General features: G+C 40.3%; 2 protein-coding genes across 2 annotated transcripts; one reads left to right on the forward strand and one right to left on the reverse strand.

The window, feature by feature from the left end:
- The first annotated feature begins 18616 nt into the window (after nt 1-18616).
- LOC102913597 (claudin-34-like) lies at nt 18617-31892 on the forward strand. The gene is made up of 3 exons (XM_042269390.2): nt 18617-18741; nt 29339-29522; nt 31012-31892. The coding sequence occupies exons 2-3, from the start codon at nt 29473-29475 to the stop codon at nt 31667-31669; spliced, it is 708 nt and encodes a 235-aa protein (XP_042125324.1). The 5' UTR covers nt 18617-18741; nt 29339-29472; the 3' UTR covers nt 31670-31892.
- A 34057-nt stretch (nt 31893-65949) lies between these two features.
- On the reverse strand, nt 65950-71243 carry LOC102913285 (uncharacterized). Its single transcript, XM_042269111.2, has 3 exons — nt 70658-71243; nt 68987-69098; nt 65950-66735 (listed from the first exon to the last, which is right to left on the reverse strand). Exons 2-3 carry the CDS (start codon nt 69013-69015, stop codon nt 66063-66065), a joined length of 702 nt encoding a protein of 233 aa, XP_042125045.1. The 5' UTR covers nt 69016-69098; nt 70658-71243; the 3' UTR covers nt 65950-66062.
- Nucleotides 71244-72043: the final 800 nt, after the last annotated feature.

A 72043-nucleotide genomic window follows, 5' to 3' on the forward strand; every position in this document is an offset into this window, starting at 1 on the left:
TGCTGTAACTGGGCTGACCCTTCACTGATAGCCTTTCCTGGGTGCTCTTCAGGGACTCTGATACTGCCACATAGTGGCAAGGCAAGCCTCAGCTATTCTCCATAACCCCTTTATTCCTTCAAAACCAGTACCACCTGTACATGTTAGCAAGTTCAGCTGCCAGATGAGATTAAGCCTTGGTCCCCATGGACCACAGCCTCTGTGTGCTGACCCTGAGGAAATAATCACAGATTTAGGATCCTCAGTGATGAGGGTCTCTTAGTTATGGCTAATTTCTTAAATATTGCTGACAAGCATTAATTGTTCCAGCAAAGCAAAGACTTCAATTTAGTTGTTCTTGTTTCTTGCTAATCATAGATGATTCTTTAGCCACAGCGGACCAGAACCATGTATTTTTAATTTAAAATATCACATAAATTACCCCATTAGAGTCTTTGTTTCCCTCTGAAACTCCCCAGGCTGAGCTTCTTCATCTGCTTTGTTCTCAACATTCTTATCTTCCAAGTTCCTACAGGACAGCTCTGAGCACTCAATAGCATTTTTAACCCTAAGTTCCCAACTCCTTCCACAGTCTTCTCCAAAACAACATGGTCAGATCTGTTACAGCAATATTACAGTCCCTGGTAGTAATTTCTGTCTCAGTCAGGGTACTATCAATGTGACAAAACACTGTGACCAAAAGCATCTTGGGGAGGAAAGGATTTGTTTATATTAAAATTCCAGATAACATTCCATTATTGAGGAAGTCAGGACAGGAACTCAAGCAGGGCAGGAACCTGGAGGCAGGAATTGAAACAGAAGCCATGGAGGAGTGCTACTTACTGCTTGCTCTATATGCTTTCTTCAATTATTTCTTCTAATTTTTTTGAGATTATAATATAATTATACCATTTCTCTCTTTCCTTTCCTCCCTCAAAATCCTCAAGTACACCCTCTTTAATCTTTCAAATTTATTGTCTATTTTTCATTAATTGTTACATATGTGTATATACATATAAATACATATATATTTGTAAATACCCAAATACACACTGTTCTGTATGTATAAAGTTACTTGTATGTATGTTTTTGGGGCTGACCATTTATTGGATAACCAATTAGTGGATTCTTCCCAGGGAAAGACTATTTCTCCCACTCTCAGTATTCCCTAGTTACCTGTAGTTCTTTGTGTAGGGTTGAAGCCATAAGGACTACCTTCTGTTCAATTTAGCATGTCTATTGTTGTTGTCTTTATTCAGCTCATGTTGAGGCAGGCATGTTGGTGAGACTTTATGGGTGTAGCTTCTGGCGTTATTAGGAGACACTGTCTCCCAGAAAACTCCCTGATCCTTTGGCTTGTAGAAGAAATTATAAACAGTCTTATTAAATAAGAAACACAGAGCCAAATACCGAGTTAAAAGCTCAAGAGATCAGAGCGCTAGTAAATAGCCTTTAGCTTACCAGTCACTGCCGTCCTTCCCCTGAGAGAGAGACCTTCTTCCTGTGTCCTGTCTTTTTATTGCCTTTCTGTTCTGCCTTCTCATTGGCTCTAAACCCAACCACATGACTCTCTTGTCACTGCCTGTCTATACAGACCTCCAGGTCTCTATGGTTGGTACTGAGATTAAAGGCATGTGTCACCGTGCTTGGCTGTGTCCTTGAACATACAGAAACTCTGCCTGCCATGTGATTAGATTGAGGGTGTGTGCTACCACTGCCAGACTTCTGCTTAATGGCTATGACCTCTGATCTCCAAGCAACTTTATTAACATACAAATAAAATCACATTTCAGCACAAATAAAATATCACTATACTGGCTCTTACAATTTTTCCTCCTCCTCTTCTGCAATGATCCCTTAGTCTTGGCTACAGGAGTTGTTTTTTAGACGTTTCTATTGGGACTGGGCTCTACAACTCTGCATTTTGTTGTGGTTTTTCTCTAATGTTTTTTTGTTTGGGTCAAAGAAGTTTCCTTGATGAAGAGATAAGACTATACTTATCTATGGATATAAGTACAAATATTTATAATATAATTAGGGATTATGTTGGTTTAGTAAAGTGGTGGTTTGAATTAGAATGGCCCCCATAGGCTCACATATTTGAATGTTTAGTCATCAAGGAGTGACACTACTTGAGAAGGATTAGGAGGTGTGGCTTTGTTAGAGTAGGTGTGGCCTTGCTGGAGGAAGTGTGTCACTGGGGGTGGACTTTGAGTTTTAAAAAGCCCAAACCAGTAGCAGGGGGTGGGCTTGGGGGAAGGTGGGGGGGCGGGAGGGGGGAGGACAAGGGAATCCGTTGCTGATATGTAAAATTAAATTAAATTATAAAATAAAATTAAAAAAATATTATTTAATTAATTTAAAAAAGCCCAAACCAGGCCAGAGTCTCCCTCTTCTTGCTGTCTGTAGATCTGGAGGTAAAACTCTCAGCTGCTTCTCTAGCACCATGTCTGTCTGCAAACTACCATGTTCCCTACCATGATGATAATGAACTAATCCTATGAAACTCTAAGCAAGCCCCCAATTAAATGCTTTCTTTTGTAAGAGTTGCCATGGTTATGGTGTCTCTTCACAGCAACAGCAACCCTAACTAAGACAAAAGTTGGTACCAGGGAGCAGGGTATTGATGTGACAGGACTGACCATGATGTTCATTGTAGGAATATGAAAGACTTTGGAACTTTGGACTAAAAAAGTGGTTGGGTGATTTAAGCAGGGCTTAATGAGCCATTCTAGTAGGAGCATGGAAGCCAGTGCTGAGGGTGATTTGAACTGTAGGGATTCAGCTAAAGAAGTCTATTGCTGTCCTTTGTTCAGCTCATGTTGAGGCAGTAATGTTGGTGAGACTTTATGAGTGTAGGTTCTGACATTCCTAGGAGATACAGTCTCACAGAAAACTCCCTGATCCTCTGTCTCTTACATTCTTTCCTCCCCCATCTTCTGCAATGCTCCCTGAGTCTTGGGTATAGAAATTGTTTTGTAGATATTTCCATTGAGATTGGGCTCTACAACTCTGCCTTTTGATTGGCTGTGGTTTTCTGTAATTATTTTTTGTCTGTTTCAAAGAGATGTTTCCTTGATGAGGAATGAGGACTATACTTATATACATAGATGGATATAAGTACAAATATTTAGACTATAGCTAGGGATTGTACAGTTTAGTAAAGTGGTGGTAGGTTTTCCTCCAAGATCCATGATTTCCCTAGCCCTAGGTGGTTATCTAGGTTTCCCATACTGGACATAGTTTCCCTCTTGTTGTCCAATTAGAACACTGTTGATTACTGCCAAGGCATGGTTGCCACTACTGCAGCCTGACCTTTTTTTGTGCCATGTAGGTAATTGATATGGTTCATAGGTGCTGTAATTGTGTAGGACTGTTGATTGCTTCTCTTACTTGGAAGTTTGAATGGTGCCTTTTGGTACCATAAAAGCTAGTCACTAGCAGGGAAGCAGTCAGATCAGTTATAGCTCATGGGCCTTTGGAACCTGGATCTGAAATGCATGATGTGTCTTCTCCTCCATGATGTGGTTAAGATCCTGCGTGTGTCCAAAATTAATCATTTTATCATGTTTTGTTTCATTTTTGTACTGTTAAGGCCACTTGAGAACCTGGTACTTTGGGGTCTTTTGGGCTTAAGAAGAATATTTGACTCTTCTAGGCTTTGTATTTCCAATTGTTCCATCTATATGAAGATAAGTCAAATGCCTTGTTTGAACATGTCTTCACTTGGAAGCATTGAGGAAATTTTTTTTCTGTGTTGATCCTCTTATTTATAGACTGGATACTAGTTATAAATCACCAGGTGGTCCAGCTATACCATTCTTGAGCATATACCTAAGAAATGCTCAATCTTACCGCAATACACATGCTCAACTATGTTTACATCAGCATTATTCATAGTAGCAAGAACCTGGAAACAACCTAGATGCCCCTCAACTGAAGAATGGATAAAGAAAATGTGGCACATATACACAATGGAGTACTACTCAGCAGTAAAAAACAATGACATCATAAAATTTGCAGGCAAATGGATGGAATTAGAAAATATTGTCCTGAGTGAGGTAACCCAGACTCAGAAGGACAAACATAGTATGTACTCACTCATAAGTGGATACTAGATGTGAGGGAAGGGATGGGTAGACTGCAACCCACAGCTCCAGAGAGGCCAGATAGCAGGGAAAGACTCTAGTAGGGACACATGGATGGCCCATCGAAGGAGAAGTGGAGGAGATCTACATGAGAAGACTGAGAGTGGGGTGTGTGTGGCAGAGGGCAAGGAGTGGGGCATGAGAACATAGGGAAATGGGAGGGTCGAGCTGGAACAGGGACAGAGTGTGAGGGCAGGAAGGAAGATACCATGATATATGAAGACATCATGGGAATAGGAAGAGGCAGGGTGCCAGGGAGGCTCTCAGGAATGCACAAGGATGACCCCACCTTGGAGTGCTGGCAGTGGTCTAGAGGGTGACTGGAGTGGTCTACTCTGGTGACCAGCCTAGCAAAAACCTAACTATCATCATAGAGCCTTTGTCCAGTGACTGATGGAGGTAGATGCAGAGATCCACGGCCAGGCACCAGGCTGAGCTCTGGGAATCCAATTGATGAGAGAGGAGGGATTCTGCAGGCAGGGGATGTCGAGGTCATGATGGGAGGATGTGCAGAAATGACTGGCCACACTAGTGGAAGCCCATGAACTGTAGACTAGTGGCTGTGGAGCCCCCATGGCACTGGACTAGGCCCTCTGGATATGGAAGATGGTTGTTTGGCTCGAACTGTTTGGGGGACACCCAGGCACAGGGATGGGGATCCATCTCTGGTGCATGGTCAGGCTTTTGGGAGCCCAGTGCCCATGGTGTGACACCTTGTGCAGCCTTAGTGCAATGGGGAGGGGCTTGGACCTGCCTAGACTCAGTATGCCAGACTCTGCTGACTCCCCATGGGAGACCTTGATTTGGGGTATGTGGGGTTGTAGGGTGCCTTGGGAGGGAGAGCTGTAGGATGGGAGGAGGGGGAATCTATGGGTGTTATGTAGAGTGAGTAGAAAATTTCTTAATAAAGAAAAATGAAAAGAAAAAAAACAAAACAAAATAATGTACACACACACACACACACACACACACACACACACATACACACACACACACACACAAATAAATAAATCGCCAGGTGGGCTTTCCATGGCCTCCATGGAAGTGAACAGGTAATTTCCCACAATTATAGACCATGTTGAGAGCTGTCCCACAGTGGGCAAAAGGAAATATTAGTATGGTCTCTAGAGTATAACTATTAAAGACCCAGAAGTTCCATTATACCAGTCTTGTACTTTGAACTACTGTTTTATATTTCAACAAAAGTGTACCAAGCTTTTTCTTTTGAACCACCAACCAGCTCCCAAATTATGACACAGAGACTTATTATTAGTTTTGAATGCTCAGCCCTTGCTTTGGTTCATTTCTGGTTCACTCTTTTAACTTAAATTAACCTGTTTCTTTTATCTACCTTTTGCCTCGGGGCTTTTTGTGTTTCTTTCTGTGTATCTTACTTTCACTGCTTCTTGTGTCTGGCTGGCTGGAGACTGCCTGGCTGGCCCTGGACAGCTCCCTCTTTCCTCTTTTCCTTCTCCTCTTATCTTTTCTGCCCCTGAGCCTAGATTTCCTCTCCTATTTATTCTCTTTCCTTGCCAGCCCTACCTATTCTTTCTCTGCCCAGCTATTGGCTGTCCAGTTCTTTTTTTTTTTTTTTTCGAGACAGGGTTTCTCTGTGTAGCTTTGCGCCTTTCCTGGAACTCACTTGGCAGTCCAGGCTGGCCTCGAACTCACAGAGATCTGCCTGACTCTGCCTCCCAAGTGCTGGGATTAAAGGCGTGTGCCACCACCGCCCGGCTCAGTTCTTTATTACATCAATCAAGTGCTTTAGGCAGACAAAGAGAAATAGATGCAATATATCTTTACATAATTAAACAAAGGCAGCATAAACAAAAGTTACACATGTTTACACAGTAAAAAATAATATTCCACAGCATAAACAAATGTAACACATCTTTGCCCAGTTAAAATAATATTCCACAGCACAAAAGTTAAGTGATAGCCAAAACTTTTAAATAAACTTTTATTAGATATACATTTTGTCCTTTGAGCTGGCCCTTGTAATCATTGTGAAGAGCAGACAAATAATTCCATTGGTTTAAACAAAAGTCTGATATCAATGTATTGAACTTTGACCTTAGAAATTTTAATAACATATTCTGTAAGGTTTTTTCTTTTATGTAGCTTAAATAACTGACTCAGACATTCAAAACTTGAATAAGCTTTATAGTTTTCTTCTCTGTTCTGGAACCATCCAGTCATTTTAATCTTCACACACAAATCTTTCTTTCTTTCTTTCTTTCTTTCTTTCTTTCTTTCTTTCTTTCTTTCTTTCTTTCTTTCTTTCTTTCTTTCTTTCTTTCTTTCTTTCTTTCTTTCTCTCTCTCTCTCTCTCTCTCCTCTCTCTCTCTCTCTCTCTCTCTCTCTCTCTCTCTCTCTCTCTCTCTCTCTCCCTCCCTCCCTCCCTCCCTCCCTCCCTCCCTTCCTTCCTTCCTTTCTTTAATTTATTTTTTTTTGGTTTTTTGAGACAGGGTTTCTCTGTAGCTTTGGAGCCTGTCCTGGACTAGCTCTGTAGACCAGGCTGGTCTCAAACTCACAGAGATCCACCTGCCCCTGCCTCCCAAGTGCTGGGATTACAGGCGTGCACCACCACCGCCCGGCACAAATCCTTCTTTAATAAAACTATTTTCATGTTTACATCATTTTAACATTTTATTTTATTTTTTGATTTCTTTTTATTAATGCCACAAAACATAATAAAACCAACGAATAAATTTTCCATGTGTTGTGCTAATTTTCTTCCCAGGTGTGGCAGGGAGAAACCAAGCGATGTGCCCCCCTTTCTTGTGAAGTTCTTGTGAGAAACCAAAGTTTAAGCCCACCAGTCATTCTGGGGGACCAGTGAGTTTATTGGGCTTCCTTGTAGATAATGGGTGAAGGGTTACCAACAAAGGAATATGTAAAAGCAGCTGCACTCTATCCAGTCCACTCAGTGTAAATGGTAGCTTTTCCCTAGACGTATAGATGGAGCCTCTCTCCCTAACCTTCCCCAGCCTATATGTTCTAACCTTCTCTGAAACCTTGAAGCCCCATGTGATTAGGGCGGATTATCGTATTCCTGGCAGGGAGAAGTGACTGAATGCTCAGGTAAGGGTCCAAAGAGAATATGGCAGTCATTTGGCTTAGAGGAAAGTTCTGTGTAAGGTCACCTTAATAAAAGAAATCTAAATCCAAATTACATACATAAGATAGTATAATAAATATCACCTATGTATATGCTGTTAAATAATGAGGTTTTGTAAGTTCCCAAGGCTTTGTAAGTAAACCTTATAGGAAACACAAGAAGTTTTTAAAAAATCCTTTTGTTTAGTTTTTGCTTTATACAGTACAGAGAGTGATCTATCATAACTGTGCTTTGGGTTTTTTAATAAATGTGAATAACAGATGAAGAGAAACAGTAGACACATAGCAAAACACCATCAAATAGGTGGTTACAGCATCTAGCAAAACTCAACTAAGGAGGCCTTCTTAAAACTATGATGCTAGAATTACTATTGAGTTACTTTTTTAGACAGAGGGCCTTTCTATCTTCTCCACGGATGAGCATCCATTAGCTATTTTTATTATAAATATTTTTATATCATGGGATAAATAATAGTAAACTTGGATCAAGCACCCATTGTTAGCATTGTGAATCGATCCTTGGGGACCCACCCAGCATCATGATATCATCTTAGATAAAGTCCCCTTTAAGAGAAAAAAAACCTTCTCTCTTCTTCTTCCTCCTTCCTTCCTCCCTGTCTCATTCTGAGGTAGTGCACACCTCCACTTTCCTTCTTTTCCCTCTCTCTTTCTCTCTTCTACTCCTTCCCTCTCTTTCTCCCCTTCTCTCTTCCCTCTCCCTTTACATCATGATGAGGTCACCAGCCAAGATGGAGGAGAGCCCTGTGGTTGCTGCACAAAACATCTTTTGTTTTGTTTTTCTAAATGGGTAAATCTAAGTAATAAGGAAAGGAGAAGAAAGAAAGTGGAGAATTTTTTCTTGGTTCCATGACTGTCTGGCCCAAGAAATACTGAGGCCAGTTTCACATCCATGGGGATGGTCAGAGGTGGGTAGCTCTGCCAGATATCCGAGTGGTGGTATTGAATGGAAGACAAAGCCACTCATGAATGAGAAAGCACACTTGTTACAGGTGGGAAAATAATAAAATTTTCCACATGGATGCCGTGTCTGCATTGTGTGAATAACTTTGCACCATGCCACACCACCGCCTGCATCATGCCTCCTTGGCCTCCATGGAGAACCTTGGCTCAAACCCATCAAGACCTCTTGGGCACCATTTTACAAAATTGGTGTCATGAAAACTCGGCAGGTTCTCCTGGTGGTTCCTCAATCTGAGGTATGCTGGGACCCTAGACTGGACTGTCTACCTGCGCCAGGCTCCCCTTCCAGCTCGCTGATCACTCACCACCAGTGACAACCTTGTAAGTTTCAAATGGGTGCTGCCCACAATCCCACAGCTCCTTTAGGCCCTTCTGGCTTTTGAAACACAATTCCTGATCTTTTCCTATGGATAAGATCCCTCTTGGAGATGAGTTTTCATTCTCTCCTCCTGGCCTCTCCTCCTGGTACTAGGGGCTGAGATTCTCTGACCCCTGTTGAGTGTGGTAACGACCCTCTTAATAGTTTGGTCCTTGTTCATCCTCCCTTTAGTCCTGGTTCGTCCATGGCTACAGGCTATAGTGACTCCCCTTTCCCCCATCTCATCCATGGGAACTGTGTTGTATTTTTCAGGACATTTATGGCTAAGGTGAGTGATCAGGGCCTGCCCCTCTCAAGCCCCGACTCTGATGCAGTCTTTCACTCTTTTGCTTTCCTCCTCCTCAAAACTCCTAGGTGTGTGGCCTGTTTCTTTGGTGGTACTTGTCTCCACCTGTGGTAGATCTGCTCTCTTCCACCTGTAACAAGTGTGCTTTCTCATTCATGAGTGGCTTTGTCTTCCATTCAATACCACCACTCGGATATCTGGCAGAGCTACCCACCTCTGACCATCCCCATGGATGTGAAACTGGCCTCAGTATTTCTTGGGCCAGACAGTCATGGAACCAAGAAAAAATTCTCCACTTTCTTTCTTCTCCTTTCCTTATTACTTAGATTTACCCATTTAGAAAAACAAAACAAAACAAAAGATGTTTTGTGCAGCAACCACAGGGCTCTCCTCCATCTTGGCTGGTGACCTCATCATGATGTAGCCAGCCATGTGGCTGGCAGCCATCTTTTACTAAGGTTAACTAAGGTTAAAAAATAAATTTAGCCCTGATGACCTCTGTGTTCATTTTATCTCCTTCTAGCGTAAGTGATGGTTTTTATCGGCGCTCTTATCCTGCGAGGAAAAGTCATGGAACACGACAAACCCACTAACAAGAGTATTATTAAGACAAGGAGAAAGGGATAGATATGATCAGGCCTGCTGAAAGAACATGTGAGGGAAGGATGGTGGGGTGACATAGGGCCCGCTTTTTTAAGGACCACCCGGCACATGTGTACACAGGCCCATGTGGCTACTCCATGCATGCACATAGATCACAAGGTCATGCCATGCCTGATCACGTGACCACACTGTGTATGGGTTACATAGGAATGTATGGCCTGGAAATGACTAGGCATGTACGACCATGGGGGCGTGGCTGGAATTCCTATCATCTCGGACTCTTTGTTTTTATAAAAGATGGAGGATGAGCGGGTATGGGGCATTGTTTCTCCCAAAAACTGCTTCTAGCTGACTTGGTGGGTGCCAGCTGACTTGGTGGTCATCGGTTGGCTCTTGGGGGAAATAGGGAAGGGGGCTTCTGAAGTAAGCAGGTGTCCTGGGATGGTGAGCTATCATCTGCTGCCCTGGAGATGTCCATCTTTTCTGGCTTGGCACTCTGTCTGCTTTTGTGTCTGACGGGGTGCTGGTGAGACAGAGAAAAGCTTGGAAGAAAGAATCATTATTATTTTTATTATTTTTCTTTGGAGTGTTCTCAGATCAGGAAAGTTTGGGTTTGGCAATTATCTGAAGTAGATCTGACCTGTCCAGATGGATTTAAGCTGATTTCTAGAGCTTGGGAAAAATTTGAACATATCAAGAAGCCATGAGATAATTAAAGTCTTGCACGGGTGACCATTGTAGTGTTTAGTACTCTGCTTAATTTTTACTGGAGACAAGCTTTATTGGAGGTAGATTATTTAAGGTGCCTGCTTCCTTTATTAGTTTAGAATTCAGGAGACACAGGTGATCAATTGCTGAAAGCATTCAACAATGAAAGACTGTTTAATATATTAGAGTATGCTTTTTGCAGAGCCCAGACACTCTTTGGTCTGGGGGTGTAAATACCTTTTGATTATTACTGTTTTTTTCCTTACTGTCTGGATACATCTGATGGTCCTTGGCCTCCAGCTCTGTGGTAGCCCTATAACAATTAGCTGAGTAGTTAATTAGGAAAGGGACAGCTTGTGGGGTGATACCTCGTTCCTCCAGAATTGGTGACAAAGCAGTGGATCCTGTGTCCTCTAGAACTTGAGAGAGCAGGGCCCTGTCTTTGTTGCTGTGTATGAAGAGAGATTTTTTCTGGGATGGAGGTGAGATAAAAGGTTTCAGATGAGACAGGTGGACCCAGTGAGGAAAGCCCTTGAGAGTTAAAAGAATTACCTTGAAGGGTTCCTGCCATTTAGGGGAAAGGGGTGAAGGGCACTGGCCTGGAAGGGAAAGAAGAACCTGATCCCCAGTGTGAATTGGGGGTGGGCAAGGACTGTCACATGGCTGAGGTAAGGAATGGTCTGCAAAGTTCCACAGGATAGACCTTAGGTGACATAGCAGGGGGGTTAACAGGCTGTCTGGAATGGTTGAAGGGTTGGATAGAAAACCTGGTGTTAGAACTGGTCTTCCATACATCAGTTCAAATGGAGAAATTGAAAGAGGCTTCTTGGGAAGAGCCCTGAGCCTGAAAAGATCTAGAGGCAATGATCTTACCCAGTCAAGGTGAAGGTCGTATGACATTTTAGTAAGAACAGATTTTAAAGACCGGTTGGTATTCTCCACCTTTCCTGAGGATTGAGGACGGTATGGGATATGAAAATGCCAAGGAATGTTAAGAGCCTTAGCTAGTGTCTGGGAAACCTGGGAGGTGAACTCCGGACCATTGTCAGACTGAATCGGGGCAGGAATCCCAAACCAAGGAATAATTTTTCAGAGAAGGAGATCTGCAACTGTCTGAACCCACTTATTAGAAACAGGGTGTGTCTCCACTCAATTTGAAAATGAGTCCCATCATCACGAGGAGATATTTAATTTTCCAGTGGGCATATGTGCCAATGATAACAATCTATTTCTTTTCCTAGAAACCTGCCTTCTCAGCTCCCTCAAGGGGTCTCCAGGATGACAGCTAAGTGAATGCTTCTTCACTCACACCTCCTGCTGTGTGTGACTCCCAACTCCCCCTTCCCACTTCACTCCAAAATCAGCAGGAAGCAGCTTCCAGAATTCCACACCCTAATCCCCCTCCACTTGCTATTATTGCACACCATTTTATAAAACCCATCATCTAAAGAACATGGGACATATAAAACAGTAACATCTAAAAGAACTTGAAAATAAATGGCAGCACAATTTTCTTTTTCCTTATCCTATTTACATCACAATGAACTGGAAAATGAAAACAAAAGCAGGGTACCCAGGGCATAATGTTACAGAAGCAAAGCAGACAACAGCCATGGAGCATCTCACCTTGGAGATAACTATGTGACTTGTACCTTCAGAGACCAGAAAAAGACACTAGGCTCCCTGGAACTGGAGTTACAGGCTCGAGAAGGGAAAGAATTCTCATCTCAAAGAACAAGCTTGGAGATGCTACACAGAAAGAGGAGGCATTAAGATACAATAAGCCTGCATCTCCAGCCTTCTACCCAAGAAGGTTGATTTCTCTTTGCCTCTAGCTATTGATGCTGCCCACTGATAGTAGTTGTCTAGCACTGGAAATCCATCCTTAGGATCCTGATTGGGACCTGTGCTTTCCAAAGTTTTCCCTGAGCTGTGCAAGTTGACATGGGTTTTTCAAGTCTAGCCATTTCACAGTGTCAACTGCCTTAGAAGCTGGCTAGTGTTAGAGATGTTCTATCTTGGTCTGTCTGTCTGTCTCTGCCTCTGTCTCTCTGTCTCTCTGTCTCTCTGTCTCTCTCTGTCTCTCTCTCTCTCACGCTCTCTCTTTCTCTCTTTCTCTGTGAATGAAAGCATAGGGTAGTGGTGGAGCTGTCTTGGATTGACTAAGGTAAAGTGGGGAGCCATTAAGGTTCACAAGGGGTTTGAGCACATGGCCTTTGCCTGTGAATAAAGTCTGTGGTGGGATTCCTAGAAAATGCGAGGTTTGTATCTAGGAAAGGAGCAAGGTCCTAACCCATTGTTAATTGTGCTGGAATTCTTGCTTCTCTGCTGGAAAAGGCTTCAAACATATTCTTGGGTTAGGGACCTTTCTCACTTCTTATGCCCCGATTATAGTTCCTGTGTTCCTATCCTGCCTCAGTAGCAATGAGGAGAGATGGACCAAGCATGCTCACTCAGATCTCTCTTCATCATCTTATGTGCCATTCCTGTGAGCTCTAAGATCATGACCTTATCTGGTTCTAATTCTGTTCCAATATTCATCTTCCAAACACCATCAACATATAGGTTCTGAGATTAACTTTCCAACACTGAATTCTGGGAGACATACTCAAACCACATTGCACATATATCCAGCATTCCCTAGTGGTCTTAGCTACTATCTCCACCAATGTGTCAGAGAACCAAGAGGCAAACCAAACTTTGATTTAGTAAACTAAGAATTTGGGCCTGGAGATATGGCTTCATGGTTAAGAGCACTTACTGTACTTGCAGGGAACCCAGGTTCAGTTCCCATCACCCTCATGGCAGCTTACAGTTGTCTGTAACTCCACCTCCGGGAGATCTGTGGTGGTTTGAATAAGAATGTCCCTCAAAGGCTCCTATATTTGAATTCTTAGTCACTAGGAAGTGACATTATTTAAAAGGATTAGGAGGTATGACATTGTTGAAGGAAGGAAATATGTTATTGAGGGTGACCTTTGGGGTTTTAAAGTCCTTCCTAAACCCAGTATCTCTCTGAGGATTAGATTGTAGTATGGGAGCTCTCCAGAGATGGCCACTCAGATACACTATAGAGCCAATTGAAATTCTTTATTCCAGCTGGCTGGGACTACACCCAAGTGTTCAGGGATCTGGATGTAGCTCCGAGTGTCCACATCCTGGCATCTCACTCTGCAGCTGTGTATGGGGCTTCACAGAATAAGTAGTTTGAAGTGAGCAGTTTTAACAGAAGCTTAGATAAGCGGTTAGCAGGAGGGGGCTTGGGGTACAAACACGTAATTTTAACAGAAGCTAAGGTGAACTGCTGGAGGTGGTTTTGTACAAACAGACAGTTTAACAGATGCCAAGATAAGGTAGCTAGGATATCCTGACCTTTGGTTCCTAGAATAGGGCTGGGTAGTTTTCCATGGGATTCTCCATCAAGGAGAACAGATTCTAGTTAAACATGGAATGGCATCAGCAAGGATACAAGATGAAGGAATCCCTGCACAATACATAGACAAAACATTTATACACATGAAATAAAAATAAATAACTCTTAAAAAAACTTTTAAAAGGTAATTTAAAAAAGAAAACTAGGGGTGTGAAGAAGCAAAAGGCATGCAGCAGAATTTGGTGGTACATCAGGAAGTACTGTACTAAGGACACTGAATAGGATTTTAATCCCAAGGCAGCTCAGGTGGGCTCTGCACAGAAATTCATTATTGGAATTCTTCGAGACAACCAGAAATAGTGCATTTGTTTATATTCCAATACGGAATGATTATGATTGTCATGTGGAACAAAGATGTGAGTAAAAGGCATAAAGAGGCAAGGATGGTTCCCAAGTGGCTCTATGCATGGTCCTCAAGTGCTTCTATGTGTGGGAGTGCAAGAGAAAACTCCAGTCTGTTTGTTAATTTCCGAGAGAGAGACATCCTCTCAAGTTACATGGGTACTAGAAAACTGGTAATATCCAGTCAGTGTGTGAGAATGTATCTTTTTGTTTCTCTTGGATTGCTCAGCAGAGTTTCCTATCACATGTGAATACAAAGGACATGAGCTCTGGGATCTGCTGACTGGCAAGATCCCCAGGATGGATGAGGGATGGACCTGCCTCCTATGTGTAGATACACCATACATCCCTAAGGTGCAGAAGAGGAGAGACTCTTGTGATTCAAACAGGCATGGGCTGTTTTGTCCTTGTTAGTTCAACAGTGTGAACATCCATTGTGTCTATCATCAAGTTGTTCTCTGACCAAGCAAAAATCAGTGATGATGGTAACTTATTAATATGTGGGAAACATGAGTGGTTTCCTAGTTCTTAAAAACCAACAAACCAGTGAAATGAACAACCAGTGTGTTAAGTGTATTCAATACAAGATTAAAATCACCAAATAGCTTGTATGCATGTTGCTTTGAAACACTCAAAATAAAGATAGTGTTTTTTTTTTCTTGTCACAGGTTAAATAATATTTTCCAGTCAAGTAACATTACTTGGCTTAAAGCATGTCCAGTGCTGGTTGTGGTGGCACATGCCTTTAATCCCAGTCCTCAGGAGGCTGATGTAGTTGAATCTCCATGAGTTTGAGGCCAGCCTAGTCTACAGAGCAAGTTCTTGGCCAGTCTCAAAACCAAACCACAATAAGAAGTATGTCCAGTAATAATGTTCTCACTAGTTCTTGGTTTTTTGAGTCAAATGGAATATTTTGAAGTTACCTTCTTTGAAATATCATTTTGTGCATATGATCCTGTATCATAGTTCTTGACTTTTCTCTTTTTATCTCTCTGCTATTACCATGACACACAAGCACACATAAGATCATAAGACCCTCTTCTTGTGTCTATTGGTTACTTTCCTATTGTTCTGCTAAAACAAAAAGCAGCATGGGGCATCGTTATTTTGTCTTACAATTTGTAGTTCATCATCTAGGGAAGTCAGGGCAGGAACTCAAGAAAGGACCCTGGAGGCAGGAAATAATGCAGTGTCCATGAGGGGTGCTGCTTAGGCCTGCTCCTTCTCATGACTTGCTCAGTCTGCTTTCTTATGCAACTTAAGGCTACTAGCCCAGGGGCAGCACCCCCTCCATGGGCTGGGCCCTTCCACATCAATCATCAACCAATAAAATGCCCTACAGGCTTTTTCTCAATTGAGGTTCCCTCTTCTCAGATGACTCTATGCTGTGTCAGTTGACATAAAACTAGTCAGCACACTGGTTTGTCAAAGGTCCTGTGGCCTGACTAGCACCTGCATTTGAAACAGAGATTCAAGTTTCTGTGCTCTTCTAATCAATTGAAACCGAAGATGCTAAGTAGAGTCTTACCCATCAGGAAAACACTGCCATGCTGTTAATTTCTAGTTGACAAAACAGAAACTGTGAGAAAACATTTTGAAGCCATGTGTCTGATTTGTTTGCTTGTTTTAGTAAGAAGGGTCTCATGTAGCCTTAGCTTCACCTCAATCTTCCTGTGTAGACAAGGATAGTCTTGATCTTCTGATCTTCCTGCCTCCACCTTCTGAGTGCTGGGATCATAGACATGCACTATCACACCTTCTTTATGACTGCATGCATCTGATAAGTGCTTTGATGCCTAGATATACAAAGAACTCCCAAAAACCCAAGTAAGAAAACAAACAGCTCAATTTAATAAGTGGGCAAAGGATTTGATGAGATACTTTGTCAAACAGGATATACCCATGGAAGCACATGAAAAATGTTCAGCCACCAAGGACTTGGTTACAACCCACTTTTTAATGCATATAGATCCTTGTGTGTAGTTCTCAGAAGATGTTTATGTAACCAAATACATGGAGAACAGTAAGGAAGTCTCCCAGAAGACCTGAAGTTTATCTATCACTAGGGTCTTTGTTCCTTACTTCTCATTTTCTCCTGAGCTTTCAGCAGGTGCAGAGATTTCCCTTTTCTCTGCAGTAACCACAGCCTTCCTGAAACATGCATTCATGTATGTACATGGGCTCATGTTGTCTTGAAGTACTAAAATCCATACTTCTTGAGCCAGAGGATCCTGGTGCCAGAGGCTTTGGTAAAGATTGATAATGCCCTCAAATCGGTTGAGTCAAGGCTCACAAGCTTCAGCATTGAAGAACACAAATGGCCTTGTTGACAGCTTACCAATACTTGTTGGATGAAAACTTTTGCAAAAGTGTTGATTCCTGTTCAGTGAAACTACTCCCACCTTGCTGCCACCACAGCCTCCTCTTCCTTTAATGTGTTCAGTCCTTCCTATGAACATGGAACTTGGGTCACATTAGAAAAGGTGGAGGTAAATGTCCACAAGCCTCCTATGAAAAATTTTGTTTTTACTTTAAGCCAAGCTATTAACCTGCTTATTTTCCCACCAAAAAAATAACCTAAGCCAGGTATGTTAGCACACACCTGAAATACTAGAAGAGCATTATGAGAGTTCAGAACCAGCCTGGGCTATACAATAAGATGCAGTGTAGAAAGAGGAGCAGAGGTGGGGGGTAAAATAGGGGGATGGGGAAAGGAAGAGGAGGAGAAAAGGAAGAAGGGAAAGAGGGGGAGGAGGAGGGGGATGAGAATGAGAAGAAGGAGGAAGAAGAGTCTCATTATAAGGGAGATTCTTAAATTATTTGAGCAGTCTCTACTATTGATAATATGTTTATAATTTGAAGTCCAACAATGGTGTGGGGCACAGCTTCTATTGGTTAACTGCCTAAATCTATGATATGTAACAATTATAAATTCTCAGCAATGCAGAATACAAGGTATTTACTTAACTCATGAGTTTATAGGTCCAGCAGCTGGTACAGACTGGACTCTTTAGCTTGTGATCCTCATCTTGTTGCTGGAAGCAATCATGTGAATTAGGCACACCTTTAGCAGGTAAAACAGAGCACCAATCCAGTCATAAAAACGCTTGTCATAGCATTGGTCATTTCATACCTCGAAATCTTCTATTGGCTTAAGCAAATCACATGGCCAAGTGCAAACACATTCTAACCCTGAGAAACTACCTGGTACAAAGTACCTTTCACTTCAAAGTTGCATGGCCTGAACAAGTGACTCAGCACTGCCAACCTACTGAGCATGTTCTCAGTTGGAGATGAGCAGTTTTTGTTTTTGTTTGTTCGTTTGTTCGTTTGTTTTTGGTTTTTCGAGGCAGGGTTTCTCTGCGTAGCCTTGCGCCTTTCCTGGAACTCGCTTTGTAGACCAGGCTGGCCTCGAACTCACAGAGATCCGCCTGCTTCTGCCTCCCGAGTGCTGGGATTAAAGGTGTGCACCACCACCACCCGGCAGAGATGTTTTGATATGAGTGAATATGGTAATGTGCTTGGAAACCAGGCCTTGTGCAGACATTGTCTCTAAATTCTGCATATAGTTAGCTGCTTTTCTTATTTTCAGGGAATCTGTCTGGGGTATCTGTGCCTGTCTGAACCTTTACATATGGTCTATACTGAAGGAAAATTCATACCAGTGTTGTTTTTCTGTTTCTAAAGACAACCATTACTCAGTATAGAAATACAGATTGATATATTACAAAATATTAAAGAAATAATAAGCATTTTTCAATCTTACAGGCAGACACAGTCATTATATTAGATTCCAGGTGGCATATGCCTGAAATCTGAGGCCTCTGGGATTAGAGGTTAGAGAATTAGAAGTTCATGTTGACCATGGGCTACATAGTGAAACTGTCTCAAAAACAAGAAAAAAGATAAAGAAAACACCACATGGCTATCAATTCCATACTTTCCTTCCCTCTCTGAAATAATTTTCTGCCTCCATCTCTTACTTTTCCTTTTTTTTCAAATAGAAATAGGATTTAGGCAAATGATAGCTTTTTGAAATTCTTTTTTTTAGTAAGCAGTGTTGTGACGTTTCCTTCAATATAATTCAACATAATTGGTGTGGCTGCATAGTATTCCACTGTGAGGATCTACAATGGTTACCACATGTTCTTCATCAATCAATGTGTTTTAGGAGGTTTTTCCCTTTTGTTGCAGCCATAACCTCATTGGGTGTTCCACACACCTGGATCTTTGTGCACATCTCTGATGAATTAGCCAGGATCTTTCCTAGTATGTTGATAGCATCTCTGCTATCACCTACATCTAAATATGGCAATAACTTTTCTAAGACTGGGGTGAGACACTATGCCTCAAAGGGAAGGAATTAAGAAAAGGATGTCAGACAGGTCTGAATTACTCAAATGGCTCTACTTGGCCATGAGCAGAAAGGGCCACTAGTAAATACAACCCATGCTGCAAAACGGGTGTGGATGGGAATTAATATGTGACAAAAGAAAGCAAAGTCAGTGCTACAATGTGTTCACAAATAGTATTATGATATTCACATGTTAATGGATGAAAACAGATAGGTGAGGTCGGTGAGGGTTGGAATTTGATGACATAGTAGAATTCTCAGAACTATAAAACAGGCCAGTTGTGTTGCTAGCAACAAAGGACATCAAAGGATATATTAAGGGAGCTGTGTCATCATCCCTGCAGGCCCAGACAGCTGCTTGTTTTGTCATAGAGCGGGTCACTGGTTCACGTGAAGACATCATTTCTGGTTAGTAGAGGCTCCATCCATCTTTGGTGTATATTCTAAGCAATATGGCAAAATATACATGTCACAATTCATCACTGACCTGTCTAAGTATACAGATTTGTGGCTATAAATATATTCACAGTGCCATGGAGTGGCTACCACTGCCCATATTCCTCAACAGAAATGCTGTCCTCATTAAATGTCATCTCCCATTTCTGACTGCCCCAGCTCTTAGTAACTACCATTCTGCTTTCTGTCTCTGTGTAGCTGACCATACCAGGGATCTTCTTAGTGCAACCACACAGTGTTTGATCTTCTGTGGTGATATTATATTTTGATGTAATCTGACCCCCAAGAGGCTCATGTGTTAAATATTTGGTCCCTAGCTGGTGACAATGTTGTGGGATATTCTTAACACTTAAGTAGTTAGGACATAGCTATCAGTAGATACCAGCATGCATATTTCTGAAAATTTTACCTTATCCCTAGTCCCTTGTGTCTCTGATACTTATCCTCTCTGAGGTGGGTAGCCTCTGTCACCTGCTCTCACCATAGAGAAATATCTGGCTTCTGCCCTTGTGAAATCCACAAAACCAAGGACAATAGACTCAGATCTCTGAACTCTGACCCAAACTAAATCATTCCTTTTTTTTTTTTTTTTTGGTTTTTCGAGACAGGGTTTCTCTGCATAGCTTTGCGCCTTTCCTGGAGCTCACTTGGTAGCCCAGGCTGGCCTTGAACTCACAGAGATCCGCCTGGCTCTGCCTCCCGAGTGCTGGGATTAAAGGCGTGCACCACCACTGCCCAGCTAAATCATTCCTTTTTAAGTTTTTCTCTCAAGTATTTTGATCTATGGGAAGTTGAGCAATACTGAAGCTTTGAGTTATGATGGTTCAATTTAATGATTTATTTATCAAAATCACAATAATGTGAAAAACAGAACAAGCTCTGTAGAAACTATGCTTTGAATTTTGAGTGGTGACCTTCATCCAGGCTAGTGATATGTAGTATGGTCTATTCTGTCTTGATGCCGTGCATTAACACAATTCTCTGTCTCCTGGCTCTATGTCTGAGTGTCTCTCTGTCTTCCTATGTCATTCCTTCCTCACTCTGTTGCTACATTTGTGTCTTATGTTCTCTATTTGAATTTGAGCAAATGATCAGGAAATGTGGCCCAACGACTTTGGGGGAATCTGCCCCCACCTTTTGCCCCAGGGTACTCTTGAGGAGTGAGGGATAAGAGATTTAGATAGAAATATCTAATCTGTAATATCTAGAAGAGGGAGAGAAAGACAGAAACAGGATAGCCTCAGGAGGGTCTGGATCCTTATTTATTGGCCCCTTCTGTCTCTTCTAAAGGGCTTTGTATAGGAATGCCAAGGGGTAGAGCAAAAGACCTCCATCTTGCCAGATCAAAGCACACTGCACATCCACTTGCAGACCCTTCCAAACACCTGGTAACCATGCATGTGGTCAATCCATCCCTTTATGCAGCCCTGCTGGGTAAAGCAAGCTCAGATCTCACTGGGAAACCTCTATGGGTTCCCACAGGTCCCTCTTCTTAATTTTCTAAAAGGCCCCAATTCCCCTCAGATGTACTGTGTCTGTCTTAGCTCATCTTCTTCAGTTAGATAAACCTTACACGTCATGGAAATATACTTTCCATCAAGCATACTTGTGTCTTAGGTTGGCAGCTAACAAGAAGAATGTGACCCATCTCTGACTACCAGCCTCTGGCAGTAGGAGGTACAGAGCTTACCTCAACTCTGACTCAGGAGCTTGCAAGTAGTTTGAATAACCCAGCGATCCCTAGGCTTCCACATCCCCTAGTAAAGAAGTAGAAGATGACCAAGATGCAATGTTCTTTTTGAATGGGTCTTAAGATGTCTATAGCAGCCTTAGCTGTGCCAAGCCCTTTTTTAAATCAATAAACTCCTGATGCAAACTACATCCAATAAACTGCATCAAACTTAAAGATTCTCTTAGCTTCATCAAACCCTGGTTCATTAATACCAACATAATTCTAGTATGAACATTACTATACATATTTACAACTAGCATGACTACTTACTATATGTATTTACACTTCTTACAAACTTACATTCAAAAGCAAGCTTTCTATAGGACTACCTTGCAAACCTTAACAAATATCTAAAACAGATCTCTTCACAGAACTATTTACATTTTCTTCCAATAAGACAAAGCACATGAATTGAGAATCACCACAGTTAAAATTGCAGGTGAACTCAAAACTGCTTTGTTTCTGAAGTTCATAGTCAGTTTTGATAACATTTTTAAAGTTCCCATGACAGTTGGAAACAAGAGCCTAATTCGTCAATAGCTCTAAAATAATTGTATCTAACTCCCTCAACTCTGGAATTTAGTGAGTGCTGTTGCTATGGGGCTGTAACACTTGGGACAATGCCACTCCCCAAAGCCACCTTTCCCACTGGCCCTTCCAACTGTTCCACATAGCACAGACAGTTGCCAGTTGGAGGCTGTTCCTTCACCTAACTCATTGCAGTTCCTCTGAGTGCCACAATTCAGATAAACATTGCTGAAACTTCACTTAGCTACAGCAGAACTTTTGGTTTGCTCTAACAAGAAGCCTTGCCTCAGGGCGAGGGTGAAATTACCATATTGAGCTGCCATAAAGCTTTTAGAAAAAACTTCCTGTGTGCTATTAAGCACCATCTCAAAGGAGCCTGCATTGATTTTCTGCTAGTCAAAAAAAGCAGTGTGGCTCTGAACTCTGTTTCCTTTCACAAAACCTTTGTCCCAAACTCCTCAGCAGTCTGGGGACCCCTTAGTCTCCTGCTTTCCCTAGACTGCAGGATTGAACTTCAATATCAGGAACATTGGTTCAGCTGTTTTCACTCCAGTTTCTCTGGAGGAATGTCATTGGAGCTGACATTCCTCTGTTCTATACTCCTCACCAAATGCTCAGACAGCCAGCAAGTTTCTGAGGGTATGATTTCCCCTTCTTAATTTTTTAAAGCTGCCTTTTAAGATTACCATGAGCTCTTTTTAAGGATACCTTGTTTTTGATAGATTTTTATTAGTCCAATGTTTCTAACAAGGTTATTTGTTCACAGAAGCTGCTACTGTCCCAAAGAGTTAAGAACATAGATGTGTTGTTTTATATATTTTCATCATTTAGTATTTTCACTTCATTCATTATCTTCTCAAAAACATCAGTGCATTCACTAAGCAAGCATTCTAATTTAGCATTGTTTTTTCATAGGGAACTTTCAAGTGAAGTGACTGTATTTTGTAAGACAGCTAGATTTCCTGGAATTTGGTCCCATCAACAAAGCAGTCATTCCTTTCTGAATACATGCTTCCTTGTCTCCCCATTAGATTTGCAAAGGAATCACTCACTGCCGGCTGCTTTTCACGAGGCAAAGAACTTCTTTATTTGCCTGTAAGTTTTTTCCGTATTTAAAGCAATTTTCCAGTGTACAAACTGCTTTCCTTTGCTTTTTTAAGGTTTTCAAAGTGACTTGTTGATAAACAGTATTAGCATTTTTAATTATATCCCGAGAGGCAAGCTGTTCATCTGTTCTTAGTTCTCCGGAGGTAGGACTCAGCTTTCTAACATCACTTGGAAAAGAAACTGCATTTTGAGCTGAAAAAACAAAAACAAAAACAAAAACAGTTTGTGGCAGTATCTCCATTTTGAGCTGAAAAACTACATTTCCCATATTGCTTTTCTTGATATCGTCCTGTGGTTATGAATGACGGTTCAGACTGTTTCCCATGCTGCCTTTCGAGTATGCTGCACTCCCATTTCCATTTCTATGGATTGTTTTTGTATTGAAAACCAAGATCAAATGAGCTTTTTTTTTTTTTCATCACAGGAGGTTTCTATTCTCCCTGAGCTGGCATTAATAAGTGTATTTCCTTCACCTGATATTGTCTCCAGAATGGGACATGTCTGCATGCATGCACTTATGGATTGGCGCTTGTCTCCCAACTTACTGGGTCAGTGAAAGAAAATGAAAATACTTAAAAGTCTATTCAGCCTTTTCAAGAGAGATTTCCTCCAGGACAGATCGTTGTCTTGTCCTGGCTTATCTTCTCCCCCAGATACAGAGTCCCTGATGCTGCAGCTGAAGCTCAGCTTCACTGCTTCCTCCATGCCAGCAGCCCCTCCCCAGGTCCCACACTACCTCTGTTGTGGATCCACAATTAGGGGCTCTTCAAGGCTCTCCACCTGCACTCTCCCAAGCATCTATGGCTAGGCTCTAGCCCCAGGGGATTCTGGATGTTGTTTTTCTAACACTAGTTGGAAGGAGAGACAGAACTAGCAGAGAGGATTTGCCATGTTCCAAGTTTTTTTGTTTTTTCTAGAGCAATTGCAAGTGATTTTTCCCAAACTGATGTTATTTTTAGGTGAATCTAATTTTTGCCTTTACAGAAAGAGAAAAAAATCTGAGAAACAAAGACCTGAAAAGCTTTTAGTTTTTTAGAGAGAGATTATTAAATTTTTCCTAAAACTTCTGTTCTCCTCGACTTCATGGCCAAATGGAAACTAATTCTGATGGTACAGTGTTGTAATGGTGTTTGCCAGCAGAACAGAGAATTTTGTTTCATCCATATCCACCCAGGGAAAATTCTTTCCTCTGCCACCGAGAACTTAAATCTAAGCTGTTCATAGGCCAAAAAGCTTCCATAGGATTCTTTTTCTGTCCATTTTTCTCATCTTTGATAGATTTTTTTTCTCTGATTTGTCCCAGGAGTTTGCATTCATAGTCTCATAGGAAAATTAAGGACATAGTTCCTCTGTCTTGTTGCTTATCTTATCCTAATTTTTTTCTTAAACTATATTCCTACATTCTACTCTTATTCTAAATTTCTTCTTATACTATTTTCCTATAGATAGAAATTAAGAGAGAGAGAGAGAGAGAGAGAGAGAGAGAGAGAGAGAGAGAGAGAGAGAGAGAGAAACCTAGATGGGGAGAAATATACACTGCAGCCTCACTTTTCAACTCCAGCATTCCACTGCCCAACTTTCACTCCCAAGAATAAAATACCATCACCTTTATTTTTCACTTCCTTATCAGCATTCCTCCTTATACCCACAACATCCCCTAACACCCCTTTTGCCAATTCTCTGTCTCTGTTCATAATGTTATTTGTGGGGGACCTGCTCCCACCTTTTCTCCCAGGGTATTCTTGAGGAGTGAGAGATAAGAGATTTAGATAGAAATATAGAAGGGAGAGAGAAAGACAGAAACAGGATAACCTCGGGAGGGCCTGGATCCTTATCCACTGGTCCCTCCTGTCTCTTCTAAAGGGCTTTTTGTTATATAAATGCCAAGGGGTGGAGCAAAAGACCTCCCCCCAGCATAGTCAAGTGTAGAACCTTCCAAACGCCTGGTAACCATGCATGTGGTCAATCCATCCCTTTATGCAGCCCTGCCTGGGTAAAGGAAGCTCAGATCTCATTAGGAAACCTCTGTGCGTTCCCAAAAATGACCAGTTGTTTCAGTCCTTCTGCTCACAGAGCCTGCCTTCATGAAGGGCTGCAGGTGCCAAACCTTTTGATTTATGCATGCATATTCTCAAGCCTAGAAAGATTCATGTGCTCTCAATGTACAGGAGGCAGGACATCAGAGAGCATGGTTTTGTAATATTGACACATTGTAGAGGATATACACTTCTCTTTGTCAGTCCACATACATACACACCTGTGTTTATGTTTACACATATTTATGTGTGAGAATGTGGTTGTCTTCTCTCTCTCTCTCTCTCTCTCTCTCTCTCTCTCTCTCTCTCTCTCTGCATATGTATAAATAAACACCTGTTTATATGCAATGTTTTGGTGTGTGACCTTCTCTTTACTCTTTTACTCTTTGTTCTTTGCTCTTTTGGGGGCCCACCACCCAACTCCCAAATAAATCATACAGAGTCTTACTCTTACTTATGAATGCCCTACCTTAGCTTGGATTGTTACTAGCCAGCTTTTCTTTTTTTTTTTTTTTTTTTTTTTTTTTTTTAAATATTTATTTATTTATTACATATACAGTATTCTGCCTGCATGTATGCCTGCATGACAGAAGAGGGCACCAGATCTCATTACAGATGGTTGTAAGAGCCACCATGTGGTTGCTGGGAATTGAACTCAGGACCTCTGGAAGAGCAGTCGGTGCTCTTAACCTCTGAGCCATCTCTCCAGCCCCCCAGCTTTTCTTTACTTAAATTAACCCATCTATCTTTTGCCTCTGGGCTTTTATCTTTTTCTATTTCTGTATACCTTTTTTTTTTTTTACTTCTTTATTTGTGGCTTGCTGTGTAGCTGTGTGGCTGGCCCTTGAAGTCTTCCCTTCCTTCTCTTTCTTGCTCTTTGTTTAATTCCTTCTAGATTTCTCCTCCTGTTTAGTCTTTCTGTCTGCCAGCCCCGCCTATCCTTTCCTGCCAAGTTATTGGCCATTCAGCTCTTTATTAGACAAATCAGGTGTTTTAGACAGAGTAACATAGCTTCCCAAAGTTAAACAAATGCAACATAAAAGAATGCAACAAATCTTTTTTTAATTATTAAGAAAAATTTTCTCATTCATTTTACACACAAATCAAAGATCCCCCTCTTCCCTCCTCCCACCCACCAGCCTCCCACTCCCAACCCACTATCCACTCCCCACCACAAGAAGGCAAGACCTCCCATAAGTAGGCACATCTGGTAGAGGCAAGTCCAAGCCCTTCCCACGGCCTCAAGGCTGCACAAGTTGTCCCATTATAGATAGCGGACTCCAAAAGGCCCACTCATGCACCAGGGATGAATTCTGATTTTACCCAGGGCTCCCCCAAGCAGATCAAGCTACACAACTGTGTCGCCTTCAGAGGGTCTAGTCCAGTCCCATGCAGGCTCCACAGCTGTTGATCCCACTTTCATGAGTTCCCACTAGTTTGGTTTGGTCATCTGTGTGGGGTTTCCCTGTCATGATTTTGATGCACTTGCTCATCAAATCCCTCTTATCTCTCTTTGACCAGACTCCTGGGGCTCTGCCTGGTATTTGGCTGTGGATCTCTGCATCTGCTTCCATCAGTCACTGGAGAAAAGCTCTGTGATGACAGTTAGGGTATTCACTGATCTGATCACTGGGGTAATCCAGTTCAGGCACCCTCTCCACTATTTCTAGTAGTCCAAGCTGGCGGACTTGGGGAATCCTGGAATCTTCCCTAGCACCAGGTTCCTCTCTATCCCCATGATGTCTTCTTTTATCATGGTATCTCTTTCATTGCTTTCCCACTCCATCCCTGTTCCAGCTCTACCATCCCATTCCCTTATGTTCTCATCTCCTATCCCCTACCCTCTATTGCCCACCCCTCATCTCCAGTTTACTCATGGAAATCTCATCTATTTCCCCTTCCCAGGGAGATCCATGCATCCCTCTTTGGGTCTTCCTTGTTAGCTAGCTTCTCTGGAGTTGTGGGTTGTTGTCTGGTTATCCTTTGCTTTATATCTACTTATGAGTGGGTACATAGCATGTTTGTCCTTATGAATCTGGTTACCTCACTCAGGATGATATTTTCTAGTTCTATCCATTTGCCTGCAAATTTCATGATGTTATTGTTTTTTTTACTGCTGAGTAGTAATCCATTGTGTATATGTACCACATTTTCTTTATCCATTCTTCAGTTGAGGGGCATCTAGGTTGTTTTCAGGTTTTGGCTCTTGTGAATAATGCTGCTATGAGCATAGTTGAGCATGTGTCTCTGTGGTATAATTGAGCATTCCTTGGGTATATGCCCAGGAGTGGTATATCTGGGTCTTGAGGAAGATTGAGTCCCAATTTTCTGAGAAACCACCACACTGATTTCCAAAGTGGCTGTACAAGTTTGCACTCCCACTAACAGTGGAGGAATGTTCCCCTTGCTCCACATCCTCTCCAACATAAGCTGTTTGCAGTGCTTTTGATCTTAGCCATTCTGACAAGTATAAGATGATATCTCAGAGTCATTTTGATTTGCATTTCCCTGATGACTAAGGATGCTGAGCAATTCCTAACGTGTCTTTAGGCCATTTGAAATTCTTCCTTTGAGATTTCTCTGTTTAGCTCTATAGCCCATTTTAAAAAATTGGATTGTTAGGTATTTTGATGTCTAGTTTCTTGAGTTCTTTATATGTTTTTGAGAGCAGCCCTCTGTCAGATATGGGGTTTGTGAAAATCTTTTCCCATTCTGTAGGCTGTTGTTTTGTCTTATTTACTGTGTCCTTTGCCTTACAGAACCTTCTCAGTTTCAGGTGGTCCCATTTATTAATTGTTGCTCTTAGTGTCTGTGTTGCTGGTGTTACATTTAGGAAGCGATCTCCTGTGCCAATGCTTTCAAGACTACTTCCTAGTTTTATCTTCTATCAGGTTCAGTGTGACTGGCTTTATATTGAGGTCTTTGATCCACTTGGATTTGAGTTTTGTGCATGGCAATAGATATGGATCTATTTGCAATCTTCTACATGTTGACATCCAGTTATGCCAGCACCATTTGTTGAAGATTCCTTCTTTTTTACATTGTACAGTTTTGGCTTCTTTGCCAAAAATCAGGTGTTCATAGTAGTGTGGTTTAATGTCAGGGTCTTCAATTCGATTCCATTGGTCCACATATCAGTTTTTATGCTAATACCAAGCTGTTTTTATTACTATAGCTCTATAGTAGGGCTTGAGGTCAGGGATCCTATATTACAGGATTCTTTTAGCTATCCTGGGTTTTCTGTTTTTCCAAATGAAGTTGAGTATTGTTCTTTCCAGGTCTGTGAATAATTGTGTTAGGATTTTCATGGGGATTGCATTGAATTTGTAGACTGCTTTTGTTAAGATTGCCATTTTTACTATGTTAATTCTACCTAACCATGAGTTATGGGAGATCTTTTCATTTTCTGATATTTTCTTCAATTTCTTTCTTCAGAGACGTAAAGTTCTTGTAATACAGGTCTTTTACTTGCTTAGAGTTACCAGGGTAAGCAGGCAGATGGATATTGGGGTAGGGCATGGATCTTACAGATTGCATGGTCCGATGAGGTGTTTTGGTGGGGGAGTCTGCCTGCAGGAGTTTTCTCTGCTGTCTGGCAACTGGGGCAGAGATGGGTGGGTGTTCCCAGGTACTGGCTGTGTCCCAGGGCCTAGGTCCTCGAGGCCGCAATACATCTTTACGTCATTAAAACAAATGTTCCACAGCATAAACAAATGTAACACATTTTAAAATAATATTCCACAACAGTTCAATTCTCATTATGATGGTTAGATTAATCCTATGACTGCTTTCTTTGACCCCACTCCTGCCTCCTTGAGTGATTCTCTGTTACACAACCTGTGCAACTTGAGTATCCTTATCACTTGGAAAAGACCTCTTCCCATAAACGGTCTTCCTATATACATTAAAAACCACACAGGATTCCTCTTATTTTTGTGATATCATCCTTAATACTACCATGTTCTTAGCAGTTCTCCTGGCTCTTCTACCATGCTTCCCCATTCATACACAGGGTGAAGGGTGGTATCCCATCTTCTGTTCCTGTGGACTGCCTGAATTTCCTCACTTCTCTTTACCACTTAAGTGGGCATTTAATCCCTGGAACTTTTGATTCTTTTAGAGTTTTGGCAGTATAGATGGACTTAGAATAAAGAGCTAGTTTGTTGAGTCTGTTGATGTCAATTGAGGAAAAAAATGTCTTTTCTGGTGGGAATTTGTACACTAGGGATGGAGTGTGCAGTCTTCATTTCACTCATCCTTTGACAGCTAAGGAAGCTCAGAAATTTAATTCAGGCATTAGTGTTCATTGTCTTCTAAATATTATTCTCATAAATGCAACATGGTACACAAGTTCAGGCCAAAGCACAAGAAACATCACTGCAGGTACAGTATGTCTCACAATGAATTTGAGGCCAGTCACTCCAGTTTAAGTACAGTATGGGCTACATACTGAGTTTGAAGCCAGCATGGTCTACATAATAAGGTCATAACTCAGATCAAACAAACCATAGTGAAAAGAATGTATTCATTATGCTGAGGGTCGTGGCATATGGTTTTAATCACAGCACTTAGGAGGCAGAGTCCAGTGGATCTCTCTGAGTTCAAGCTTCAATCTCCTCTGCCAAAAAATAGTTTGTTCAGGACTATTCATTCAAAGATAATGATAATTTGGGGGGCATTTGCAATAGGGTTTCTCAGTGTAGCCTTGGCTATCCTGAAACTCACTCTGTAGACCAGGCTGGCCTTGAACTCACAGTAATATTCCTGCTTCTGCCTCTTGAGTGCTGGGATTAAATGCATGGGCCACCACTACCCAGCAATAATGATAACTATTAGTATGGTCCCTGTCAGGATTGTTCTGGCCATTATATAGGACTTTAGGAACCAGTATGCCACACTCTTTCACTTTGTGCTCCTGTCTATGATACTACCACTAGAACCTCCAGAACCCTGTGATCTCCGTAGACTAAACTCGATATCTTCTCCCATTTATCCTTCATTCTTCTGAACCCACATCTACCATTTATCAGTCTTTAAGGTTGTTAGACTGTGTGTTTTGACCTCTCCATCTTGGGCAGGTCTCAGGAACATGGTGGCATCTCCTCTCCCCATTTCTCATATTTGGACTTATCCTTTTGGTTGTCAGGAGAAGTATCCTTCAAGAGTATTATTCACCACCACCCCACCATTATTTGGCATCATCTCTCCACCATCTGATCCACTGAAACACGCATTGATACATCTTCCCACATTGGCTGAAGCTGAGACTGTCTTTGGCAGATGGCGCAGAGGAGTCAAGGGAGAAATGAAAGCCATGCACCAAACAATGAGTGAGTGCTACCTCTAAATGCTTCTTTTAAAATACTTTAAGACTTATTTATTTTAATTTTGTGGTGTGTGTGTGTGTGTGTGTGTGTGTGTGTCCGTCCGTCCAGGAGCCCAAGGAGGTCAAAAGAGGCATCAGATCTCCTGGAACTGGAGTTACAGACAATTTTGAACTACCATGTGGATGCTGGAAACTGAACCCAGGTCCTTTGCAAGAGTAGTAAGTGCTCTTAACTGCTGAGACATTTCTCCAGCCCCCAAATATTGCTTCTTAGGCAATGAAAATAGAGATGCCTTCAGAAATTTGTTTCCAGGAGTTACATTCTACTCATGTAGAAGACAGCTAGCTTCAGGAAACCGATTTCTCTTGGATCCCATCTAACAGTTCATTTCTCACATTTTCTTTCTGTGGCACTAAGGATATGATTATAGACAGTACCTGAAAATCAATCCCTTGAAAGCACACTTTGGGGGATGTTGATGGCAACCATTTATCTAGCACATGAAATTCCCTGAGTTCTAACAACATTACTTCAAACAACAACAACAACAACAACAACAACAACAACAACCACAAAACAATAATAGAAAACCTAAGGAAAGCCAGGCATGGTGGCACACACCTATAATCCAAGTATTCAGGAATCAGAGACACCTGAATTTCCTTGAATATGAAATCAACATGAGCCATATAATGAGCTGAAGAAAATCCTTACACATGGTGACTCTGTCTCAAAAATTAAATTAAATTAAATTAAACTTTAAAAACAGGAAAAAAGAAAGAAAAACAACGAAGTATCTAAATAACAAATATTCAAAACTATGACAGTGAAAAAGCACAAAAACATGCTTACTGGTCTCTATGCATTTTAGATTTGCTTCCTGGTAAACATTTCCTTAGGTTCCAAATTGTCCTGTCTTTTGACATGTGATAAATACCCCAGTGAATTGGTTTGCTTCAAGGTACTGTACACTGAGCAGTAAACTGTATGTGTTTACTAGAATCAATTAATTATCTATTACTTTTCTCATTAATTAATTAATGGTTTATTCATCATTTATTGACTTAAAAAAATTTTTTTTGAGACAGGGTTTCTCTGTGTAACAGTTCTAGCTGTCCTGGAACTCATTTTGTAGACCAGGTTGGGCTCAAACTCACAGAGATCCCAAGTGGTGGGATTAAAGGCATGCACCACCACTGCCCAGCTATTTATTGACTTTTCTATATTAGGTTTTTTGGTACAGAGTCTCACTATGAAACTCTGGCTTGCCTGGAACTCGATACATTGGTTATACAGGACTTGACACTCCCCCAATATTACAAATTGGTCATCATCTTTGTGGCTGAATATCTGTATTCAAACCTCATTGTGTATCTGAGTCAGAATGGAACTGTTAGAAGTCATTGTCAAGCCACAGTAATCATTCCTAACAGACAGTGTCCCTCCCAGGTTTGAGGACCCTGTTCTTATATTGTCTTGTATTTCTTTGCAGTTGTCCAGTGTTCACTGTCATCATGACAAAATTCAACAAAGGTTCCAAATACCAGGTAGGAGGTTTTGCTTTGTCCACCATAGCATGGATTCTTTGCATCACCTCCATGGGCCTCCCACAGTGGCGAGTGTGGTACTTGAAGGAACCCATGATCTCTTACTCTAGTGTGGCCTTTGTGGGAGTGTGGAAAGCCTGCGTCTACCACCATGACAACTTCAGCAATATTAGAATGTGTCACCAATACAGCTACTATGACACTTTCATCCCTTTGGATATTCGTGTTTCTCAACACCTGATGCTGATCACTAGCATTTTCTGGCTGGTTGGAAAAGTGGCCACTATTTTTGCTCTTAGAAATGTGTACACAGGAAGACAAGAACTGAATGTCACCTACAATGCCTTCAGCTTTTCAGCGGTTCTGAACATCATTGCAAGTTGCTTTGTCTTTCTTGCTGTCTTGTGCAATTATTTCTCCATAATGAACAAAGAGGGGATTGCATTTCCACCATCTTTCCATATGCCCTTTTACCCACATATTCAGAAAGTTGGGGTTGCCATGGGAGTGGCATTTCTAGCGGCTATCCTGTTTTTGGTCAGTGGTATGATTTTTATTTCTTACACATTTCCCTTAAGCATCCAAGTCTTTCCTGATATCTGAAAATGAATTTATTTCACCTTAAAAAATCCAAAATTCCCTGTGGTTATAGCAAGGGTTTTTGAGATGTCTACCTAAATTTTCCAAGGACTCAACAATGCTCAAGTGGCCTGTGACAGAAAATGGCCAAATGGCTCCTTCTATTATCTTTTCTGCCTTGTTTGTTTCATTACTTCGTTGGTTGGATTGTGGACTTTCATTAAAATAAAAAAAACTTACCAACTTATCAATTTGTCTTATGAAATTTGGGTTTTAATTTTATGTCAGTGAAGGAAGTGATAAATGAACTAGTATATATAAAAATGAGTGTCAGAGCACATTAATCACTCACTTGCCATCTGGTTCCAAAGCTAAAAACAAAAGCTGACTTATTTGCCATGTCATAATAATAGCATTTCTGCCGTATGAAGTTTTCCTAATGTGTTCAAGTTGACAGATCAGTGGAAGGACTCTCCCCAGTGTATTGCAAGACTCAATGGTCTGAAGCTATCTATATTTCCTTTAATAAGCCATCATGTCCTTTGTCTGACCTAACAGTCCTCAAGACTATCATTCTAAACCTTTTGAGTCATATTGAAAGGCCATTAGGTACCACTAACTCAAAAGCTAAGAATATCAGCAGATTACATATGAAATCTATAGCAGAGATTTCTCAACTTTGATGTAAGTTCAGCTACCTAATGTTCACATTAGTGCATTGAAAGATGCCTTGGATTATGACTTTATTTTGTTCCCAAACCATAAAAGCTTTATGAGTAACTATAAAACTTCATGTATGATAAACAAATATTCATTCACTAATTCATTTCTGGGCCTGCATAGCTGCCCATTCCTCTCCTAGGTAGGGATATCATGTCTAAATTTTAGGCCCATTTAAGTCTCTTTGATAATCCAATGATTCTTATGAATCCTTGTCCTGCAATGCTCTATTCTGTAATGGCCTAGAGTTGACGGGGGCCTCAGACAACACTGTCCCCATAGTCTCTGGTACAGATGGCTACATCATCCAAAAATACTCCTCCTACATTTTAGGATACCTCTATTCCTAAGCACTCATTAACAGCCATTTCAGTCAAAATTACTCTTAAGGACGTTAATCAGTTTCCCTGAAGTCTCCATACTCTTAAAGTCCCAAGGTATTAGAAGGTTTACTGCTGCTAACTGATTTACTCCTGGTTACTGAGCTACTGAGTCCATGTAGCTCTTTGTACAACACCCCTTCCATAACAATTTTTTTAAAAGGCAGATGGATCCTATAAAAGAGCTCAGGGTGTAAGGTTCTAATCCACCCTATGTTTTCCAATCCTGCACTTTCCTGGGGCAGATACCCTCTAATACTTCCTCTTTCACATTAGACATTAAGGATGTTTTCTTTTAGATTTCTACCCACTTGGATTATCAATTTCTATTTGCATCCATTCGGTTTATTCAACAGCTTTCCTGGATTGTGTTATACTAGAGCTTTTGTAATAGCCCCCACCTTTTTGGATATGCCATAGGTAAATACTTATCTTAGTTAACTTTGTCAACTTGACCCAAGCTGGAGTCATCAGAGAGGAAATTTTCTATTAAGGAACTGCCTAGATCAGATTGTCCTGTAGACATGTCTGTGAGGGGTTATCTTATAAATTAGTACAGGTGGTCCCAGACTTCTGTGAGTGGCACCATCCCTGAGCAAATGGGTCTGTGTTGTATAGGAAAGATATCAGAGTGAGCCAGCAAGCATCATTCCATGTTCCTCCATGGTACTTGCCTCCAAGTTTCAACCTTGAATTCCTGGCTTGACTTCATGCCCTAACTTCCCTTGATGATGGACTGTGACTTAGAAATATAAGACAAGCAATCTCTGTTTGCTTTTGGTCAGGTTTTATTGCAGCAACAAAATGAAACTAAACTATGTGTTCCTAGATAAATTTCTCCTTGGGAGTAACCTCCCTCAGTACATGGATGATTTATGTATCTACAGGCTGAGCAAATTTATCTTAGATCAAAATACTGTTCCAACTGTTAAAGGGAGGTCTGAACCCTTAAGGACTCTCCATAACCAATTGGGAAGGCAATGCCAGTTTGGCCACAAGGGGCAGATGGGGGTACCTGGTGCTAATTCAAGTAACAACTGCAGATAAAGTAGGTTGTCCTTGGAGCTCCTTCCTCATCGGACACCAAAAAGGTTGATGCAAAACACAGTCCTCACATCTAAGGAAATGAGAGAGTTTATTTTGGATACAAACATGAGGTACATATCTTAAAAGCTGCATGGAGATAATACTTAATTTTGAGAGCTACACTTATGCTCTGAGTGATATTGGAAATGAAAGCAAGGACGTTATCAGATTGAAGGGACTAGGGGAGCCCAAAGTGAGAAAAAATGTGTTCTATGAAGACAATAGCTACCTTTGATGCCCTTTCTGTTTCAGTGGGAAATGCTTCCATCTATAACCACTAGAACTAGCAGACATCTGAGTCCCTTGCATAGGGACATAGGAGCAAAAACTATTTGTCAGTATTCCCATGGAATAGTGTCTTTATGCTGGAAGGCTGTAAAAAGGTGTGTGTGCGGAGGCAGGAGGAGAAGGGCTGAAAATGCATCTGGAGTTTCAAGAAAATGACCACACAATTCAACATATTTTGGAAAGTCAAAAGTTTTATTTCTGCAGAAGGCCATACTAAATCAAGCAAGGAAGCCTACCCAGCAGGGGTCCCAATAGGTTTTTACTCCTACTGCAAAGGATCCTGTGCCTTATTGTGAGTGGTCAGAGCTCAGTATCATTCATTGGTACAAGAATAGTGCAGTTTCTAGGAAGAAATGAACTTGAGCATATATTTTAATTTCATGAAGTGCTGACCCTGGAGGAATTCACAATTCTGCAATTTACAATTTTTAGTGGTTTGTTTTATTCAACCCTTTGATAGAAAAAAAGGTACATTTTGTTTATATTTTTCACATGTATTCATAATGTCTAGGACTAATGTCACTTCCCTTTTCCACTTTCCAAGCCATCATTCCATACATAAGATTAGAAAAAGAATCATTCATTCCTAAATAAATGTATTCCTGATTAAATAAAATAAAATGAGCTGAGTTATTGGAAGAGTAGTTAATCCCTGAAAAGCCTTTGCAATGGTGCCATCAGGAACCATATAATTGGGAATGAAAGTACAGTAGTGATGAGCTTTCATGACATAGAGCCCCTTTTTTGTTAACATCATGTCTAGGGCTAGTCCATTTTCCCATGCCATTCTACTGGTGACATCTAAAGATTTGCTATACTCTTGATAGCATCCCTGGGGAAATTTACAAATTGTTATTGATTTTGGCACATATGATTTGTTTAGTCTACACTTTTATTTATGATAGACCACCACAATAGCATTGGCTCAAATTCTGCTGTTATTTGATTCCTCTCCTTAAACTTGTTAGGGACTCCTTTAAGCACTCTGATGAAATTTATATAATGTGAGGGCCAAATGACCATCCAGGAATTAGAAGCTCCCAATGAGACAATGAGGTCAACCTTAGGTAGGTTGGCGATAGACAACAGTGAAAGGAGTGGACAGCTGGACCAAAGCACAGGTCTCATTCCAATTGTCCAGTATTATCTCAAGTAATAGTCCAGCACAATACCACCAGCCATCTGCTGTGGCCCTGCTTAGGCTAGAAAACAGTGTTCATCTCCTGAAAGGCATGGAGGCCCTGTCATCCAAACACATTTCTCAAGAATTCCAAATTCTTCACCCATCTTTCAAGATAGGAGGCATATTTGGTTTCTTTTAAAGGAGGACACACAATTCAAAGGAGAGGGCCTTTTCCTCTGTCCCTTGGTGGCTGGAAACAGAAAGTACAGGAATTAACAAGATAGACACCTCCAGGCCATCTCATCCTGGAAGAGGAAGACCATGCATTCCATCCTTAGGTATCTGAGGTCCATCTACGTGGGAAAGGACAACTCCATCCTCTGACTTCCCTACAACACAAGTGTAACCATCATTCTTATTTAATGTTCTGACAGAATATTTAATTCATTCCAGCCATGCATTCATTTCCTCATACCCACTTTCAGTTTCCATAGTCTGTCTTTAATCTTAAGTTTCTATTTGTATCACCTAGGAATTTCTGGTTTTCTAAGTCTCCGTGGGGTAAACAAGACTAGACACATATCAAACTGAACAGTTAGCAGAGAGGTTGTTTGAGTGGCATTCATAACCAAATTTCCCATTACTTTCCTCATATAGTAAACAGGCTAAGTAAATCTTTTAAAATCTTAATTTCAAAGGGACTCTGTGTTAGGGTTGCCTATCTCCCCTGGGCATTTTTGTCAGCAGTCTTCTTTTATTTGGGTGTAATGTGTCTGTTCTAGTTTGCTTTATGTTGTTTTGAGAGACATCATGACCAGAGCAACTTTGAGAGGAAAGGGTTTATTTGGCTTACATTTCCACATCACAGTCCATCATGGAGGGTACTCAGAGAAGAAACTTAAGTAGGAGCCTGGAAGTGGGAACTGAAGCAGAAACCATGAAAGAGTGCTGCTTACTGATGTGATTTCTCTGCCTTGCTCAGCTAATTTTCTTATGTAGACAAGATCCATGTGTGGGGAGAGGAGGAAGTCTTAAGTGTTGTCCTGAGAGAATGTGCACTGTTGACATGGGTTCTAACATGTCAAGAACCCCAAAAGCATCAGGCTCAGAAGGATAGGAAAGCCAGCCTTCTTTGAGTGTTGACAATGTGTACAAAGAATGTTCCCCATAGCTTTCTCCCCTCAGATACTTATTACATGAATACTGTTCCCCTACAGAGACTGTTCCTACAGAGATTCACTAAACCTGTCCCATTAATCTAGCTGCATACCATAAACCCTGCCTCCTTGTTTATGCAGCAATCCCACTTCCTTGTTCAGCTGTATACAATAAGCCCTCCTCTCTCTTCAAATCCATATAATAAATATGCTGAGCTTGCAGAGTGCTGTGGTTTCTCCATCAGAAATATGGATGAAAGAGATCTACCTGATCCCAGATTTCCTGTGCCCATTCCATGTGTTCATTACTCATCTTTCTTTTCTTCATTCCTTTATCACAGCAGTCAGGTCCATGCCTGCAGTCATGCTGGATGTGGCATACCTGCCTAGGGATGATGCTGCCCAATGAGAGCTGAGCCCACTTATATCAATTAGCAATTAAGAAAATGCATCACAGACATTCCCACAGGCCAATGAAAGCAATTACTCAGTTGAAGTTCCCTCTTCCTAGATGACTCTAGTTTGTGTCAAGTTGGCAAAACTCAATGAGCACAGTGTCCAATCTCTTTAAGACACATGAACCATAGTTTCAGTTGTTAACAGTACTAGAAAGAACCCCTCCCTAGTTGATTTCAACTTATTCTCTTCCAAGCTTCTTTTTTAAATTTTTTTTTAATTTTTTTAAAATTTTTTTATTTTTTATTTTTTTTTGGTTTTTCGAGACAGGGTTTCTCTGTGTAGCTTTGCACCTTTCCTGGAGCTCACTTGGTAGCCCAGGCTGGCCTCGAACTCACAAAGATCCGCCTGGCTCTGCCTCCCGAGTGCTGGGATTAAAGGCGTGCGCCACCAACGCCCGACCTCTTCCAAGCTTCTTATCAGCATTCAATCCTCATGCAGGAAAGAATGGATTAGACATTTGAGTGGTGGAAATCTGGGGGAGAAGGCCTTTTAACCTAAGAGAAAGAAAAGTATATAATTTGTGAGGAATTATTCTTTATTTCCATGGTGGGAGGTCAGTGGTTCTTCCCAAGTATGACAATCCACATAGCATCCCTTAATGAGACAGTCCTAGGTTATTTCAATGGGCAATAGGGATTCTAAGAAAAACTATAAGCAAAAGCCTGGTACAAAGCAATTTAATCAAATATTAATTTATTGTTTAAGGGTCTGATTCATTCTTTCAACTTCACCTGAGGAGGGAGGTGCCAAGATGTATGATAGTTTCAATTAGTATTTGATGTCTTCATGAGGTCTTTTAGAATAATGGCTTGATTTATCTGAGTCTATATTTTCTATTAACCTAAATCTTGGGACTATTGTCTCTAAGATTGTTTCTGTTAAATGGTTAGCTGCAGCTACAGGTGAAATGGAAAGCTTCCACCCAATTAATAAGTGGTTGTGGTAGTTTAAATGAGAAATATCCCCCACAGGCTCCATTATTTGAATACTTGGTTCTCAGTTGGTGTCACTGTTGGGGGAGGTTTAGGAGGTGTGGCCTTGTTGGAGGCAATATGTCACTTTGAGAGCATGAAGCCTTGCTCTGCTTCCAGTTCATTCTCTCTGCTTCCAGCTTGCATTTGAAGATGTGAGCTCTCAGCTTCCTCCTCTTACCACCATGTCTACAACTTTCTGGAATGCCTCCCTGCCATAATGGACTCATAACCTTGGAAGCATAAACAAAAATAAACTCCTTCTTATCTAAGTTGCCTTTGGGTATGTTATTTTATCACAGCAAGAGAAAAATAGTGAATATAGTGGTCATAATAACCAATAAATATTTTAACTGACCTACCTTGGGTGTTGCTGTGAAGTCTACTTAGATACTCTGAAAGCATTTCAGCCTATGAGGCCCTCCTATTGGAAGTTTTTGTTGTTCTTTTTTGTTTTCCATTGCCTTCTTGTTTATCTTTTGACATATGTGCTGGCTAGTTTTATGTCAACTTGACACAAGCTAGAGTTATCTGAAAGGAGGGAACCTCACTTGAGAAAATGTCTCCATAAGATCTGGCAGTAGGGCATTTTCTAAATTAGTGACTGATGCAGGAGGGCCAAGCCCATGGTACATGGTGACATCCCAGGACTGGTGTCTTAGGTTCTATAAAAGAGCAGGCTGATGCTGGGCAGCGGTGACACATGCCATTAATCCCAGCACTCAAGAGACAAAGGCAGGCAGATCTCTGAGTTCTGAGTTTGAGACCAGTGTGGTCTATAGAAAGAGTTCCATGACAGCCAGACTACACAGAGAAACCTTGCCTTGAAAAGACAAAACAAACAAACAACAACAACAACAAAACAAAACAAAAACAAAAAGAAAGCAGGCTGAGAAGCCAGTAAGTAGCACCCCTCCCTGGCTTCTGCATCAGCTTCTGCCTACAGGTTTCAGCTCTGTTTAAATTCCTGTCCAGGCTTCCTGCGGTGATGGACTACAATGTGGAAATATAAGCAAAGTAAACCCTTTCCTCCCCAACTTGCTTTTGGTCATGGTGTTTCATTGCAACAATAAAAATCCTAACTAGGATAGCCAGTCACACATCTCTCATACACCTCGTTATCAATGGTTTAGGCCCTCATACAATGATGTTTTGTATTGCACCTCACATGGCCTGAGGTCTCCAATGACCCCCTCTTCTTATAAGATGTGCACTGGTTAGAGTCCAATAACTGAATTTTTTGTGACCTCTCTGATCAAGAAGACAAGTGACTAATCAGAAAGGTCCCATAGTCTCCTCAGTCCTGGCTGATCTTGGAGATTAAGGGCCAATATATTAGATCAGTTGCCCCAATTTGACACCTTTATCTTCATTGTTGTAAGCTTCCATGACTTGGTAGTTCAACACTCAGAAGGACAGCTTTGCAAGTTTTATAATTTTGACTTCTGTATAATATGGAGATAAGGCTTCAATAAAACAACCTAAAAAGCTTTGAATAAATCTTGACTTTGTTATAAGTCAGTTTCCCTCAGTGGTTAAAGAGTAACTATATATATATATATATATACAAGTAATGACTTGATTAGACTTACATTCTTGTTCTTTTAAGCCAGTTCTTGCAAATGTTACCATGAGTAGATCAGAATAACATGAGGAATTTTAATAATCCTTATTCATCAAATATAAATCATTCTTAAGTCACATCTTCTACAAACCTTGTACAATTTACTCAGATATTCTACATTCAAAGCTTTATTTTTGTTCTGATTTTCTAATCCCTCTTAAGATCAAGTTTTGAAGTCCTCCTCCAATAACCAAGTCTTGGAAGCCTACAACAATGAGGATAAAAATGCCAAAGGGGGACAGCTAATCTAATATATTGGCCCTTGATCTCCAAGGTTAGTCAGGACTGAAGGGACTATGGGACCTTTCTGATTAATCACTTGTCTTTTTGATCAGAAAGGCTACAAAAATCTTCAGATATTAGACTCTAAAATCCCTCATGTGGCCTCAATAGACCTCATTGTTCTCATATCCCACAGGTTCGTGGCTGGAGAATTTTTTATCTGCTGTCCTTACACACTGTCCAGGTGAAAGGCTCTCTTTCCCAAGTGGTTATAGTACCCCTACTTATCATCCTCATTTCTTCACCAGATAAGAAGATACTGAATATTGGCAACAGACCAAGTAGAAAGTTGTGGCTCAAAGAATTGATGCAACTGATGAGCTATCACATATGTTTCTTCTATTAGAGGCCATGCTTCTCTTTTTCAATTTTGAACCTCTGAACTGGTAAGGGAGAGGGTGCTGACAAATTCTGTCCTTCCCCAACCCAAGGGAACCTCCCTGAGAGGGAACATTGATGGATAAATGTCCCTTATTAGGAAGGAAAAACTTAGAATATCCTTCTAACATTGTTCAATTTTCCTTAAATTTCTTCCTTAATCTGAGAAGTGAAGGATAAGTAGGAGCCAGGACTTCAAGGGCAGGAGGAAGAAAGAGATCTTCAGGAAAAGAATCATGAGCAAGATAAATCACAAGTAGAGCTGGAGCTGGCAGTTCAGGGACCCAGACTCCCAGCACATGAGAAGGAGGGAGGTGATCAAGGGGAATACGTTGAGAGGGTAGGTTCTCCTCCTCTACTTTACTTCATTGTTGTGGTAGTTTAAATGTATTTGGCCCCCATAATATAGGGAGTGGGAATGTTAGGAAATGTGGCTTTGTTGGAGTAGGTATGGCCTTGTTGGAGGAAGTGTGTCACTTTGGGAGGCAGGCTTTGGGGTTTCCTATGCTCAGGATACTGCCCTGTTGTCTGCAAGCCAAGATGTTAGCCATCACCACGTCTGCCTGCATGCTACCATGCTCCCTACTGTAGATGTAACCAACCGTCTTATTAAAATAAGAAACACAGAACCAATGTAAAAGAGAAAGCCTAGAGGTCAGAGCGCAGAGCTAAAATCTTACCTCCTGCAGTGCTCCTAGCTTCCCCGAGAGAGAACTACTTACTATGTCTGTCTTTAAATAGTCTTTCTGTTCTGCCTTCTCATTGGTTGTAAACCCAAACACATGACTGCCTCGTCACTGCCTGTAAGTACTGCCCTCCAGGTCTTAAAGGCGTATATCTCCAATGCTGGCTGTATCCCTGAACACACAGAAATCTACCTAGCTCTTCTAACCACCACACTCTTGCTATGGCTCTAATAGCTCTGACCCCAGGGCAACTTTATTTATTAACATACAACTAAAATCACATTTCGGTACAAATAAAATACCACCATACCCTACCATGATGATAATACACTGGACCTCTGAAACTGTAAGCGAGCCACCTCATTTAAATGTTTTCTTTATAAGAGTTGCCATGGTCATGGTGTCTTTTCACAGTAATAGAAACTCTAAGACAATTGTCATCATTATTTCAGAGAAAAGGGGTTCATAGGTCCCTTTCTCCAACAAAGAAAATAATCTATCACCTTCTGACTCACAGAGATTTCATCATTAATGTCTTCTATGAGAAGCTGATACACCCAATATCTAATGGACCCAAATTTTGTCCTAAGGACCACTGATTTAAGGATGGGGTCCTGAAGAGTGTTTTCCAGACACGGCATGACTGACTCACATGTGAACTCACAGAGACTATGGCAGCATGCACAGGGCTTGCACAGGTCCAAGCCAAATGGGATCCCAGTGCTGAGAGGGAAAAGTGGACATGAGCTCCCATTCCTAACCAAGAAGCTATCTCCAACTGAAATCACTTGCAAAGGAAAACAATTCTTTTTCTCCAATAGAGTTTCATTGGGTATATAAATCACACTTAAGGGCAGGCCCCATGTCCAGCAGTAGATGACCAACACAAAACAAACTCAATGATATTATTGGAGTTTTTACCTCATATGGTGTTTGGGAGGCATTTATTATCTTCCTTATCTTTTGTTTGTATAGTATATTTTCCAGTTTTCTGTTTTTAGGGGTTTGGGTTTGTGTTTCTCTGTGTGTATTTCATGGGTCTTTTCTTTCTTTTTTGGTCTTTTTTTTTCTAAAGAGAGAATGGGGGTGAAAGAAGGTGTGGAATTGGATGGTAGGGGAGGTGGGGAAGATTTGGGAAGAGATAAGGGAGGTGAAACCATGATCAGACTATATTATATGAAAAGGTATTTTCCATTAAAAAGAATGTGGATGCCGGGCGGTGGTGGCGCACGCCTTTAATCCCAGCACTCGGGAGGCAGAGCCAGGCGGATCTCTGTGAGTTCGAGGCCAGCCTGGGCTACCAAGTGAGCTCCAGGAAAGGCGCAAAGTTACGCAGAGAAACCCTGTCTCGAAAAACCAAAAAAAAAAAAAAAAGAATGTGGTCCTGGGTCCAAATAAACAACAACATTTAGCCATCTGCTGTTACTTTTCTCCTTTTGTTCAGTGTGTATCTTCTTAATGCTGGAACATGTGCCCCAGATGACTGTCTAGGGGTTTTATCCTTATTGGTCCAGATCTTTGATCTTTCACTTTATCCAAAGAGGAAGCCTGGTTTTCCATCAATATCTTGTATTTTGTGATGTCTCAATCAGAGGCTCAACCCCCTCCCATTCCTGTCATGAAAATCCTCAGGAATGATCACAGAGGAGCTTCTTGACTACTGGTGAGTCAGTATAAACCCTTGGCTAGATCACTCCTAAACAGTCTGTGCAGACCATATGAGAGGCTCCTCCAGATCAGCCCTGCTCGGTTCCACACAGAGGTTTCCTGTACTCTATCCAAATGCCTCTCTGTCTCTGGTCAGGTCCCTTGGGAAGACTGGAACTAAGTATTGAGAGTCCAAATTCTTTTTCAGTTTGAATACACATCCCACTCCCACTCACTCAATCTCCAGGATGTTCCAATCACTGAGGCAGTACTTGAATTTTTCCAAATTTCCCTACCTTAATGCATGCATGAAATTACTTGGTTGCAGCAATACTTGCTTTGAGCCTTTATCTCTGCACTGGTGATTTACTTTTGATTTGGGGTTTCTGTTAGTTTCAAAGCCAGGGAGTTTCTCCACATGAGGGCTTCTACAACAAGGCAATGGAGAGCATGTTCCAGGATGGGATTCAGTCCCCTAGACCCTCAGTCATGAAGATAGAGCCCCATGTTGAATATCAAATTTTAAGTAATGTATCTGGGCTCTCATGAAAATGGCCACACAATCCAAAGTATTTTAGCAACTCAAAAAGCTTAACTTCTGCAGTAGGTGCATAGCTGTGTTAAATCAAGCAAACAAGCACATTATGACTGCAAAGACGTTGTGTGCCTCATTCTGAGTAATTAAAGCTATGCATCATATTCTTATGTGACTGGCAGATACAGAGTAATGTAGATTCTAAGGAGAAATGAAACAAGTGTGTATGAAACTTGAGCGTGTTTTTTTCTTTTATTGAAAATAGATTTTTTCCATATAATATAACTTGATTACGGTTTCACTGCCCTCTACTATTCCTAGTCCCTTTCCACCTCCCTCCCATCCAGATCTACAACCCTTCTGTCTCTCATTAGAAAATAGGCTTATCAGAGACAATAATAAAATAAAACATAATAAGATAAAACAAACATGTCAGAATAGGAAAAAAGCAAACAAACATAAGGAAAAGAGCCCAAGAAAAGGCACAAGAAACAGATAGAGATGCAGAGACCCACTCATTTGCACACCCAGGAATCCCATAAAAACACAAAGCTAAAAGCCATAATATATGTGCAAATGATCTGTAGGGTAAAACAAGAGAAAAAATAATAAAATAAATAAAAATTGAAAATAATTAAAAAAAGAAAAAGCTCGGACATGAAATTGTGAAACAATACTGCTCCATTCATAATAACCAGAAACTGGAAATAACCTAGATGTCCCTCAACAGATGAATAGATAAAGAAATGTGGTCTATTTACACAATGGAATATTATTCATCCCTTAAGAAAAATGAACTCATGAAATTCACAAGTAAGTGGATGGAACTAGAAAAAATCACCCTGAATGGGATAACCCAGAATGACAAATATGGTATATATTCACTTATATATGTATATTTGCTGTTAAGTCAGTGATAACCAAGCTACAATCCATAGAACCACATAGGTTAATTATAGAGTAACGGAGTAGGGGGGACAGATAGAACTCCCTAAAACAGGGAAATAGAATAGATAGTTATGGATGGATGATGGGAAAATGGAATGGTAGGATCAAGCAGGGAGGGAGAGGGAAGAGGGGCCATGAGGGAGAGCTGGTGCCTACACAGAGCCTTCACACCTATGAGTTAGTGTTCGTGGTACCAGGACGTACTCTGTATGCTATCAAAGGAGAAAAGTAAACACTGATCCAACTATAAACCCTTTGATATATGATGATGTTCTGGCTGCAAGATACATGAGTGCAATGGTGGTACAAAGCTTGTGGGAGTAACCAATATTTGATTTGACCTAGGGTCTATTCCACAAGATGGAATCCATACCTGACACTGCTTGGATGACCGAGAACCTGAGACCAGATAGCCCAGGGATCTAAGACAAAACCAAATACTGCTAAAGGAACATAGCAATAAAATGACTCCTAATGACATTCTGCTATACTCATAGATCAGTGCCGTATTCAGCCACAATAATAGAAGCTTCTTACTGCAGTAGATAGGAACTAATATATGAACTCACAGAGAATGAGGCAGCATGCACAGGTCTGCACCAGAAGGGGTCCTAGAGCTGAAAGGAGAAGTAGACACATGCTCCCATCCCTAACCCAGAAGCTATTTTCAGTTGATAAAGATCTGCACATGAAAATTTAGTTTTCTCCAAGGAAATCTCACTGGGGAAACAAACTACTCTTAAGGATAGGCTTCATGCCCAGCAGTAGATGGCCAACAGAAAAATGAACTCAACCTTTTTAAGCATATGTTTTTATTTCAAGGTGCTGACCTGGGAGGAATCAGCATTTTGGCCAAGTGGCTTCTTTATAATTCACCGTGGAGTTTTGTCTTATTTAACCCTTTGAAAAAAGGAGAGTACATTTTGTTTACATTTCCTATGAGCCTGACATTGTCAATTTTCCAGGAAGGGCAAAAGAGTAATGTAACTTATAATAACTTTCTCACTTAGCTCACACTGGCGACTCAACAAACTTGGCTTACTCTTCTCCCAGCTTGTGGTGGTTTGAATGAGAATGCCCCCCATAGGCTCATATGTCAAGATGGGTGTACTCCTAAAAGCTCAAATGATCTATTCCTCTGGGCATCATAAAGATCTCATCTCCTCTTCCAGCAGACTCAGGTGAAGCCCAATCTCTCTCAAACCAAGGAACAGCAACAAAAAAATATACAGATATATTTTTATTTACATCACCATCAATTCTCTTTCCTAATAGCCTTGTCTTCTTAAGGTCATTACCACTTATCTATGTTTGTTTATAAACTCTAATAAATATTCATAGTAGGGAGTACATAATAGTAAGCATAATATTATCATTTGAGATTTTTTAAATGACAGAGCACAAATTAAATGTCATATCTTGTAGTCATATTTTTCTTTGGACCACCAGCTCACAAATAATGACATGGAGACACTATTAATTATGAAAGCTTGGCCTTAGCTTAGGCTTGTCCCTCTAGCTCTTATAACTTAAATTAACCCATTTATTTTAGTCTGCATTCTGTCGAGTGGTTTGTTAACTCATCTCTCCATACTGTCCATGCTGCTTCCTCAGAGTCTGGCTGGTGACTCTGCCTTCTACTTCCCAGAGTTCTCTCTCTCTGGCCAGAAATTCCACCTATTCCTCCTCTTCAGATTTTTTATTATACCAATAAAAGCAATATATATTCATACAGTGTACAGATATCCCACAACAATATCTAAGTCAGGCCTAATGGTCTAGACCTGTATTCCCACCTACCTGAGAAGCTGAGGTAGGAAGAATGCAAGTTCAAGGCCTACTTGGTTTACAGAATAAGTTTAAGAACAGCCCCTGTCTCTGACTCCTGTGTGCTGGGATTTGAGCCAACATACTTGGTTATCATAGTCTTTAATTTTGTTTACTTCCTTGACTGTGCTGCATAAGAATGGATTTTCTTGTGCTAACTTGATTTCCTTGGGGTTATTTGTAATGTCTGGAGTAGCAAAATGATTGGTAGTTACTGCAAACACTACTTGGGTTTCCAAAGACTATGGAATACCTCACGGATTTGATTATAGTTCTAAAGGTAGTAGTTGTAGAATTTAAATTCTCAAAAGATGTGCAAAAATCATCACACTTAAATCTGGGTTAACAGGTGTGTCTGATAAAGTCTGGTTTGAGAGTATCCTGTTTAAGCATGTTGGTGGTCAGCAAGTTATTTTGTAGACTGTCTTGTTTTTGACCACGTACCTTTATTAGGATAGACAAATCAAAATTTCTGTGTGTTGAAGAAGCATTTCTGGGTTAACTATATTTTCTGTGCCACTTATTGTTTGTTTCTTTGTTTGCTTGCTTGCTTGGTTTATGAGACCCTCACTCCGTAGCTTATGTGGGCCTGAAACTCACTATATGACAAGCTGACTTCAAACTTAGAATTCTTGAGCCTTGGGGCTTACAGTTACAGTTGTCTTTGCTTGGTTTTATGAAAATAACACTTCTTTCTCATCTTCCATGTTTGGTTGAGGATTTCTAGAGGGGTTTTCTCTGTGCTAGATTTCAAGCAAGGAAAATATTGTTGGAGTTTTATGCATTGTTTGAAGTGATAGGTATCCCATACAATGTCAAGAGAGTCACTACATTGCAACATCTATTTATTGGGAAACCTAGAAGTTCATTTCATATTCTTTATTTATTTTTAATTCTTTTTTTGTTGTATAATAGAAACTGGCACAGGCTCAGTTCTGATCACTATTGTCTTGTTCTGCCCATGACTTCACTGATAAAAAGCAGGCCACTACAGAGATAAGGCCCTGAAGGATTTGTGGTGTCTCCAATAGAACAAAGAAATTTAAAGTATGACCAGTGTTGTTTTGGATTTACCAATAGACTTCATAATTTCCTTGTTCAAAATTACTTCTGGCTCCAACTCCATTCTGAGTTTAATTGTTTCTCTCAAAATCTTGTGTCTTTATTTTTAACTCAAAATTTGAGACATCTGTCATCAAGTACATACAGATTATATGATGACCATTAGTTTTCTTCAGTATTTTCAAGACATTCCTTTACTGTTTAGTTCGCTTGGTTGCTCATTTGTTTCTTTTTGTTGCTTGTTGTCAGGTGTAAGATCTGTTGGTCTAATTGTAAATCCTTAATAATTTATCTCTATATTTTTCTTTGTTTCTCATAGAATATTTTTGGGGTGTCAAAGGATATAGGATCCTCTTTTCAGGTTCTTAGTCAAGCTGATAAACGATTTTAAAAATGGACTCAGAATAAAACCAGCATAAAATTTATCAGAGATAAAATATCATGGCAGGCAAGCTAGAGACCTCAGTAACTGCCAGAAACAGAGAAATGGAATAGAATAAAGAGTTAAAAAATACATAGTAGAGCATTTAAAAATATATCCTGGAAGATCAGGCAGAAACACTGGGAAACTGAGGCCCAGATCCTTTCTCCTTTTGAGTTTTATGAAATGGTACTTTGTCTTTCACTACACCCTCTATTTTTCTTTAGTTTTTTAGATAGTTAGATATCTTTAGATATCTTTAGATATTTCTATTGCTTCACCAGGATTATCATATGTGGACATTTTTAGAAAACTGAAGAAAGAAAGAAAGAAAGAAAGAAAGAAAGAAAGAAAGAAAGAAAGAAATAGAAAGATGAAAGAAAGATAGAAAGAAAGAAGGAAGGAAGGAATAGAAGTTGTTAAAGCAACAATGGTATTTGAACATGGTATATGAATACTTACTCATTGGTAAATAAAGCAAGAATCAAATAACAAAACCACCTCCAAGGTTCATAATCAAATAAAGAAAATTCTCTATTGAGAGAAATGCTATAATCCAATCTCTATATCTCTCCACCAAGAAACTCAGTACCTTGAGTTAATGGTCCGATGTAACTATGGTGTTCTCTTTCCCTCCTTTCATTCTCTTTTCATTTTCTTACTATGTTGTCTGATTTCAAACTTATGACTTTATTGCCTCAGTCACACAAGTGGGTAGATTGCAGGAATGTGCCAACATGTCTGACATTATATTCATTCTACTTTAATGAATTCTGTAAGTTTTACCTAAGGAAAATTCATTCATTGTTAATAATAAGCATCATATATAATGTATTAAACTTTAAATATATAAGAATATATTTAGATTTTATCACTTCCCTGCAGTCATAAAATATTCTCCCGTATGTACAGAGGATAGTAGCGTAAGATCATCAAAAGCAGTAGAAACAAAAAAAATTTCAATTATTCTAAGTTCTTATACCATTTTTTCATTTGGCCACAAGATGGAACCAGAGACCCATCAAATATAACAGAATGAACAGGTAATTTCAGTTCTTCCACCTTCAAATAGTATTGTTCCATTTCTCCACGTGATTGCAGCATAAAACCAGTACATACAGTACAACAAAATATTTCAGTGCTTTCATTCCAATAAAGCATTCTTCCACCAGTCACAAGAAGACAATATAAACACATTATATACAAAAGAAACAACAAATTATTTCAAATAATATATACATAAAGACTTCTTCCACCAGTTTTAAAACAACTATGTCAAACAGACATTTGCAGAACATTCCACCCAAACACTAAAGAGCAGCTTTTTTCTTGGCATCCCATGGAAATTTCTCCAAAATCAGCCACAAATTAGGACACAAAAGAGGTCTCAACAAATTTAGGAAAACTGAAATAATATCCTGCATTCTACCAGGGCACAATAGACTAAAACTTGATATCAACAAGAATAGAGACTACATAAACTCATGGAAACTAGAACAACACACTACTGAATGGGAATTGGGTCAAGAAAGAAATGTTCAAATTCCTAGAATTTAATAAAATTGAAAACAAAATCTACCAAAAGCTATGGAACACAATAAAAGCAGTCATAAAAGGAAAGATTATAGTACTATGGTACTATGTCAGAAAATTTGAGAAATTTCAAATTATTGTCACAAGGCCCTCAAAGACCATAGGAAAACAGGAATAATCAACCACCACCACCACCACCACCACCACCAAAGAAGACAGGAAAAGACAATCAAAATTGGGGATAAAATTAATTAAATAGGAAAAATACAAAGAATCAATGAAACACAAAGTTGGTTCTTTGAAATGTTTAACAAGATTGACAAACTTTTAGCTAAACTAACCAAAAGAGAGGATTTGTGAAAATTAGAGATGAAAAAGGAGACATTACAATAAACATTCAGGAAATTCAGAGAATCTAAAGACATATTCCAGTGAGGTGTGATGGCCTTTAACCCCAGCGCTCTGGAAGCAGAGGCAGGCAGTTCTCCATGAGCTTGAGGCTAAGCTGTTCTATGTTGTGAGTTCCAGGACATTCAGACCTCAGCAAACAAAAATAAGTAAATAAAGTACATTCCACAAATATTTAATATTTTAAGTAGATCCATAGCATCCAGTGAGATAGAAACAGTTACAAATTAAAAATCTCCCAACTGTAAAAAGTCCAGGGCCAGATGGATTTTGGGCAGAATTCTACCAGACCTTCCAAGAAGAACTAACACGAAAAATCCTCAAAATATTTTACAAAGTAGAAAAGAAGAAATAGTTTTAAATTCCTTTTACAAAGCCAGGATTCCCCTGATACTAAAACCAGGCAAAGACTAAAAAATAAAAGAGAATTAGACACAAAAAATTCAGAAAGGAATACTTGCAAACTGAATCCAAGAACACATCAAAAAGATTATCCACCATGGTCAAGCCAGCTTTATTCCAGAGATACCGAAGTGATTTTACATACATAAATCAATAAAAGTAATCCACACATAAATAGACTAAAGGACAGAAATCACAAGGTCTTTCATTAGGTGTACAAAAGGCCCTTGACAAACTGAAATAATGATTAATGATAAAAATCTTAGAGAGAATAGAGATAAAGGGGACATAGCTCAACATAATAAAAAGTTTAAAGTAAGTCCACAGCCAATATCATCCTAAATGCAGAAAGAATTTCCACCAAAATCAGGAAGATTAGGATGGCCACTGTGTCCATACCTGTTCAACATAGTACTAGAAGTCTTAGCTAGAGCAATAAGACAACTGAAGGAGATCAAGGGCATGCAAATTGTAAAAGAATAAGTCAAAGTATCCTTATTTGCAGATGATATAATTCCATACATTAAAGAGTCAACCAGAAAACTCAAAGTAGGAGGATTTACAAAAATCAGAAGTCTTCCTGTGTACAAATGATAAACACACTAAGAAAGAAATCAAGGAAACAATACCATTCATAACAGCCTCAAAAATAAATAAAATATCTTGGAAGAAATCTAACAAAGCAAGTGAAAGATTTGAACAATGAAAACTTCAAGACCCACAAGAAAAGAAATTGAAGAAGATACCAGAAGATGGATTGGTAGGATTAATACTGTAAATATGACCATCCTACCAAAGGCAATCTACAAATTCAATGCAATATCCATCAAAATTCCAAGATAATACTTCACAGAGATTGAAAAAAAAGTATCATAAATTGCATATGAAAACACAAAAGATACAGGATATTGAAAACAATTCAGAACAATAATTTTTAAAGAACTGCTGGAGGTGTCATCATCCAGATTTCAAGTTAGACTACAGGGCTGTAATGATACACAAATAAACAAACAAACATGGTACTGGCATGCAAACAGAATTACTGAACAATGGAATGGAATGGAGGACCCACATATAAACCCACACTTCTACAGACACCAGATTTTTCACAAAGAAGCCAGCAATAATACACAGTTGAGAAAAGACAATGTCTTTAACAAATGGTGCTGGTCAAACTGTATACATGTAGAAGAATGGAACCAAATCATTATCTCTCATGCTATACCTATTCCAAATGGATCAAGGACCTTAACATAAGACCTGATACCCTAAATTTGATAAAGGAGAAAGTGAAAACATAGCTGAACTGATTGGCATAGGAAAGGACTTTCTGAATAGGACCCCAATAACCCAGACATTGAAGCCAATAATGAATAAATAGGATCTTATAAAATTAAAATGTTTCCATACATCAAAAACACTGTAACTTGAGTAAAGAGGCAGTCTACAGAGTCAGAAAAATCTATACCAGTTATTTCATCTGACAGTATCTAGACTATATAATGAGCACACAAAACTAACCAAATCAAAAAGAAATATTTTTTTAATATTCAAAATCCTTAGCCTCATGGAAATGCAAATTAAAACTACATTTAGATTTAATCTCACCATAGTTTTTTTTTAAAGTTTTAAAAAGACAACTATTGCCATGGATGTGGATGTAGGAATAAGGGAAACACTTATTCACTGCTGGTGGTAATGCTAATTGGTGCACTCACTATGGAAATTAGTGTAGAGATTCCTCAAAAGACTAAAAATAGATCTATCTGATGATCCAGCTCTATCACTATTGAGTATATACCCAGAGGACTCCATATCATACTCAAGAGACATCTGCTCATCCATGTTCATTGCTACTCTAGTTAAAATAGCTGGGATCAGTCAATTGATGAATGAATAATAAAAAGTATCACATATACACTATGGAATACTATTTAGCTCTAAAGAAAAATGAAACTATGAAATTCACAGGTTAAATAAATGGAATTGAAAACAATTATTCTGAGTTAAGTAACCCAGACCCAGAAAGACAAGTGGCAAATGTTTTCTCTCACCTGTAGGTGTTAGCTTTAAATCTTCAGATATGTGTGTTTTATTTGGAATATCCATAGAGGTCAGGAAAACAGTAAGAGCCTATGAGGATGGGGTTTAAAGGAGAGTATGTAAAACACACTGGTATAAAGGGTTAAAAGGGAATAATGGATCAGAAAGGGTTAAATTGGTGTAGAGGCAGGGAAGGTAGGATAGAGGATGGAAAATGGGGAGGGCTAAAAAACACTAAAGACCTGGAAAAGTTCTATGGAAACATACTACTGTAGGAGTTTCCTAAAACATGAAAACATGAACACACACACACACACACACACACAGAGAGAGAGAGAGAGAGAGAGAGAGAGAGAGAGAGAGAGAGAGAGAGAGAGAGAGAGAGAGAGAGAGAGAGTTAAGACAGAATTACCCTATAACAGGGCAACAACGCACCTACTAGACATGAGACACTAACAAGTAAAAAGCCAGTGCAAAGAATTAGTTACTTGTCTTGGAGTTGTTAGCCAGTGAAAGCCTATAGATGCCCAAATAGTACAGACTATTGATATTGCAGAGGAGTGTAAAGTAACAGAAAGGATGTCTGAAAAAGTTAGGAGTCATACTATTAACTATCTACCTAAAAATACCCTATAATATACATATGTAATTTAAATGAAATTCTCTTTTGGGCTGATAATGCTCCCCCAAGAGCCAAAGAACATATAACAAACCCCAATACCAGACATGATAATCCCTCTTTCAAGTTGTTGGGCAGAGTTTTCCAAGTGACTCCTAAAACCTTATAGGTTATTGCTGTGGCTCTAGAAGGTAAGTCCCTGTTGCTGAAGACACCATACAATTCAGGCACAGGACCCAGAAGACCCTGAGCTAGAACTGACCTGAAAGCCTCTTCCTTGGGGTCTAGCTTTCATGGTACCAGAAGTCATCATATAAGTTTCCAAAGGAGGGAAGCAAGCAACAGTCCTACTCAACTAATACATCTGTGAACTACAAGGACTAGCATGGCATGATAACACTAAGGATTCAGTAGTGGCATGAATATTTTAGTGGTAACCAACAGCTCTTTAATTTGACTTAAGACCTACTCAACAAGAGGGAAATCATGCTTGGTACTAGAATCCTAGATAACTACCCAAGGCTATTGAGGTCATGGATCTTGGAGGATAACATACAACTGCAACTTTACTGAACAAGAACAATCCCTAACTAAATTATAAATATTTGTCCTTATACCCACAGATAAATGTAATTCTCCCCCCTCATCAAGGAAACTTCTCTTTGCAACAGGCAGAGACTGTGGTGGTTTGAATAAGAATGGCCCCCATGGGCTCATATATTTGGATGTTTAGTCCCAGTTGGTGTACTGTTTGGAAGGATTGGGTGTGTGACCTTGTTGGAGTAGGTGTGGCCTTTTTGGAGGAGGTGTGTCCCTGGGGGTGGGGGTTGAGGTTTCAAAAGCCCACACCAGATCTAGTGTGGCTCTCTATGCCTTCTGCCTGTGAATCAAGATGTAAAGTTCTCAGCTACTGCTCTAATACCATTCCTATCTGCTTCCTGCCATGATGATAATGGGCTAACTCTCTGAACCTGTGAGCAAGATCCCAATTAAATGCTTTCCTTTATATGAGTTGTGGGAGTCCAGCTCCCACTCTTTGAAGGGTTCTTAGGTGGAGGAGAGAGGAATGAGGAAATATCAGATAGAAAGAGAGACCTAGCTGATGAAAGACTGAAACACAGGATAGCTTTGGGAGGGCCTGGATTAATACCCAATAGCCTCATCCTTTATTGAAAAGGGCTTTTTATAACATGCCATGGGGAGAGGCAAAAGACCCCCATCCTTGCAAGGTCAAATCACACCGTATAGCCAAGTATAGACCCTTCCAAATAACTGCTAAACAGGCCCGTGGTCAAATAATCTCCTTATCCAGCCTTGTTGGATAAAGCAAGCTCAGATTCTCTGATCTTGAGTAAGACCTCACTAGATAGCCTCTGTGGGTGCCCACACTTGGGTCATGGTCTCTTTACAGCAATAGAACAGTCACTAAGATAGAGCCCATTACAAAAAAACCCACAAACAATCAAAATGCAATTGTGTAGCTCAGTCCCAATTGAACAAGGAAAAAAGCAATAGACATTGTCAAAGTGAATAGGGAAATCCCATAAGGCCTCAACCCTACACAAAGAACTATAGGCAACCAAGGAATACTCAGAGCAGGCAAAATAGTCTTCCCTAGGGAAGAACATACCAATTGGTTATTTAATACCAAATGGTCAGCCCTGAATTCACACATACAAGTAACATTATATAGACTGAACAGGTTGTATTTATATACTTAGGAATATATGTGTATATGTATGTAGTAGAAAATTTTAAAGTATGTTATGTTTGTTTATGTTGCATTTGTTTAACTCTGTGAAGCTGTGTTACTGTGCCTGTAAAACACCTGATGGTCTAATAAAGAACTGAACAGCCAATAGCAAGGCAGGAGAAAGGATAGGTGGGGCTGGCAGACAGAGAGACTATATAGAAGGAGAAATCTGGGAGGAGAAAAGATCAAAGGAGCCAGAGAAGGAGGAGGACATCAAGGTTCAGCCACCCAGCTACACAGCAAGCCCCAGAGTAAGAGAAAGATTTTTAGAAGTAAGAGAATGGGACAAGCCCAGAGGCAAAAGGTAGATGGAATAATTTAAGTTAAGGACAGCTGACAAGAAATTAAGCCAAGCTAAGGCTGGGCATTCATAATTAAGAATAAGCCTCTGTGAGAGATTTATTTGGGAACTGGGTGGCAGGCCCCCCAAAAGAGTAAAATACCAACAACAACATATGTGTATATGTATGTATATGTGTAATGACAATTAATGAAAAAAGAGGCCATGAATATGAAAGAGAGCAAGGAGGGTTGTATGGGAGAGTTTAGAGGGAAGAAAGGAAATGGATAAATGGTATAATTATATTATAATTTCAAAAATGAAAGAAAAAATAATTTCAAATTATCTACATTTATAAAACATTCATCATCAGTCCACAAGATGGCAGCAAAAGCCAATCAAATGCAGTAAAAAAAAAGAATTATTTCAATTAGTCTTTGCTCATAAACCATCCTTTTATCAGGAAAGGAGCATTTGACCAAAAGAGATTCAAAAGATGCTGCCTCTCGTTGGGCTTTCAAAAGCCCAAACTGAAAGAGATGTAAACATTGCCTGCCTGTCCAAATGAGTCAAGAATTCTAGGCCAAGTTGTACCTGCCCACCCCATTTAAGGAAAACTAAAAGATTCTACTCATTTCCTGATCAGGAAAGAGTATAATGTGTAAACCGGAGGATATTAGCAAATTTCTACAAGATGAGCCTCTTACTGCTACAACTCCTATGAAATCCCACATGTTGGTTATTCCAAAGCCTCACAGCCCTTACAGATTAGTACAGGACATAGAATTATAAATGAGATCATCAGTCAGGTATACCTGGTAGAGTCTAACACTACACACTTCTAGGACAAGAAACCCAGAAACCCAATGTTATATAGCATTAGATGTCTATGCATTCTCTTGGACCAATATTCTCAATTCCTTAATTCTTGTTTGTCTTTGAATGAGCCATAACTGGCAGATGACCTCGGCAATTTCTATGGACTACCCTACCTCAAAGATTTTGAGGTAGCCTCACTAGTTTTGGCTAAGCCCATACCTGAAATCTAGAGGAAATGAAAAATGCAGAGGGCATTATAACTCAACATGTTTTTACTACCTCCAAGGAATAAATAACTTTTAGGAACCCTTGCCTTTAAAGGGAAGATAAGATCTCCAAGAAGAGGTAAAAACTCAGAAAGTTAAGGGTGAAATAACTGGGCTTCATTATGATCCCAGGACACTAGGCCTCATCCTCAAATAATTTTCAGCTGTTGTACATCTTTCCCCTCCCCAGACCCAGAGACAGATATAGGCATTCCTTGGATGAACTGGGGGTTGTTAACTATGAATTCAGGTGTATAGGGAAAGAGGCAAGCCTCTATAGGAAAATACATGCTTCTACATTCCCCTACAACTTGATGGATCAGAAGAACAATTTTGCATTCAAATTTTAAAAAGTCCTTCTGAAGGTTCAAGCCCTGGGGTTACCTGGGAGCAAAAAATGCTTTTAACATTTGTCACCCAAAACAAGGGATTACTATGGGAACTCAACTCAATCTCTAGGCCCACACAAGTAACCCATGCATGGCACAGTCATGAAACTATGTAACTTGTGGCCTGAGAACAGACCCCTTCCTCTAGGAATTGACAGGAAACATCATTGGCTGACGAAGCTTTTAAATTCACACGTGAGTCTCTCATAAATATGTACATGCATCTTTTCTTTATTAGAGTCAAGCAGATCTCTTCAATCATCAATAAATTTATATAATAGCAGTCTTTTGGCACTCTACCCTGAGATCACTCTGCAGGGAAATATCTATAACATAGTTGCTTTTTTTTTTTTTTTAGCTCTCCTTGAAAGTTCAGGCCAGGCCACCTATGACTGTTTAGATGTCCTTTCAATATCCAACTCTGCAAAATCCAACCTGAAGGATATCCCTTAGAAAACCCTGCTTAGGTTTGGCTTACTCAGGGGAGGTGCTTTGTGATACAAGAAAAATGGATTGCCTCCGTCAAGGACACTATGGGGGTCAAGCCTCTGGCACTGCAGTTCAATTAGCCAAACTTATAACTCCAATTAAAGCCTTGGAGTTGACAGAAAATAGGGAAGTAGCCATAGACACATATTCTAAATATGCCTTCCTACCATTACATGACAACTCTGCAACCTGGAAACAAGGGAAATCATTAACATTTCCTAAATAGTACTATCAGATATAGACTGTAGATATAGTCTCATCTAAGGCATATAAAAACTCTCAAGTACACTGTAGTACATTTAAAGAGAACATTAAATGGACAATAAACTTATCAGCAGAGGAAATCAATTGGCTGACAGAGCTTCAAACATGGCTGGTATGACTCAGTCTTACTAACACTTGCTGATCTCCTGACATGACTCCTCATTATAGACCTCTATAATCCCCCTCTGGGGAAAGAAAAAGCAACAGAGGAATGGATATTAGATTTTTGAGAGTTAAGGAATTATTTACACTTGTCTGTGCTTTGTACCTTGAACCATAGTGTCCTTGAGAGGGAGAGGTCTTTTGCCTCTCTTCTTGCTGGTGTATAAAATGTCCATGAGGAATAAACTCAGGGTGACTCAGAGCCATCCTGATGCTATTCTGTGTCTCTGTCTTTTTCTTTCACATCTACATCTCTGTTTTTCATAACTATTATTTCTTAATACTCACTCCTCTCTTCAAGGACTGTTTGACAGTCAGGCGGGACCCAGTGCACCCCTCCCCCGTAAGGATGCCTCCTGGCAGAGCTCTGCTTCTTCTCTCTTGCTCAAGATGTTGCTTCTTCTGCTTCACTCTGCTAAAGGGGAAAGCCCTGCAGAAATGTAGTAATCTTCTCTGGCTCCCGTGAAAAGTTGTTACTTTTTTCTACTCAGGCCCCCCTAAGGGAATGTCCAGCAAAGGTTTTTTTGTTTTGCACCATGAAAGATTTTCACCCAAAACTCTTTTAAGAAAGAGATTTCCAGAAGCCTGCCCATGCACTAGGGACAGATCCCGATCCCCCTGCCTGGGTGCCCCCCAAACAGTTCAAGCCAAACAACCATCTTCCATATCCAGAGGGCCTAGTCCAGTCCCATGGGGGCTCCACAGCCACCAGTCCACAGTTCATGGGTTTCCACTACTGTGGTCCGTCATCTCTGCACATCCTCCCATCATGATCTCGACATCCCTTGCCTGCAGTATCTCTCCTCTCTCTCATCGATTGGATTCCTGGAGCTCAGCCTGGTGCCTGGACATGGATCTCTGCATCTGCCTCCATCAGTCACTGGACAAAGGCTCTGTGATGACAGCTAGGTTATGTGACACCTTGCAAAGCCTTGGTGCAGTGGGAAGGGGCTTGGACCTGCCTAGGCTCAGTGTGCTAGGCTCTGCTGACTCCCCATGGGAGAACTCAATTTAGGGGATATGGGGATGCAGGGTGGCTTGGGAAAGAGGGCTGGGAGGTGGGAGGAGGGAGGAGGGGGAGGTCTGTGGATAGCATGAGGAGTGAGTAGAAAATTTCTTAATAAAGAAAAAAAAGGATAAAAGTAAAAGCTCATGTGGGTAATTGCTATTGTAGAATCAGTTTATAGAAAATCATACCTGGTCATGACATTGATTTTATTACTGAATTAAACATTGTTTTTTCCCATAAAAAAGAAAGAGATTTATTTAGGGAGATGGAGAGTCCAGGAGAGTGGCTGCCTCTGTCAGGGTGGGAATCAGGGTGAGAAAGGACAGCTCACTACTGAACAGGCAGAGGGGTTTATATAGGGCTTCTTAGAGGTGGAGTTTCTCCAGGGAGAAGATTTTCTGCTCAGGGATTAGTTAGTTTTCCTGCTCAGGGATTGGTTGGTTTAGTTGGTCGGGGCAGAGTTGGCTCTGGTTTTAGGGCCAAACTATGTTTTATTCACTGGTCCTTTTTAGCCGTTTGGCTCTAATTTCAGGGCCAGGGCATATTTCTTTCACTGGCTCTGGTTCTAGGGACAAAGTGTGTTTCTTTGGCTCTGGTTTCAGGATCAGGGTGTGTTTGTTTGGTTCTGGTTTCAGGGCTAAAGTGTGTTTCTTTCACTGGCTCTGGTTTCAGGGTTGGGGTGGGTTTCTTTCACTAGCTCTGATTTCAGGGCCAGGGTGGGTTTCTTTGGCTGGCCCTTTTATCCTACAGTGAGTGTTTGGATGGGAGCTCCACTTCAACCCCTGACACTCTGGCACCCTGGCATCCCTATACCCAAAGAGTCTGGAATGTTTGGGTGGGAGTTCCACCTCATCCCCTGGCACTTTGGCATCCCTATACCCAAAAAGTCTGCAATGTTTGGAAGGAGTGTGGTGGAAGATCCACCTCGGGTCCCTTCCCAATCTCTTTCCCTAAAACTACCTTTTCAAAGCCCACCAAACACAGCTCCTCCCCAAACCCGCCCCTTCAAAGCCTGCCAAACACAGCTTCTCCCTTAGAGAGGCTCAGGATGACTCCCACAGGGGATATATAAGCAGCATCCCAGAAAAGAGACTCGTTCTGGTCTCTTATGCCTCTGCCTCCTCTCTACAGGCCTGGGGAATTGCCCAGGAGCGCTTTACCCATTAAACCTGGGCTTTCCAATTTGGTCTGATTCGGTTTGTTGAGACGGCTGAGAGGCCTTCAGGAGGCCTAAAACTTATCAGTGAGTGCCTCCATGCCCCATTTGTTTGCTTGCTTGCTTGCTTGTTTTAGTCTTCAGGTGAAACAGCACAAAGGGTGATTTATTACAGACATAATATGCTCATTTACCACTGAGAACAGAACAAATGTAGGAGGTTGTGACTGTTAAGCTATTGAGCAAGGTGGATCTGGTGATGGAACAGCAACAGAAGATCTAGATTCAGACAGCAGAGCACACAGTCAGAAGCTGCTTTATTTGAAGATTATGGACTTAAGAGCCCACAAAAAGTGTTAGATAATGTGTTAAATAATCTACAAGACTGATTAGAACTTCTTGATTGTGCCATCTTGGGCATACTGCAGCCCCTTTAACAAGCCAACTGTTGTCCATCTCTCTGTTTGATCTAACAACTCAGGGCTGTCTTATGAAACCTTTTTGGCCATCTTCACTTAATAGACCAGGAGACTTCACCAACTCCAAAGCTAAGAACATCATCAGATAGCATCTAAAACCTATAGTAGATATTTCTCTGCATTTCTCTGATTACCTGAAGCTTTACACATGTATTTGAAAAGTACTTTTATTTGTGAGTTTCATTTGTTCTGTCTATAAACACTTCATGAAACAGCTACTATGTCAGAACATAATATTTTGGACAACCCGAATCTGGTTCCTGGCTATGGAGTTATAGGAGCTGATATAGGTCGAGTCCTCTGAAAGAGTAGGAAGCACTCTGAACTGCTGAGGAATCTCTCTAGCCCCCATTTGTTACATTGTAAGGGAAATGTAAGAGTTAACTCTTTTTTTTTTTTTTGGTTTTTCGAGACAGGGTTTCTCTGTGTAGCTTTGCGCCTTTCCTGGATCTCACTTTGTAGACCAGGCTGGCCTCGAACTCACAGAGATCCACCTGGCTCTGCCTCCCGAGTGCTGGGACTAAAGGCCTGCGTTACCACCACCCGGCTGGTTAACTTGGTTAACTCTTTCATCCAACAGAAAGCATAATTTATTTCCTTCAGACAGGGTGGGGGGTTTTCATTATCATAAATTATTAAAGTTTGACATATCAGATCTTTATATGAACAAAACTGGGTATTCATTTGTATATTTCACTTTGTTACTTAGAATTTCTAGATTACTGAGGGACATGCCCTCTTCTGGCCTTCACAAGGCATCCACACATACATTGTACACACACACACACACACACACACAAATAAAAATAAATCTTAAAAGAAAAATGACAAGGGAAATCCAGATAAAAAGTTCTGGGATCCCCTGTCTTGTTTGCCACCTCCTCATGTTCCATAAAATGAAGCAAAGGGCAAAAAGACCTGGGAGCAGCAGCTGATGGATCAGATCGTGAAAACTATGTGATGAAGAAGAGGTAAATCCAACAGCCCATCCCAGTCCCTATGCTGGCTTCAAGAAGGAATTAAAACAAGGTAAAAGGATCATCCTAAAACAGTCAGCAAATGTTACAAGTGTAGGAAACCTAGACATTTTAAGAGATTGTGCCAGAATGGAAAAAGGGAGAGGAAAAATAATTCATCTCAAGCCTTTGATAATTAGAGGACTTAGAGTCCCATTGAAAACCTTCAAAAATTTGAAGTTAGGAGTGGAGGGAGAGAAAATGACTTTCTGGGCAAACTTTGAAGCTGCGCTCTACTCTCTACCCTAACTAAAACAATGAAGGGAATTTGTCTTCTATCATCTAACACTTCAGTTACAGGGCAAACATGTAAGGATATTTGGCACACTGTCTTTGTTTTTAAAAGAGTGTGCATTTCTCAAGGTTTTTGATATTTTTCATGCTGGAATGTAAACACTTCTCCAATTCTCAGGCTCTATGAGATCACACATATTAATTACTTTTCTCTTGCTGTGATAAACCACCCTGAACAAGGCAACTTGTAAAGGAAGAGTTTATTTGGGCCCACAGTTTCAGAGGGTTAGAGTCCATGGGGCAGAGAGGCATAGCAGGAAGTGGCAGGCATGGCAGCAGGAACAAGAAACTGAGCACTCACACCTTCAAATGCAGGCATGGAGTAGAGAGAGCTAACTGGAAGTATATTAAGGCTACAAAATCTCAAAACCTTTCCCTAGTGACATACTTCCTCCAGCAAGGCTGAATCACCTCCCTAAACGGAACCACTAACTGGGAACCAGGTGTTCAAATACCTGAGAGTATGGGGGACATTTTTAATTCATACCATCACACCACAATGGGAAAAGGTGTGTGTGTGTGTGTGTGTGTGTGTGTGTGTGTGTGTGAGAGAGAGAGAGAGAGAGAGAGAGAGAGAGAAGAGAGAGAGAGAGAGAGAGAGAGAGAGAGAGAGAGAGAGAGAGAGAGAATTCAAGTAGAGAGGAGATTTGTTTGAGACTCACACAGGAAAAAATTCTTGGTAGCTAAAAATACGTCTACAACTAATCTTAATTTGCTACCATGTGCCACATGTGTAATTTGTTAAGGAAAATGAAGAAAAAACAGTAAGTAGGTGAAAGAACTATTTAGAAGGATTCAAGGGTGAGGTTATATTTTTTTGAAAAGGGTTAAAAAAGGAATATTTTAGATAAGGATGGATTTGTTATGATTACATAAGAATTTTGTCCTAAGAATAAAAGATAAAAGATAATAAAATAAAAGGACAAAACCATGAAGGTTCAAAGTGAAGTCGCAAAATTTCTAATTAAGTTGAACAAGGTTTGTGGAGGCACTTATGTTGATATATGTTTGATAACTGAAGGTTATCAAAATCCCTGAGTTTATTTTGACCCACCTATGGTAACATTTACAAAATCTGACTTAAAAGAGCAGAGAATGTGTGTCTAATTAAGATAATTATTTGTGTTTTGTTAGCTTTGTTAGGTTTTAACCAACTGGGGAAATTAAATTGTGGTATTTATCTGAGATTTAGTTATATGTTGCACAGCAGTTAAAATTATGAGACTGCTAAAGCTCTCCTTCTGTATATTCAAGCATAAGGACCTACTTCAATGAGGATAAGAGAGTCAGAAAGGACAGCCAATATTTTGGCTCTTATTCTATAAGGTCAAACAGGACTCAAGGGATGATGGGACTCCTCTGATAAGTCACATGTCTTCTTGATCAGAAAGGCCATGGAGTTCCCAGAATTTGGACTCTAACAAGTGCACATCCAAAAAGAAGAGAAGTCACTGGGGAGCCAAGGCCATGTATGATGAAATACTTTGAAGTAATGGTTGCGTAGAGATCTCCACCACTGTTAAACAGGTGTGTGTGGGATATGTAACTTGACAAAGGATAAGCAAAAAAGTAATGAAAAACTCCAGGTAGGAGAACTTCTGGACTGAGATCCTTTCAAAGTGTCCAGTGGAACTTCAAAGAAATGCCTAGGGGAGGAAAGCAAACTTACAGGTGATAGTGGACCACCTCTCTGGGTGAGTAGAGACCTTCTATCTCCCAGATATTAGTGCTGGTAGTGTGATTAAGGTTACCTTAAAACAGGTTGGCCTTGTAGAAAATATCCATTCAGACAATGGTGATCATTTGAAGTATTTCATGGAATTATGAAAAGTTAAAATATTAAGGTGAGACTACTATTCCCCATTCACCATCTGGGAAAATAGAATGAATAAATGATTAAGAAATATGTAGCTAGGTGCTGGAGAGATGGCTCAGCGGTTAGGAGCACTGGCTGCTCTTCCAGAGGTCCTGAGTTCAATTCCCAGCAACCACATGGTGGCTCACAACCATCTGTAATGAGATCTGGTGCCCTCTTCTGGCCTGCAGGCATACATGCAGGCAGAACACTGTATACATAATAAATAAATCTTTAAAAAAAAACAAAAAAAAAAAAACAAAAAAAAAACAAAAAAAAAAAAAAAAGAAATATGTAGCTAAACTTATACTTAAAACAATATTACTATGTATTGTCAATAGATTTACTTAGGATTAGAACAGCTCCAAAAAGGAAAGCAGACCTATTCCCATATGAAAAATTATATGAGTTCCTATATCTTAGTGGGTCTACAGACCTCCCCACTATGGAACCCAAAGAACAATTAACAAACTAACTAACTAAATAAACAACTAACTAAATAAACAATAAAAAAAGAAAAGAAACTGTGCTGATTGTCAGGCATGGTGATGCATACTTTTAGTCTCAGTACTTAGGGGGCAGAGGCAGGTGGGTTCCAGACAAGCCCAAGGCTACATAGTGAGACCCTGTCTCAAAAAAGAAAAGAAGAAAGATAAAAAGAAAATAGAAACTGGGTTAGAGAGATGGTTCAATAATTAAGAGCACTATTGCTCAGTTCCCAGCACTCATATGGTGGCTCACAACCATCTGTAACTCCAGTTTCAGAGGATCTAACATTCCCTTCTGACATCCATGTGTACTAGGCTAAGATGTCCAGCTTTACAGTCCAGAGATAGGAGAACCTAAGTGTCTCCATACAGGGATATGGTTTTATATTCTGTATTGATGTGCCAGGTTACTTACAAACCTTCTTTCACCTGGTATTTGCTGTGTTCATTTTTGCAACATACATTTCATGAGTACTTTTACCTGCTACTGCTTATTGTCAGTATCTGAAGACATGTTCATGACCTGCAGAGTTTAGGATGTGAAAATATTTAAAGAAAGGAATGCAAGTGACAGGCAGAGAGGTGTAGTTGGACTTTTTGTCTTTCCTGCGAGCTCCCAAATAACCACACAGAGAATTATGAAAGCTCAGCCTTTGTCTCAGTATCTGCTGTGCACATGTGTGTGCTCTGCATAGGTTCACGAGTGCTGATAACTCTTCATTCTAAACATAAGTATAGAACTTATGAAGTATGTTTTAAGGATATTTAATGTTATGCCATCATTTTAGCAATATTATAAATAAGGGACATTGCAAGAATAATTTATCATTGCATCATTATAACTGGAATCAATTAAAATAATTTCAATCTTAATATTCTATAGCTTTCCAGGTATAGTTGTATGCATGTGGTATATGTATGTGTGGTACTTGCACATATGGCAGGGTGCAGAGACCAGATGGTGTCCTGCTAAATTACTCTCCACTTTATTCCCGTGAGACAGAACCTCACTGAACATGGAATTAGGTTGACAAACCACAAGCCCAGCAATTCTCCTGACTGTACCTCCACCTCTTTCCCCTGTAGTGCTGACTTTTGACATAGGTACTGGTGTTCATCTTCGTGCAACATTTCTCTAGCTCCTATTCTGGGTTTTAGGATGGTTTCTAACTAGCTCTTATAACAACCCATTTCTATTAATTTCCTTTTGGTCTTATGGCTTTATTACTTTTACTATGTACTACCCATGTTGCTTTCCTGTTTCGTCCATGTCTGGTTGGTGACTCCTCCTCCTCCTCCTCCTCTTCTTCTTGTATGTAGCCAGGATTTTCAGGGGGTCCTACCTGATGAAATCTGATCTCTATCAACCTTGAATGAATCCACAGCCTTTTGTTTTCTGTGGAAACAAAACCATAACCTCTTCCCCAATGTAACATATTTTTGAGTTGTATATTGAAGTTAAGACATTCTTAAAATTTCTAGGTGAGTTTATTTCTGCAGTCCCTTTCACAATTCTATATCTCACAGCAGCTGTTGTTTGCTTATCAGTAATCAAAATAATCAAAGATGATACAATAACATCCAGGATCCAGACTCTCTGTGTATTTACCACCTCCATGTGGCTTATTCTTTTTTTATTTTACTCTTTCTTTAAAGACTTTAGTATTTTTAAACTATTTATTCATGGTTGTCTATACTCCTTTTCTTTTTTTTCTTACATCTACCCACATTGTTAAATACACTGTAAACTGTTCAGAGTTTTTATTTTCCATCTGAACCTGCTTTACCGTATATCTGTAATCTTTTCTGTCTGTATGGGTGAAACTCAAACCACTGTGAAGCTTAGCTCATGACATGCTGGTGGCTCAAGCCCATACATAGGCTGTGGCTGGGAGACATGTCTCTGTACTATGGCCCTAGTGACAGACTTCAGGACTAGGAAGCCATGTTTGGCTCCATTTTTGTATGTTTGGAACCTTTCAAAAATCTTTTTCAGGTCTTATGTGGAAAGATGTGCCCCACATTTGTCACCGTTTGTAGTTGGACCTTACCATTGGGACCACTGGCTCCCCAATAACAACACAGAGACTTATTGTTAATTATAAAAGCTTGGCCTATCAATAGTTTAGGCTTGTTTCTAATTAGCTCTTATAACTTAAATTAACACATATCTTTTAATCTATTGCTGTGGGATGTTAATGTATGTCCTGTGGGAGCCCTTCTTGGGTTCCTTGTGGCGTTACCCAGCAGGTTTGCATAGAGGATGATTAGGACCATGGGCCTGAGTGCAGGTGTCTGAGATGGTTTGCACTTGGCTGTACTGGGGGATGGTCTGTATGTCAAGTTGCTCTGATTGGTCAATAAATAAAACCTGATTGGTTGTGGCTAGGCAGGAAGTATAGGCGGAACTAACAGAGAGGAGAAATAAAAGAACAGGAAGGCAGAAGGAGACGCTGCCAGCCACTGCCAGGACAAGCAGCATGTGAAGATGCTGGTAAGCCACGAGCCGCGTGGCAAGGTATAGATTTGTAGAAATGCGTTACTTTAAGATATAGGAACAGTTAACAGGAGGCCTGCCACGGCCATACAGTTTGTAAGCAATATAAGTCTCTGTGTTTGCTTGGTTGGGTCTGAGCGGCTGTGGGACTGGCGGGTGACAGAGATTTGTCCTGACTGTGGGCAAGGCAGGAAAACTCTAGCTACAATCTATGTTCCTATACATGGCTCAGTTAACTTTACTTTGTAATGCCCATGCTGCTTCCTCTCCACCTGGCTGGCGACTCCCCCTTCCTTCTTCTTTCCAGAGCCCTGTGTGACTGAAAATCCTGCCTAGTTATTGGCCATTCAGCTTTTTACACTTGATCTTAGCCAAAAGGCCAAGTAGCAATCAGCTTTTTATTAAACCAATCAGAATGACACATCTTCACAGTGTACAAAAAGATTATTCCGCAACTGAGAATACATATTTTGGAAAGACACCCAAAAACCAGGTTGATGTTTTATTTGGAGCAAGTTGATGATTACATGAGTATTGTGTGTGAATGAGAAATATCTTTAAGCATTCTCTTGGCATATTTTGAAAACAGCAGAGCTCTCATTTCAGACATTTTGATGGGCCTGCTTGGAAGCACGATAGGCCTTCAGCTTACTCTGTCGTTCCAATGACCTGATCTCAAAGAGGAATATAATCATAGCAAGGAGTGACAGCGTGGCTGTCAGGATCCCTATGGGGAACACACGAGTGTGGTGTTTCTTTATCAGTGCTTCTTTCCGAACAGGAAAGGTGGGTGGAAAGTCAAGAGTGGTTTCACCATGAAGATCTTCTGCCTCGTTCCAGGTCACAGAAAGAGTTGTGCAAAGGCTGCTGAGAAGCAGAATTAAGACACAGCACTTGTAGCAGAGTATCTGAACCTCAGGGATTGAAGCTTTGATAATGTTGATTCTAATGGCCACTGAGTTGAAAACCAGGACAAAAGGTTTGATCAAAATTGACACTATTATCAGGTTCTGTGCATACCGAAATTCAGGTGAAATGGTCCAATCCAAGTTGACAGGGCTGTGCACCAGAACCCTGGTCACAGAGCCAGAGATGTTAAACTCCTGATGGTAATAAGCTTTCCAGAGTCCAATGTACACAAGCTTAACCACCTTATTATCGAATTCCCAGAGGCGCCAGTACCGGCTGCTTAAGAGGATTATTCCAAATACCAGAGATAAAAGGCTGCAAAGGAAGCCAGTCAGTCTGAAGATCCACTCCTTCATTACAACAAATCTGAAGATGAGATTGAAGAAGCACAGAGTCAAATCAGGAACAGAAGTCGGGAAAACAAAAATGGGATATGGTTTAACAATCACTAAGTACTCATACCTTGCCCCTGCTGTCTCAAAATTGTGTTTAAATAATCTAGATACTATAGGTCAGAATATAGGAAGGACTGGAGAGACAGTTCAGTGGTTAAGAGTATACTGTTCTTGCTTAGGACCCAATTTCAGTTCCCAGCACTCACACTGGGTGACTGATTGTTTATAACTCTAAGGGGTCTGATGCCCTCTTATAAGGACCTGCACTTGCATGCACATATCCACACATAGACATAGAGACACATAATCTGGAATAAAATAAATCTTAAAGAATGAAAAGCTCCTGGAAATCCATGACTATGACAGGAATATCCATTATATGGTTTGAAAAATTATTTTATTATTTGCCTACATGTATGTCTGTGCACCATATCCATGTCTGGCGCTCCTCTTCTGTGTGAAGGCCAGATGAGGACAATGGACCCCCTGGAAGTGGAGTTCTAAATAGTTGTGAGCTGTCATGTAGGTGCTGAGAATGGAACAAGTGTCCTCTGGAAGAGCAGCCAGTGCTCTTAATCACTAGCCAAATATAAGATGTTTTAGACAGCAATTTGGCAATATCTTTTGTTAGAGTACCCTGCACTTAAGGTTGCAGTCTACCATGTCTGGACAGCTTTCTGAGCTTGGCACCAAATGGAGGACTTCCTTCCTCTAGCAGGGCTTCCTGGTCTCTGCCTGACCTTATCTGGAAGCTGTCTCTAAGCCTGGATGCCTGACCTATCTCAAGCATGACCTTTGACACAGATCCCTGCAGATGCTCTCCCATTACTGCTCATATGATAATTAGGTATTGTGCTGTATATTAGGACTGTGCTCACAATTTTTCACAAGTTAAAATGTTCACATTTTTGTGACAAGGAATTTCATTTCCTAAAATTAATAGTAAGATAAGAGTTTATAATATCATATATAAAGTAATATTTATTTTAGTAGTATTTCCAAAATGGAAAAAATTAATAATGTAATGAGTGTAGAAAGCAGAGGAATGCTCAGTTTAATTATGATTTCTCTAATAGTGTAGTGGAATATCACATGGCCATTACGAAGAGTGGATTAATATATATGATCTTAGAAGAAACAAGCAAAATGAAAAATAATATACATGTAATGCCCATTTATGTCCAAAAAACCACATTTGACTTCTTTAAATATACAAGGAGATAGGAACATAAAAGTTGCACACAAAACAATAGAAACTCTAAGCAGAACAATTGGTGGAATAGAAACTGCCATTCCTGTTTGCATTTTCCTAAAATGTGCACATTTCCAAAGAAAACTATGCATGATACTTTATAATTTAAGCCAGAGTGAGTACAACCTTAAACATCTATTTGTAGCTGGATGGGGATATAGCTTGGTGGTGTAGTAATTAACTAACATGTGTGAGGAACTGAGCTCACTCCCCACAAAACAATCTATATATAGAAGATGAGGAACCATTGATGTGTCCATTTTGTAATTGTTCCTTACTGTACATTCCACCTTGAGATAACTGGCTTCAGTTAGGTGCAATATATAAAGTATACTGAGGTATTTTGGGTGAGCAAATATCTTCTTTGACACAAAACTTACAGTTCACATTAACACTACGAAGCAACTTAGATCTTTTTTCAACTCCAATCTTTGTATGTAGCAATAATGAAAATAAGAAAATCTCACTGAGGGATCCCACTGATTCATTTAGTAAGAAGGAAGGAGGTGATGTCCTTTAGTAACTAGGCATGTAGATAATGTCATTGCCATTGTCACTGTCATTGCCCATACAGAAGGTTTAAGCGGCCTACAAACTGAATGCTCTTGTCAGGAAAGCTTTCCTACCAGCTTCCCACTGTTCCACAAGACTCTGTGGAATGTGCTTCCTAACTGGGTGAAGGCAGTTCTACTAGGCAAGTTCCATCAGCAAGCTGTGTTTGCAATTGGTGATGGCTTGGATAACACTCTGCCCACACCCTCTTCCTTGCCCAGGCAGGTTTGAGGCAGTGGACTACAGAAAAAATGTGCTTGAAACAGAACTGGAAACAGGGTGGAAAACGCTGTTGTGCCAAATAAATGAGCTACCTGGGCAGAGTTTTATGCTTGGATCTGAAACCTAAGTAGTAGAGGTATTTATTTCTTAAAGACCCAATTGGAAAACCTCCATACAACTTATTTTAAATTTTTACCTGTTTGTTATGTAGGTGAAGTGATCCATTTGGAAGGTGGCAGAACTACAAATGCACTACAAAGTAGCAGGGAATGTTGACCATAGAGGGTGTCACATGGAGAGGGAAGTACCTTGAATAAAATAAATACTATTAGGCAGATATTTCAGTTCAGAACAGGGGCTGACTAATAGGCTCTCACAAACTTTGGATTATCTGGAGAGTCATTTAAACACTTCAGGAGTATTAACCCACTTGATATTTCTGTCTCTTCAACAATACTCACCCAATCATTATCCCCATTTTATAGATAAGGAAACAACACAGAAAGGCTAATTCACACATTCAACTTCAGGGAGCTACACAGCTAAGACTACAGCTCCCTGATTTCTGTAGTCACACATGGGGCTTTGTGACATGATATTCAGCAGGACTACATTACACACACCTAATCACATGTCAATGGTTTTCTCTGGCATTCTGTCCTCTGAAATTGAAAGTGATTAATAATAACCACATGGAAAATAAAAAATATTTGCCTCTTTGTCTTTTCTATTAAGTACAAATGTTAGTGACTGCCAACCATAATACCATAACGTGGTGGTGCATGCCTTTAATCCCAGCACTTGGGAGGCAGAGGCAGGCGGATCTCTGTGAGTTTGAGGCCAGCCTGGTCTACAGAGCGAGATCCAGGAAAGGTGCAAAGCTACACAGAGAAACCCTGTCTCCAAAAACCAAAAACCAAAAAAAAAAAAAAAAGAAAAAGAAAAAGAAAAAGAACTGGAAACATTCTTATGTTTCCATGAGGGCTTAGATGGCAGATTTTGAGCAATGAACACATTCCAAAATACAAGAATATACTGTCCAATATCTCTTTAACATGCTAATAAGTCTTTGTAGAAATGAAATTTATTTTGAAGTCATGAATCAAATATCTACTATAATTTATGAGATCCATAAAAAATTTTAAGAAAAAAATCCTGGGCAGGTAAAATGGCTGAGTGGATAAAGGCACTTGGCCCCAATCCTGATAAGCAGGAACCCATATGGTGGAAAGCAGAACAGACTCCACAAAGTTGTCCCCCCAACACACACACACACACATACTGAAAAATAGAATGAAAAAAAAGAAAAGAAGCTGTTTAAAAAGAATTCCCCAAATCCCTGCGGTAATCCCACCAATCAAGAATAAGACCACTACTACAATTTAAAGCCAACTTTGAAGCAAGATATTGGCCAGGTGGATGGGCTCTGGCCAGGTCCATCTCTGGGTTTCCACAAGATGGCCCCAATTCAAGTTTTGCAGTAGCTTAAGTATTTCCCATCAGGTCCTGTAGCATGAATCCTAATTGGTCTTAATAAAAACCCAGAGCCAGATATTGGGGTAAATGATCAGAAAAGCAGAGCACCCAGACACTGGAGTTCTTACATTTACCAAATCCTCAGCCTGAAAGAGCTCTCAGTTCCTGTCTCCTCCCGCCTTATCTTCCTTTTTCCACCCAGCCATATCACTTCCTGTCTCAACATCCCTAATGCTGGGATTAAAGGTGTGTGTGCCTCCCAAGTACTGGGAGCAAAGCCATGAGATCCCAGGTGCTGGGATTAAAGGTGTGTGTCACCACTGCCTGGCTCTATTTCTCTTTTAGATTGATTGGATCAATCTTGTGTAGCCCAAAGTGGCCTTGAACTCACAGAAATCTGTCTGCCTCTGCCTCCCAAGTGCTGGATTGTAGGTGTGTGCCACCGCTGCTTGGCTTCTATGGATAACTAGAGGCTTAGCTCTGCACTCTGATCTTCAGGCAAGCTTTATTTGTTAGATCACAAACACAATATCATCACAAGGTCCAATCAGGGGTAAGCATACATCCTGATGTACCTGCAGCCTACACCCAATCAAGGACAAGCATACATCCTGACATATTTTCTGCCTGTGAACCTTTGGATCACAATGCAATCAAGTACATCTGGTGCAGATGGGTCAAACAAACTTGTTTAGGGGAGTGAAAAACATGTGGCATGTAGCCTCTAGCATTTGAAGAACTATCTGTTCTTGAGCAAGAGGTTTCCAGATCAGAGAAATTTTTGTTTCATGAATCTCTTAGGCATAGTAATTAAAACTTGAACTGTAACTTGGCTCTCACATTCTCCCCTATAGTTGTATCCTGAGTCAAATCCTTGACTCTGTGATGGGTACCTGTTTATATTTGGATCCAATAAACATCAGCTTAATGGCACCCAGACAGGAATTATAATTTAATTAAAGCATCAGTGATGCAAGAGCCAACAGCAATTAGCATAAGCAGAAGGGCCAAAGGCCCTGTGATGGCTGACATCAGAGTTACTATCTAGAAGGAACCCGGAAATGAGAATGGGAACTAGTTATTTACTTCATCTCAGGTCTCATTTTTTTGCAATGATTTTTTTTTCAAGTACAGCCAGATTATTTCTAATAATTCCTGAGTGGCTTATATAGAAACAGCAATTTTCTCTTAAAGCTATATAATAACCTCTCTGTTTTACATAGAGCAGGTTGAGCGCCCTATCATATTATATACTATTTCATCTAATTGAATCTTCCTGTTGATAGATCTGAGTCTACTTGGTTTTAATAGGTACCTTTCCTGGTATGCCAATAGACATTATATGTAGCTATTTTTCCCCTGTGCCAAGGAGTTTCCTTTTGATTTAACATTCTAGCCCATTAGGGGACAAGGGGTAATGTACTCTCTTTTGTAACTACTTCAGGCTGAAAGTAGGACATTGTTGTCAGGGCTCAGAAAGGCTGAATAGTAGTCAAAGGCAAGGAGGGAATTCAGGCAATGGGTCATTCATCAGAAGCATCTGGTTCACTGACTCAGAAGAAGAGACAGGGAGCATTCGCATTGGCTGGACTGGTCCACATCACCTCTTAGCAAGTCCAGGACTTGCAGTCATTTGGAGTGTGTTGTAGTCAGCAGCTGATGCTTGGATGGTATCTGTTAGCCAAGTGGAAATCTGTTGAGACAGATATAGACTAGGGACAGTAACATCAGACAACCAGAGTCTTCCATAAGTTTGCAGCCACCTTATTAATTAATT

This window comes from Peromyscus maniculatus, chromosome X, assembly GCF_049852395.1.
Source record: "Peromyscus maniculatus bairdii isolate BWxNUB_F1_BW_parent chromosome X, HU_Pman_BW_mat_3.1, whole genome shotgun sequence".
In the NCBI taxonomy this organism is placed as follows: Eukaryota; Metazoa; Chordata; class Mammalia; order Rodentia; family Cricetidae; genus Peromyscus; species Peromyscus maniculatus.

What these genes read in the sequence shown, in the direction of transcription:
- LOC102913597 (XM_042269390.2), top strand. Translation starts at nt 29,473, where the DNA reads ATGGCGCAGAGGAGTCAAGGGAGAAATGAAAGCCATGCACCAAACAAT. An exon ending in AGCCATGCACCAAACAATGA is followed by an intron (nt 29,523 to 31,011) that starts GTGAGTGCTACC and finishes ATTTCTTTGCAG; the next exon opens with TTGTCCAGTGTTCACTGTCA.
- LOC102913285 (XM_042269111.2), bottom strand. Translation starts at nt 69,015, where the DNA reads ATGGATCACTTCACCTACATAACAAACAG. An exon ending in TTCACCTACATAACAAACAG is followed by an intron (nt 66,736 to 68,986) that starts GTAAAAATTTAA and finishes TCTCATCTTCAG; the next exon opens with ATTTGTTGTAATGAAGGAGT.